Raw genomic sequence first — 72,089 nt, 5'->3', positions numbered from 1 at the left:
CTGCATACTGCTGTGATAGAGCTGGGTATGACATTTGAGGCTGGCATAGAGGCTGACAAAAAAAAAAAAGTAAGTTTTTTTTTAGAGTGGGAGGGGGTTGGTGACCACTGGGATACTAAGGGGAGGTCATCCCCGATTCCCTCAGGTGGTCATCTGGTCAGTTTGGGCACCTTTTTGAGGTTTGGTCGCAATAAAAAATCGACCAAGTAAAGTCGGCCAGGTGCTTGTCAGGGGCGCCCTTCTTTTTTCCATTATTGGCCGAGGACGCCCATCTCTTAATCATGCCCCAGTCCCGCCTCCGCTATGGTGTCGACACCCCCCCGTGAACTTTGGTCATCCCCGCGACGGAAAGCAGTTGAGGATGCCCCAAATCGGCTTTCGATTATATTTGGGTGACCCTGAGAGAAGGACGCCCATCTCTCGATTTGTGTCGGAAGATGGGTGCCCTTCTCTTTCGAAAATAAGCCTGATAGTTGCTTAGTAGTTTCAGAATGCAAGATCCAATGTGGTAAAAGCAAAGAAGCAGATCTGAAGAAAATCTTATATTTAAAAGCAAAAAAACTGTTAATAAGCATATAAAATTACTGTTAATATCAAAACATAAAAACAAGTGCATAAGAGTAATTAAATACATAAATAATTACATAGTACCAGAAACATAATAAAACCATGCAAATAAAGGAAGAACAATACTAAATGTAAAAACCACTAATAAAAAACAAAAATATTGTATTACTTATGGATAGTTAAATAAATAAATATGTATAAAATAAATACAGTAAATGAGTAATAAAAAACATGGACAAGTCCATAGACCGCTATTAAATGGACTTGGAAAAATTCCGCATTTTTAGGTATAACTTGTCTGGAATGTTTTTACGTTTGGGGAGCGTGCCAGGTGCCCTTGACCTGGATTGGCCACTGTCGGTGACAGGATGCTGGGCTAGATGGACCTTTGGTCTTTCCCAGTATGGCACTACTTATGTACTTATGTACTTATGAGATAGGAGTACACATCCACTAGGTGTAAAACATAGGTATCACCTATATGATAAAGTAGCTGGGAAGAAATAAGAAACAGAAACCATCAGGAAATCTCCTGCAGTTCATTAGAAATGACAGTGCAAACTTGTTAGCTCTCGATGTAGCCATAGTTAAACTGACAAACAGCTCCCTTTGGGGTCCTTTTACTAAGACGTGTCTAAAAGTGGCCTGCGCTGGTGTAGGCTCAAGTTTTGGACACGCACGGATCTATTTTCTAGTGCGCCTGGAAAAATGGGGGGGGGGGGGGGGGGGGTTGTGTCTGAAAATGGACATGTGGCAAAATTAAAACCAGCGAGCATCCATTTCAGGCTGAGACCTTACTGCCACCCATTGACTTAGCGGTAAGGTCTCGTGCGTTAACTGGGTGGTAAGTGTCAGCACAAGTAAACTGCCGATTACCGCCAGGTAAGCACCACATGGTAGAAAATATTTTCTATCGTGTGTTTTGGACGAGCGTCAAAAATGAAATTACTGCCCAGGGCACGCGGTACCAGTTGGTAGTGCCAATTTGACACACATTGGATGCCCATAGGTGCCTACGTGCCTTTTTAAAAGGGCCCCTATATTGTTCTATATATTTAAAGCACCGGTCAAAAATGAACTTACCAAACAAACAGAACAAAGTTAGGTACTCAAATAATGACTTACGCTAGTATTCTATAATGGCTTCAGTGTCCAATTTTGAAATTACAGGATACTTGCTTAGCACTCAATTTTTTTGCATATAACTTATGGCGCCCTTCCTTGAATTTACTCCAAAATATTTTAGGGTCAATATCCAGACAGTGAGGAGGGAGCAACCCGGATAGTCAATGCCAGGCTATTTTTTAACCAGTTTACAGTTACCCGGCTAAGCCGATATTCAAAGATAGCCAGTTATCTTTAAACTGCCTCAAGAGATACCAGCTATTTAAGTAGCCCAATGTGGCCGCTTACAATAGCCGGATATGAATTGAATACTCGGGGCTAGCCGGTTATATTGCGCAATATAGACGGTTATCTCCTAGGCGCTAACTGGGAATATTCAGCGAGGGATAACTGGCTATTCCATGCTGAATATTGCCGAATAGTCAGCTAAGTGCTATTTAACCAGCCAGGTGCATATTCCTGGACGGTTAAATGGTTTTGAATATCGGTGATGGTGGTGGTGGTGTGGTGTGGGGGTTTGCCTTTAGTTTTCCATTTCAACTCACTGTCTGAGCAAAGATGCAAAGAGAATCCTTATTTGTGCAATCTGGAGATGATATGATCTGCAATCTGGGTGGGAGGTCTGTCCAATTGACCTGTTGGATCCTCCTCCTTCATCTGTCCTTTTCTGGAAAGAAACGAGTCCTGTCTTCTACAATCCTTTTTACTAATTGCTATCCTGATAACTTGAGATGATTTCAGTGTTGTCTTTGCATAAGCATAAAAGCCTGTTCAATTTTGTATTATCTGAAGCAATCATCAGGGCTGGATAATACATAATGCATCTGAATAATATTTATGCAATGAGCCAATAAATATTCTGTGCTGACAATCACGCGTTGAGAAGAATGCCTGTTTGAATGGGAAAAATGCTTGTTCACTAGGGTATGCCAGCTTGTTTCTGGCTGTGTTGGCAGACTGAACATGGGGTCTGCAGATTTATTCCTCTCTAGGCCATTAGTTTATGGAGGAGTCACAAACAGTACTTCATGAATATCTCCCTGCAAAGTTACAAGGGCAGAACAAGAGGTAGCCATTAGAACAGCTGTCCCATAACCTTAGTACTAGACATGGCAATAAAATTCTAAGCGTTGTTCTTTGGTTTGGACAAAAAGTTTAATATTGTGGAAATTAAAAAAAAATGATGGATTGGATTTCAGTGATTACTGCTATGGCACCTATACAACATTGGGGGGGGGGGGGGGGGGGGGGAGCCTAGCATTAGGGGTCCGATCCCACGGTTGGTGGTGAGACTGGATATTCAATACTAGGCTGTTTCCAGTGACCAGCACTGAATATCTGGTTTATCTGGTTTAATTTTGACAGTTCAAACTTAACCGGCCATGCCTATATTCAGCGCTGGCCGGTTAAGATTAAACCGGCTAAAAATAGGCCTACTATTTCAGTGGCCTGATTTGGCTGATATAACCAGTTATCTATTAAGCGCTGACTGTGAATATTGAATACTCGTGAATAGCTGCTTAAGCATTATTTAACCAGCCAGGATCTATTCCTGGCCAGTTAAATGGTGCTGAATATCGTTGGGTAGGTGTCCAGGCAGTATGAGGTAGGAGATAACTCTAGGAGTGGCCTAGTGATTAGAACACCTTCAAATCCCACTGCTGATCCTTGTGATCTTGGGCAAGTCACTTAACCTTCCATTGCCTCAGGTACAAACTTAGATTGTGAGCCCTCCTGGGACAGAGAAATATCCAGCATACCTGAATGTAACTCACCTTGAGCTACTACTGAAAAAGATGTGAACAAAATCTAAACAAATAAATAATAGAAAGGGAAGTACGTGCCTATTTTCTTCTAGAGAATGTTAGCATAATCGGGTGTATTTGTGCGTAAAAATTAGGCACAAGCGCTGGTATCATCCATAGAGTTGGTGAAAGTGTAAGCGCCTAAATATGGCAGATATCCGTGTAACTATGTTTTTGTACAGCACTATATGTCTAGTAGTGCTACAGAAATAAGCAGTAATGTGAAGGGGCATAATCGAACAGGGGCGGCCATCTATAAGGGCAGCCATCTCTAATGACGGCCCTGTTAAGCGGCATACCCGAGCGTATTATCGAAACAAGATGGCCGGTCATCTTTTGTTTCAATAATACGGTTGAGGCCGGCCAAATCTCAACATTTGGGCCGCCCTTAGAGATCGCCGGCATTAGAGATGGCCACCATTGGTTTTCGCCGATAATGGAAACTAATGGCGGCCATCTCAAACCCGGCCAAATCCAAGCCATTTGATTGTGGGAGGAGCCAGCATTTGTAGTGCACTGGTCCCCCTCACATTCCAGGACACCAACCGGGCACCCTAGGGGGCACGGCAGTGTATTTCACAAAATGATCCCAGGTGCATAGCTCCATTACCTTGGGTGCTGAGCCCCCCCCAACCCACTCCCCACAACTGTACACCACTACCATAGCCCTAAGGGGTGAAGGGGGGGCACCTAGATGTGGGTACAGTGGGTTTTGGAGGGCTCCCAATTACCACCACAAGTGTAACAGGTAGGGGGGATGAGCCTGGGTCTGCCTGCCTGAAGTGCACTGCACCCACTAAAAACTGCTCCAGGGACCTGCATAGTGCTATGATGGAGCTGGGTATGACATTTGAGGCTGGCATAGAGGCTGGCAAAAAAATGTTTTAAATATTTTTTTAGGGTGGGAGGGGGGTTGCTGACCACTGGGGGAGTAAGGGTAGATGATCCCCGATTCCCTCTGGTGGTCATCTGGTCAGTTTGGGCTCCTTTACAAGGCTTGGGCGTGAACAAAAATGGACCAAGTAAAGCCGGCCAAATGCTTGTCAGGGCCGGCCTTCTTTTTTCCATTGTCGGCCGAGGCCGGCCATCTCTTAACCACGCCCCCATCCCGCCTTCACTACCCTGCCAAGACGCCCCCTTGAACTTTGACGGAAAGCAGTTGAAGCCGGCCAAAATCAGCTTTTGATTGTACCAATTTGGCCGGCTTTAGGAGAAGGCCGGGCATCTCCCGATTTGTGTCAGAAGATGGCCACCCTTCTCCTTCGAAAATAAGCAGGATAGTATTATATAAGTAAGGGGGTGCCCTGCCTATGCCTCCCTGCTCTGCCCCTTGTAAATGTAACTGAAGCGAGTATTTGCTGAAAAGCACTTTGTTGGTGCCCATAGACACGTATATGCTGGCATTCAAAGCATTTATGCGTGTGACGCATTTGTAAATGTTAGCGCATAGTTCAAAAAATTGCCCTGTCTGACTTCATTGACTGAACTGTGGCTCTGATTTTCAGCAGTAGCCTACTGTGCTGATTGGTCAAATTCCAACCTTTCTCATAAATGATTGCCCCTTCTCACAGCCCCACCACAGCAAAGGATGGATAACGGCATGATTCATTTCTCACACCACCTTTTACCAGGCTACCTGTAGATTTTGAACTTTCCCTCCAGTGCTTTGCAGGATTTGTAGTCCTTGTTCTTCCAATTTTAATCGTCACTGCAAGTGCTATGATACACCATGAAAAAGGCGTGAAGGTGAGCAATGCCTGAAAACACCAGGGTTGCTTAGTCTCCCTCTAGAATCTGTGTCACATGGCAGTTTGTGAACAAAACAAGTATCAAAGATAAATACCGGGAAAGTCTCTTCTAAACTGTTAGTAGGGGTTCAATCACTCTCATACTATTAGGCAGCCTTGGAATTAAAAGAGAAACCAGCACTTTCTTTCAGCACTGCTTGAGTAATGAGAGTAAAATGTGAGATTCAAGAGAGATTTTAAAGCAAAGAATTTACTTGAAGGCTCCCTAAACATTCCACATCCGGGACCTTATGCAGCCTCGATTCTCATGGCAAAGCTATATTTGCAATGTGAAAGTGTTAACCTACATCATCCTTTATTTCCAGAATTCAACAGGATGCATGGGAAATCTATTTATAAGATGACTTTCTGGAGCTTTAGTAACCATATCACGGTCAGTGCTCAAAAACAGGTGCAATGCGCCTACGCTGTGTTCACTTTTCCCAACAGAAGAGACTATTTTAAAGAACGGCATTCTGAAAGGCATGCTGGCTCTGAGGATGGCTGAGCTCCCTTCTATGCCCAGTGACTTCAGGTCACCAGGGACAGACTGAGGAAGTCCTGCTTTTAATGCTGGTGAGTAGTTTTATAGAAATCTATTTTTGACCAGGAAAGGCAGCTCGTTCAATGTCTTATTTTCAAATGGGCCCTGAAAGTGCAACCACAAAGAAAGGAGGAAAAAAAATATCTTCCATAGAGAAGCAACAGACAAACCAAAACAAAAGTGGAAGTCACCAAAATACAAATGTTCAAGGTGGTGAGTAATGTCAATAGAGTCCATCACTTTTATTAATCCATCATTGGTTAAACCTCAATCCAACTGAAGAAATAAGGCCATGTTTTGGCGTGCAAACCTTCTTCAGGGGTCCTCTAAAACTTGTGAATATGGATAACGGGAGGTTACAACCAAAATAAGGATGGCCTTATAACCTACTAGACCACAGTAAAACAATGATGTTCTCATCCAGCGCTACTCAATACTCCATTTTGTGTTAGGTCTTATTTCTTCAGTTGAATTGAGGTTTAACCAATTATAGATTAACAAATATGATGGACTCTATAATCATTGGTCTATTGGCATTATTTACCATATTGAACATTTGTATTTTGGTGACTTCCACTTTTGTTTGTTTGGTCCGTCCTGAATTTTGCCTGTTTGATTTTTTTTTTTACACAACAAAAATGGGGTGGAGAGGGCCCTCTCCACCCCATTTTTGTTGTGTCCGATTGCTGTGGAGAGTGTGAACCCCATTCTGTTTCTCTGTGTGTTGATTTTTTAAAAATATTTTTGGAAGAGGCCGTGTCCTGCGTGGAGTGCAGGAGTAGCATAATGATTAATGCAGAGGCCTGAGATCATGGAGAACCAAGTTCAATTCCCACTGCAGCTCCTTGTGACCCTGGGCAAGCTAATGAACCCTCTATTGCCCCAGGTACAAAGATAGATAGATAGATAGATAGATAGATAGATAGATAGATAGATAGATAGATAGATAGATAGATAGATAGATAGATAGATAGATAGAAACTGTGAGCCCACTAGGGACAGAGAAATTACTTGCATATGGGGGGGGGGGACTTCTATAAGTGGCACCTAAAAAATCAGCACAAAGAAAGCGCATAGCAGTACCTTATAAACCGTACTTAAAGCTAGTGCGGTTTATAGAGTAGCACTTAAGCTCAGGGATTGCGCCTACATTTAGGCACAGCCATTTGCACCAACAAAATCTCGTGCAAATGCTGGCATGGAGCCCCCTTATTCTATAATTACGCACGTAACTAAAAGTCACGCCCCAGATTTGCCCTGATTCACCCATGGCCCTACCATTTCCGTGCCCCCTTTTCCGACTTGCACATAAAATGTAGCCATGGATCCTGTGCCTATATTTACTTGTGTAAATGTTAATTGAATCTAATTAGTGCAGTGATTGCTTATTAAAAACTAATTGTTGGTGCTAATTAGCTTGATATTCAATTAAAATGCGTGTGTAAATTGGGCACGCTCTCAAATTTGCATGCACATTTTTAGTGCTTTTTATAGAATTAGGAGGATAATGTGTACAGCACTGCGTACATCTAGTACCATTAGTAGTGGTTAGTGGGCGTGGAAGTGTTAACCAGTTAAATGGCTAATGTACAGTTAAGACAGAAACACTTAGCACCCTCCTTAGTAAGAGCTGGTACGTGCTGCTGCGTTAACTCTATGCAAGTAGCACATTGTAATGACATTAGTGCACAACCTGCAATAAAACATATTAAAAAAAAATCCCCCAAAGTCTCTTGTGGACTAATGCCTGTAAAATTAGTAAAAGAGGGAATTATCACTAAATATTTTTCTTTGTATTTCTTGGCACATTGCTTGATAAAGTCATCTTTGGTGAATTATTGTAAATTGTTCTAAATAAAAATCCCCCAAAGTGCTGTATTATATCTGAGCTTAGGCCACGGTAAAAACCCACATTACTCTACATTAAGTCCAGATTCCAGTGCATTTTAGAAAAAGGGTCCCAAAGTTAGCACGTTACTTGTCCAAGTCAATAAACAGGGAGTCGGAACGGACAGGAATCTTCTTGGGCTGAAGTTTAGGTGCTGTTCTGACCCCACTCGACCACTATGATTGAACTGTAAACAGAGAGAACGTTTGCCAAATTAGCACCAGCTTCTGACTAATGTGTAGTAAAACTACAGTTCAGTTGTAGCCTTCATATTGTCCATTTCCCCACTCTGTGCTCCTGCCCACTTAAATCACCTGGGGCTGCCCAACCTCTGATATTCAGCGGCACTTAAAAGGGCAGTGCCTCCGAATAGTGGTACTGATGGCTCAAAAAAAAAAGTGGTCAGGTCAGGGGCGGAGCAGGGACTGGTGTTGGGGTGGAGCCAGCAGTTATGCGGATGCTGGCAATATTCAATGCCAGGACTTGCATAGCTAAGCGGCCAAAATTAGGACCCCTTCTAGACCTCCTCCTCCCTGGGGAGGGCCTATAGTGATGGTGGGCCGAGGGGTTTGGGGGGGGATGTTTTGGGGAGAGGGGGATCAGAAGGACTTACTGGTTCAGGGGGGATTGGAAGGGGGATAAGAGAATTTTAAAGTTATGTGGGTCCTGGCCGATATTCAGCCGGGGCTTACATAACTGTCTTATGTGGGCCCTGGCTAAATATCAGACCCCCCCCCCCCCAAAAAAAAAAAAAAACAAATGCCCCCAGAATCAGAACCCTCACAAACATCTGATCCACAAAGATTAGAATGCCTGAACATCTGAACATCCAACCACATCAGCTTAGTGAAAAAGCCCCTTAGTGCCATGCTGCAAGAGAGAAGATATTTCAATAATATTGAAGCCCACGGACTGAAATAAAAGTTTACACAGTGCATTTTTTTCAGAAAAAAGGTGTCGGTACTTAAATGCTAGGCCACCCTTCAGCCCACAATAGCCATGCCCCATGCAACCAGTCACAGAATCTATGATAAGGCAGAATTGTTGTGTAGAGCCTGAGCTCTTTCATTAAAACTTGGGGACCATGGGTCAATTTTGGAAAAGGTGCCTCTAAGGCTAAAGCGTCTAGGGCTTTTCAGCTTGGAGAAGAGATGGCTGAGGGGAGACATGATAGAGGTCTATAAAATAATGAGTGGGGTGGAATGGGTAGACGTGAATCGTTTGTTTACCCTTTCCAAAAATACTAGGACCAGGGGGCATGCGATGAAGTAGTAAATTTAATACGAATCGGAGAAAATGTTTCTTCACTCAAAGTGTAATTAAACTCTGGAATTCGTTGCCAGAGAACGTGGTAAAGGCAGTTAGCTTAGCGGGGTTTAAAAACAGTCTGGACGGCTTCCTAAAGGAAAAGTCCATAGACCACTATTAAATTGACTTGAGGAAAATCCACTGCTTATTTCTGGGATAAGCAGCATAAAATGTATTGAGTTTTCTGGGATCTTGCCAGGTATTTGTGACCTGAATTGGTGACTGTTGGAAACAGGATGCTGGACTAGATGGACCTTCGGTTGGTCCCAGTGTGGCAATACTTATGTACTTATGTATCCCCTCAAAAAAAATCCCTGAGTTTACAGGAACACAAATAAAAATGAACTGCTCCATGAACCCAGGTGTCCAGTAGAACATACTGAAGAGATTTTCTTTCTGGAATATGATGGATCAAGAATGTTAAATATTTTAATATACGCAGACTTCATACTTTTCCAGCAGATGTGTTGCAGAACTCAGCAACAGTTTGTTCACAAGATTTTATATCAGGTGTGAACCCAAGTGTCTCTGTGTTTATCACAAACGTGAGGAAGTGCTTTACGCATCACATTCCAGAAAGCTGTGTTTTTAACTGCTCCGTAGAGAGAGGAAGCAGAACATGATTAGCGCATAGCCGAACTAGGCACAAGAACATGAAAAAAGCTTTGCCAAGTCAAACTGAGGACCACTGAGCCCAGCGTCCTGTCTTTGACAGTGGCCAGTCTTGGTCGCAAATACCCAGCAGAACCCAAAAGCTAGATCTGTTTCTTGGTGCTGATTTTGAGGGATGAACAATGGCTTCCCCAAGTCTACCAGGCTAATAATTTCATATGGACTTTTCCTCCAGGAACTTATCCAATCATCATTTAAATCCTGCTATCTTGGGGGTCCTTTTCCTAAGGTGCGCTAAAAAATGGCCTGCGGTAGTGTAGATGCGTGTTTTTGGTGCGCGCAGAATTATTTTTCAGCGCACCTACAAAAAAATACCTTTTTTGCCGAAAATGGACATGCGGGAAAATCAAAATTACCACACGTCCATTTTGGGTCTGAGACCTTACCACCACCCATTGACCTAGCGGTAAAGAATCCGGGCAGTAATGACCTACATGCGGCAAATGCCACTTGGCATGCGTCCGTTACGTGCACCCAAAAATAAAACATATTTTTCCAGACACAAGTATCAGACGCAGACCAAAAATGAAATTACCGCAAGAGCCACATGGTAGTCGGGCGGTAACTCCATTTTGGCATGCGTAGACGCTGACGCAGCTTAGTAAAAGGGCCCCATGGTTGTCTTCACCACATTCTCTGGCAACAGGTTTCACAACTTAATTATATGCTGCATGAAATAAAACTTTCTAAGATTTGTCTTCAGTTTGCTGGACATTGGTTTCATGGAGTGTCCTCTTTTTTGTGTTGTTTGATGAGTTCAACAGACATTCCTTATTTAACTATTCTACCCCAGTCATAATTTTGTAAATTTTTATCATATCCCCTCGCAGTAGATTTTTCTCTAAGCTGAAGAACCTTGACTTGTTTAGCCTCTCTTAGGGGTTCTTTTACTCATTTGCGCTGTAAAATGGGCTGCGGTAATGTAGTGCACCTGTAAAAAAGGCCTTTTTAAAATTTTTGCCTAAAATGGACATGGGGCAAAATAAAAATTGACACACGTCCATTTTGGGTCTGAGACCTTATCACCAGCCATTGACTTAGCGGTAAGGTCTCTCGCGCTAACCGTGCAGTAATCGCCTACGCGGGTCAAGTCGGAGATACCGCACGATGTTCACTAAGCATCAGAAAATAAAATATATTTTCTGGTGCACGTAGTAGATATGCGTCAAAAGTTAAATTACCACACAGACCATGCGGTAGCCAGGCGGTAACTCTGAATTGACACATGTTGGGCGCGCATAGGTGCCTACGTGGCTTAGTAAAATGGTCCCTTAATAATGGACGTATTCCATCCTCTATCATTTTTATTGTCCTTTTCTGTACCTTTTCTAGTTGTATTATATCCTTTTTGAGATGGGGCGACCAGAATTGTATACAATACTCAAGGTGTGGGTACAGTAGAGACCTATACAAAGCAGGGGCGTAGCTAGGTGGGGCCACAGGGGCATGGACCCCCGCAGATTTAGCCAAGGCCCCCCTGCTTTCACCCCCCCCCCCCGCCAGCGCCCCTCCCTCGCCACATTCGACCCCCCTCCCGCCGCCGCTAACCCCCCCCCCACCGCCGCCGCCAGGTACCTTTGCTGGCGGGGGTCCCCAACCCCCACCAGCCAAAGTCCTCTTCTGCGCCGGTGTCCGGCGCTTTGCTGATCTGGATTCTTTTTCTGTGAGTCCTGACATCCTGCATGTAGGAACGTGCAGGACATCAGGACTCACAGAAATAGAATCCAGATCAGCGAACGCGCCAGACTCGAAGACTGGGTTGGGGACCCCCTCCAGCAAAGGTACCTGATGGTGGCGGGGGAAGGTTGGCGGCAGCGGGAGGGGGGGGGGGTCGAAAGGAACGGGGGAGGGGCACTGGTGGGGGGGGGGGTCAAAAGTGGCGGGGGCGGCGGCATTGGGGGGGGCGACTAAAATGTGCCCCTCACCTCTGGCTCTGGACCCCCCTCCCGCCGGTCTGGCTATGCCCCTGATACAAAGGCATAATGATATTCTCAGCTTTGATCGCCATCCCATTTCAGCTAATACCCAATATTCTATTTGCTCTTTTAGCAGCCATGGCACTCAGTGCTGAAAATTTCAACATATTATCCACAGTGACTCCAAGATCACTTCACCCACCACTTCTGTCTTCAGATATTTATGAATATGTTAAACAGCACAGATGCCACTGGTTGGGGCACTCCACTAGTGACTCTTTTTCACGTGGATAATTGACCATTCAATCCTATTCTCTGTTTTAGCCAGTTTGCAATCCATAAAAGGTCATGGTCTATGATCCCAGGACTTATACATTTCCAAGGAATATCTCATGGGGAACTTTGCCAAATGCCTTCTGGAAGTTCAAATATCAAATGAGTCACCATTATCCACCTTCAAAAAAATCTAATAAATTGGTAAGGCAAGACTTTGCTGATCCCATGCTGACTCATTCCCACTAAGCTATGCCTGTCCATATGGCTAGTAATTTTGTTTTGTTGGTATAAATTCAACTATTTTGCCCAGCACTGATGTCAGGCATTTTGAGGCCGAAACATGGGCCATGTCGGGTCTTATTATAAAGGACTTTCGGTCTTATAATAAAGGACTTTTGCCCCTTGTGCTGTTTTATCTGTGTTTTGTGCAGTATACTTTGACCTCTTTTCTGCTGTGAAGTCAGGGTATTTTACCATAAATTGGGATAATTTAGCACAGGGTCTCATTGCATAAAATGGGACCCTGTGCGAAAATAACACAATCTGTGGTAAAATAACCTAACTCGAGGTAAAATAACCCAAATTAACAGTAGCCCACATTGATAATGATATGTGGTAAATCAGAATTTTAATAAAGATATTGCAAAAACCTCATGAAAACAACGTATAAATTATCAAATTTAGAAATTAAATCAATATTCTAACTTTTCTCCCATGTCACTGCTGGATATAAATTACCTAGTGATGTGAGGATCTGATGGAGGGGGGGGGGGGGGATACACTTAGATGTAACATTAACAAATATTTCTTTACTGCCAAGGTGACTGATGCATGGAACAGCCTCCCAGCGGAGATGGTTGAGGCAAGACAGTAAATTCTAGACCATTTAAGATAAATACTGAGGGGCCTTACTTAGAAAGAAGTAAAGCAACAGCCAGAGATTATTTAGGGGTCATAGCACTGTAACCGGAAGTAATCTGTTAAGGCTATTATGTATAAAGAATACTGCTTAGCAGGAAAATAGTCATTTATGCAGGTATGTGAACTGATATGCCCACGTTAATGGCTAGAATACTGCCATTTACAAGGGTTACTATTGATTAAAACTAGGCAACTCTTAGAATTATCCTCTCTGTGTCTTTGAAAGGAAAAATCTTCAGTCATTAGCTATTTAAGTTGGAGATTGTTTTGACAGAAATAAGGGTGCACGTATTTTAATGTATGAAGTAGGTTATTTTTTAATTTTATTTTTATTTATTGGGATTTATGAACCGGCTTTATGAAGAGATTGACCCTATATACAGCAGGTACAGTTTAACATAAAATTTACAATTTTGTCAATAGCATAACAATAGTAAAATGACCAAGAATAAGCATAAATACAGTCAATAAGGTACACTTGGAAATGGTAAAATTAAACAGTATCAGAAACATACACATTTAACGGCATCTTAGAACAATCATATAACAAAAATTTTATAAATATCAGTACAATACAAATAATACAATAATACACAGTATGGAAGAACAGTCAAATAACAAATATGATACAAGTCAGCATAATACCAATGAAACACTGAATAGGCATACGTTAGAACATTCAGATAGCATACATATGATACTTCTACTGTTCTTACATCTTACTCTGTAGCTAAGGGGCTAAGTGCAGTTGAGATATATATAGAGAGAGGAAGATGGACAGTACAAAGTCAATTGGGATAAATACTGGGGTAGCTAAAATGAAGGCAAATTATATGCACAATTGAATAAGATAGAGGAACTAGTCTAAGTTACAGGGTGTTCAACAAGCTAGTCCAGGTGCGAATTGAGAGGATTGTCAGTTACCACATGTATTAAAGGCTTAGAAGAAGTGCTGGGCTTTCACCTGCTTCCTGAAGTAGAGATAATTTCAAGTTAGATGCAACCCCTCTGGGAGTACGTTCCAGAGCGTGGGGGCTACTCTTGAGAAGCCTCTCTGGTGTATGTCACATCATGCAGTTTCTTTTGATGAAGGTACAAATAATGATGCTCCTTGAGAGGACCTTAGAGGTTGCAAAGGTATGTAGAAGGCTTACTTATTCTATAAGTACTCTGGTCCATTTTGCCTGAGGACCTTGAAAATCAGACGTAGAGCTATTGTTATTATTATTTGAGTGGATATGGTCACATGCTCTATCGGCATCTATTACAGTGCTTTGTAGGCAGACAAGTTATGGTTTTGTAATTTGTTGCCATGTTACTTGGATCTCCCTTTGGAAAAGACATGTTCTTCCTATTATTAGCCACTGTGGTGTTAAGTGTGGCTGCCTGACTTGCTGATTTTTGCAATCCATCAGGTCTTGGTGGAACAATGTTAATTGTTTGAGTCAAAAGTTAGTCACTCTGTCTGGGTCATTGCTTTTCCTGTTTGGGACTCTTTTCAGCCTTTCTCCAGCTCTTCTGTTGTTACACCAGGCCAACCATAACTAGGACTTTAAAATCCTTAAAATATTTCAGAAAATCACCGTCCTACTGAAACATAACATCAAACATTGACTATCCTATTGTATGAAGACATCAGATGCTGGAAATTCTCAGTTTTGCAGTGTGGGCTCAGTGGGCTCTATGAGCGAATGTGAGTTAAAACCCAGTATATTAAGCAATGGAGGAAGATGTTCCCCAACATTACAGTGGGAATTTCCACAGGGCCTGACTATAGCTCCATCACAAATGTAAAAATGTACTTTCCTAGGTACCTTCATTTTTTTTTTGTTTATTTTATATCTCTGCTCCTGGTGGTTTCATTGGAGAGCAACAGCATCAAGCACAGATAAGGAATATGGAAGCCCCTGAAAAGAAAAGGATCAGTGTATGTTTGAAAGAAAATGACAGTAGGAGTCTTGTTTTGGGAGCAGCATAATTCAGATAATTTGATTTGGGAGGGTTTTTTAAAAAAGGATTTAGCTCACATTTTCAATAGTACTCAAGGCAAGATGTTCAAGTACAGTAGCTTTATTCATATTCTTGGGAGCTTACATTTAGGTGCTCATTTTAGAAGTGCTATTTCTATTTCAGACATGCATAAACCAACATTTAGAAGTGTATATTTCACAACTGTCTAAGTTCCAGTTTTATAAAGCTGAGATATACATGTCTAAAACTGAAAAATATGGTCTGAGTATGTTTTGGGTGGAAGTAGGGCAGGCCAAAAATTAAATGTGTATTTCCTGTTTCAGAAGGGGAAGTCACTACTCCACCTGATATTTAAACAGGTTTAACCAGGCATGAGAGGCTCCTGATCAATTAAACCTTGCTGAGCGATCCAGCACACGATGTTCAGCAATCCTTAACCTGGCTTAGTGCCACTAAACATTGCCACTAACCAGCCATATCCTAACTGGTTAGGTTAGGGGTGGGCTGGGGGCACAGCATGAGTTGAGCACCTATTTAGTCAATTAGTGGCAATGTTTAGTCCACTAACTGGCTAAGTAATCACATAAAGTTAGGACAGCAAAAAGGCTGTCTTAGGTTTGGGGTCCTTTTACTAAGCTGTGGTAAAAGGAGGCCTGCGCTGAGGCCCCCTTTCACCACAGCAGTTAAAAGGCTGTTTTTTTCTGAGGAAAAGCAATGACCATGTGATAAATGAAGCACTTATCACGTGGCTATTTCAGGGGGGAGCCCACCCTTTGAGACAGTGGTAAGAGCTCCCATGCTAACCTGGCAGTAACCGGGCAGCACACGGTACTGCCCGATTACTGCCAGTTAAGTGCCAGTGCTACAAAAATAGGCCATATTTTTATAGCATCAGAAATGGTGCATGATAGGGGTGGGAACCACCGCTGGGCTTCTGCAGTAGCCCTGTGGTAGTCCCAGATTGGCGCATGGTAAGCCCACAGTGGGATTATTGCCGCTTAGTTAAAGGGCCCCTTTATGCACTACATTTAACTGGGTCCTGGTCTGAATATGGACTGGCCCTGGGTTAATTTATGGGTGACCATGATACCTGTATATTCAATGCCAGGAACCGTGAATGCCCTGCCATTGAATATCCGAGGTCAGTTCAGCCCGTTGCTATGAGCGGGCAGGTATCCTACTATATAAATGACAAGTAACCAACTCACCCGCAAATGCGCAGTAGAGAGCAGTTGTCATCGACGTTCCGTGCATGCGCAGCAGGTCTCACAGATCTGTTGCCGGCGTTGCTGTCCCGCCCCTTCCACCGAGGGAGGCTATTTGCCTTGCTAAGGGGAGGGTGACAGCAGATACAGCAGCAGCAGCAGCAGCACCCCTCGCTCAGAAGCGGATGGCCACAGAGTCCAGCGTGGGAAGCGTCTTTATCCGTACCCCTGCCTGCCTTCCCTTCTGTCTCAGCTGACAGCTCTGCCTCTGGTCCCACCCTTGCGAAAAAAGGAAATGAGGGCAGCACCAGAGACAGAGCTCTTAGCTGAGAGAGAAGGGAATGGAGAAGGCAGGCTCAAGCGTCCAACCTCCGCGGTAAGAACTTTAAAATCAGAGGACAGGCAGGGAGGGGGGCCTGGAACTCCAAGAGGGGAGGGGGCCTGGAACTCGGAGGGGAAGGGAGGGGGGCCTGGAACTCAGAGGGGGGAGGGAGGGGGCACATTAATAAGATGTCATCTCCTGCTGCTGTAGGACAAGTCTTGCAATAAGAGCTGCAAAATCTTACAACTCATCATGAGACTGGTCCCTTGGCAACAGGAGATGACATTTTATTAAGGTGTCTCTTGCTGCTGTCAGAGAAGGAGGTGGCTTGTTGGTGCCCTGAAGAATTGGAGGAAGAGAAGGTTGTGGAATTGAGGTGTGTGGAGGTATAACCAGGAAGTGGAGTGGGTGGGGCTGAGGTGGGCTGGGCAGGGGCAGGGCTGGAGGCATGTTTTAAAATCTCTCTCTCAAAAACTGGGCTCCCTTGGCATCTCTCCAGAATGTAGATAGGCTTGATCAATAATCATTGTGGATTTTGCAAAAGCCAGGTTTACAGGTAGCCCTTGAAGACCAGGTTTGCACACTTCCAGTCCATGTGATCATTATCCATTTTAGTTACATACAGGAAGTAGAGAAGAGAGTAGAAGGAATCACCGGAGGCCTTGTTTTGTGAGTATGAAAAAGGAGAGGAGGAAGGTTCTGATCAGCTGTACTTTGAGCATGCAGCACTTTGAGAGCTCCCTGACCTTGCTGACATATTTAACCCAATTTTTCTGTCTTTCCCACACAGTGCAGAAGTCCAGTCTGAAGTACTTCTATATATAGGCCATGATGTAGCAGTCATCTGACAAGCACAGAGCCTGTAAAATAATTTGAGAACACAAGAGAGGCAGAAGATCTGCGATATGAGCACAGCAGAACAAACAGCAGACCAACAAATATAAAAAGTAAAGGCAAGGACTTTAATGAAATCAAATAATCACATATGCCTGACGTGGCCACGTTTTGCCAGAAGGTTGCGTCAGAGGCAAAACTGTAGGGCAAAACAACAAAATTATAATTACATACTAACAAGAAGGTAAAAAACATATATATAAATTAAAACATATTAAAAACGAAACATACCAAAAGTTATTTAAATAGTGACATTAAAATGTGTAAAAAAAAACCTTTGTATAATAGTTGTCATATGAGAAGTGGGCAAAATATTTTACAAAGTGCAAAAAACTGAAACAAGCTTGTGAAGCAAGCATCTCTAATGCTGCAACCTGGATTACTAAACGATAGCAGTACGAGAGGTAAAACCAAAAGCAAATTTCTCTCTAGAGCTAATAGTCAGGATGAATTCTAAAACAGTGAAAGGATGAATTCCGTAAACATCACGAAAGGATCTCAAAAAGAATTTTAAAATAGGAACCACAGAAAATGCTACTCTGGAAATATTCTAAATATTGCTTCTGTACGTAAAACACAGCCTGGGTCAGTTTCTTGAACTAGATGGCGCTTTTCACTTGCCATCCTTATAAAAGGGGAAGCTGGAGGTCTAGATTTTCCTGGTCAGATCTTGATACTGAAGGGTCTGATACAGACCAGGCATCTGCCTCTGTGCTTATAAATACTTATGTATTAGAACCAGACAAAATTCTGTTGCTAAAATCTTTTCAAGGCAAAAGATTCTTTATTTATGAATTGTCAGGTTAGAATATTCATGGATGTGTCTAAAATAACTCCGAAGAAAAGAGGATGACTTCTGCTTCTGAAACAGAGAGTTCCTTAGTTGAAAGGGGTATTTTTGTTTTTTAAAGATATCTATTTAAATGTCAGATACAATTAACTGCTTTTCTGAGCAGGTAACATTTAAATATATAATACCTCGTTTCAATATAGAGATCATGTAAGGACATGCTTAGTGCCAGAGGCATTTTAAAAAAGAATCTGCTAAAATAGATAAATATATGAGCACATGTGTATTTACTAGCAAATGCAATAGACGCAGCCTGTTTCCAAATTTGCACATGGGAAAAATCAATGGAGGAAACTTACACATATGTATGTGAGCCATTTTGCAAACCTATATGAGTAAACGATGCTAATTAACTACAGATTGCAATCTTTAGTTTCAATTTGGAGGGGAAAATAAATAACAGGGGATTAAGATCAAATTCCTCCTGTAAACAAGCACTTTTTAAAAACCTATTAAGTGTCATCAGCAGCTGTAAATCTCAACATTGAAATATTAGGTCATAGATATGCATTCGCTTTCTGAAATGGGAAATACACATGTAGATTTTTGGCTCATCCAGACCACACCCAAACTACAACCCAGACACACCTCCTCGCAATTTGAATTTATTTATTATTTATTGCTTTTATTAGGATTTATTTACCGCCTTTTTGAAGGAATTCACTCAAGGCGGTGTACAGTAAAAATAAATCAAACATAAGCAACAGACAATTACAGCAGTAAAAAATATTCAAAAAGTATGGTATAGTATACTACTTGCAAAGTCAACACAATACATAATAAAACATTTTAATAGACAGCGTAGGGTATAAACAAAGATGGAACATATAGGAGCCCTTTTATAAAGCGGCAGTAAGCCCAATGTGGGCTTACCGCATGCTATCCATACTGCCTTATGAAATTTTTTTGGACTTTTTTGGTTTGATAATGAACCCCATTATTTTTCATTTGCTTTTCCTAACAAATTGTCTGATCCAGTTCCTTGAAGCAGTATTTTTTTTCTTCTTTCTGGGGTTTTTAAACTCATTCCCCTCCTTTTTTCTTTCAATCCTCTTTTTCCGTTGCTATTGTAACCTCTCCTAACCAATTTTTTTTCTCTTGTTGAAATTGTCTTATGTTTCTGGTTGACAGACAGATGCCAGAGGGTGGTGGTTTGTGGAATTCACTCGAGGAAGGAAAGGTGAGTAGTGGAGTTCTTCAATGATCGGTGCTGGGTTGATTCTGTTCAATATATTTGTGAGCGACATTGCCAAAGGTTTAGAAGGTAAGGTCTGCCTTTTGGGGGATGATACCAAGATTTTTTAACAGAGTGGACACTCTGCAGGGAGTGGAAAACTTGAAAAAGGAAATTCAGAAGTTAGAAGAATGGTCTAATGTTTGGCAATTAAAATTCAATGCTTAGAAGTGCGAAGGGATGCACTTAGGGAGTAGAAATCCAAGGGAGACATATGTGCTAGGCAGTGAGAGGCTGATATGCACAGACATGGAGAGGGATCTTGGGGTGAGCCAGAAGGATGCTAGGCTGTATATAGAGAGAGGTGTAACTAGATGAAGAAAGGAGGTGGTGATGCCCCTGTGCAAGTCATTGATGACGCCCCACCTGGAGTATTGTGTTCAGTTTTGGAGGCCGTATTTTGCTAAAAAGGAAGAAGACTTGAAGTGGTCAAGAGGAAGGTGACAAGAATGAAATGGGGCTTGTGCCAAAAGACATACGAGAAGAGACTTGAAGACCTGAATATGTATACCCTAGAGGAGAGGAGGGACAGGGGAGATATTCACCATTTTTCTACTCTCTCAAGGTGCCTAAATTAACTGAATTTAATTATCAGCAGTGGGAACTAAGATTCAGATGTCTCCTTCAAGCAAAGAAATTAAGTATATGTTTAGACCAAAACAGAACAGCTGAAAATATGGCTGAATGGGACAATGCAAACTATTATGTGAAGTACATGTTTTTGGAAGCTCGCTCAGAGAAACAAGCCATATTGGTGGAGGCAAAGGATACAGCAAGTGAAATTTTATATAAACTGAGAACTATGTATGCAACTACATATGCAAAACAGCAACCAATTTGGTTAGCAGAGTTGAATGAAACCAAATTAAGGGATAAAAGTAAGTGTAATGATCACATTATGCATCTTATGTCTTCATTTCAAAAGTTAGAACTTTCTGGAATTCCCATGTGTGATGCATTGAAAAGAGCATTTCTTTTTACCTCACTATCAAAGAAGTTTGATGTTTTTAGGTCTGTAAATGAAGCCATTGAAGGGCAATCTTTTGAACAGGCAGCATCAAAACTGAGGCAGGAATGCATAATTAATGATTCTGAGGAGATGTGTTCTCAAAGACAGTCAGAGAGAAATGAAACAAATTTCTTGGCAAAGAACAGAGGAAGGCGGAGCTATGGGAAAACTCCACCCAAGGGCAAGCTGATTTGCTATTCATGTGGAAAGGAGGGACATGTATCTAAATGGTGTAAGGAAACACAAAACACCCCCTCTAGCTCACCTAAGCCAATGGAACAAAAGAATTTTCCAAGCAGGACATGTACAAAAGACAATGATAAACATAAGGGCTTTCTAATGGTAGAAAAATCTTTGACTATGGTAAATAATAATTCAAATGAAAGTACTTGGATTTTGGATTCGGGGAGCACATGCCATTTAACCAATTGTAAGGATTTCTTTCAGGAAATGAGTCCAGAAAAAGGTATTCTTCATACTGCAAACGCAGGGACTACTCAGATCCAAGCAAAAGGCATTGGATTCTTAAAATGCAAAGTGTCTAATGAAGTTAAAGAAATTCCTGTAAGTGATGTCTTGTATATTCCCCAAGCAGTTTGCAATATGCTTAGTGTATCTACATTAGATAAGAAGGGATTTGTGATTCATTTTGAAAACAATAAGTGCACAATCTCTAAAAATGATGAAGTGTATGCTGAAGCTTTTATGCATAATGATGTTTATAAACTGAGCATTTCAGGTGAAGCCTCACATATGGCGCAAGTAAGGAAGAATGATGGTAAATGTAGTCTGGAAATCTGGCACCGCCGCCTGGGACATCGTGATTTTAAGGTGATCCAGGATCTTCACAGTGGGCAACTAGCCACAGGCATTCAAATCAGTGCAGATACTGGTAAAATGGAGAAATGCATAGACTGTGTTACTCAAAAAGGTGTGAGACCCTCATTTCCTGCATACATAGGAAATAGGAGTAATAAAGTACTGGACTTAATACACAGTGACTTATGTGGACCGTTTAATATCCCATCATTGGGAAATAACAGATTTGTGCTAATATTCTTGGATGATTTCTCTAGATATTGTGTGGCCTATTTGCTGAAAGAAAAAAGTCAAGTCACAGACATGCTGAAGAAATACGTAGCCATGGTGAGCAATAAATTTGAAAGAAAACCAAAGGTTCTTCAGACCGACAATGGTGGTGAGTTCACTTCACAAAGCATGCGCACATTTCTAGAACAAGAAGGCATTCAGCATATCACAACAGTAGCTTATACACCAGAGCAAAATTCTGTTGCAGAGAGAAAATTTAGGTCACTTGTGGAAATGACCAGATGTATGCTGTCAGATAGCAATCTCCCTAAAAGACTATGGGGGGAAGCCATTCTCACAGCAGTGTACCTACAAAACAGAATGCCAACTAAAGGCGCTGAGCGCACACCACATGAGACATGGCATGGTAGGAAGCCAAACCTGTCACACATAAGAACATTTGGAAGTACAGCATATGCTCATGTACCAAAGCAAAGAAGGCATAAGCTGGATTCCACAACAGAAAGGGGCATTTTAGTTGGCTATGCTCCAGGACACAAAGGGTATAGGATTTTGAATCTGAAAACTGGCATTGTTGGCATAAGACATGTTACATATTTTGATGAAAACAAAAGGGTTGATAAAGGCTGGATTATCCCAGATGAGCCTTATCATCCAGAATATGAAACTAGAACCATAATAGACATGCCAGTGTATATAAATGCCATACCAAGGCAGATGTCTGAAAGCAACTCATCTGTATCTAACGAGGAACAGGCAGAGGAAGCAGACACAGAAAGGATCATTGCAGAAGACAGTACAGTTGGAGAAGGGGAATCAATTGGAGAAGGACTCTCAGATTTAGAGGATGCGGAAAGGTCAGACCAACCTGTTGTCAGATGCTCATCCAGGGAAAACAAAGGTGTTCCACCCCCAAGACTGTCTTACCTAACAAAGTCAGCAGAAGCTCAAGAGCCCTTAACATGGGATGAGATTGAGAAAATGCCAGCAGAAGAAGCTGCTGAATGGCGTAAAGCTGCACAAGAAGAAATTGATGCATTGCATAAAAATAAAACTTGGATTCTTACAAAATTACCTCCTGGCAAGAAAGCTATAGGATGCAAATGGGTATTCAAGTTAAAAAGGAATGCACAAGGAAAAGTGGAAAGGTATAAAGCCAGATTAGTCGCAAAGGGATATCTTCAAAATATGGAGAAGATTTTGATGAAGTGTTTGCACCTGTAGTGAAACACACGACAATTAGAACACTTCTGAGCATTGCAGTCTCAAAAGGCATGCAAGTCAACCACATTGATGTGAAAACAGCATTTCTTCATGGAGATATAACTGAAGACTTGTACATGGAACAGCCAACAGGTTTCATAAATACAAAACAAAGACAGCTAGTGTGTAAATTAAACAAAGGTCTTTATGGATTAAAGCAAAGTGCAAAATGTTGGAATGACAAATTGCATGAAATATTGACAAATTTAGGATTTAAGCAAGGTGAAGCAGATAAATGCTTGTACACTAGGTGCAGAAATGGACAATATGCATACATTTTAGCTTTTGTTGATGATCTGCTCATTGCAAGCGAAAGTGAGCAAGAGTACAAGGACATTGTAAAATATTTAAACCTGAATGTTGAGATAAAAGAACTTGGTAATGTTTCATACTATCTTGGTATAGAAATTGAGAAACAAAATGATGGTTCTTATCTTCTAAGCCAGAAGCAGAAAATAAATGAGCTTATTGAAAGTTTAGGTATGCAAGATGCCCAAGTTGTAAGCACTCCCATGATCACTGATTTTCTGAAGGATGAAACAGTAAGAGAACCTTTACCAGATAACATCCAATATAGATCAGCCATAGGTAAGCTTTTATATCTGACTACCACATACAGGGCTGATATAGCAAATGCAGTAGGAAGTTTGAGCAGAAGGGTCAGCTCACCTACCAAATCAGATTGGACTGCAGTTAAAAGGATGGTAAGGTATTTAAAGGGTACCATTGATTGTAAATTAAAGATTTCAGCCAATAGTAATCCAAAACTAATATGTTACTGTGATTCAGATTGGGCAGGGGATCATTCTGATTATAAATCCACAAGTGGATATGTGTTTATGTATGGAAATGTACAAATTTCATGGGCCAGTCATAAACAAAGTATTGTGAGTCTGTCTTCTACAGAAGCTGAATATGTGGCTGTATCAGAAGCATGCAGAGAACTGATGTGGATTGAAAAACTTTTGCTGGATTTTGGAATAGCTGAACAGAGACCAATCCAGATAATGGAAGATAATCAGAGCTGCATCAGACTGTCACAGAATGACAAGGTTCAGTCACGCACCAAGCACATCACAACGAAATATCACAACGTGCGAGAGCTGGCGAAAGAAGGGGTCATCAGTCTACACTATTGTCACACCAGTGAGATGACAGCTGACATCATGACCAAACCGTTACCCAGAGAACATTTTGTGAATCTGCGAATAAAGCTTGGACTTTGTATGAATTAATAATTGCATGACAGTTATGCATGAGAAGGGGTTTGTTGGAATAATGTATTGTATTTTACATGCATTGCCTGTCACCAATTTTTCTCTGTGATTACTCTGTGACCTCTGATGTGAATTTCCTAGAGAGGTCACACCCATGCAACTTCCTGTGGGGGTTAGGCACAGCACATGGAGCTCATGGTCTCTCCTAACCTGAGGATCTATGGTGTGAGCATCCATTACCATCTAAGCACATGGAAAGAGCTGATAATCCAAATGTATAGTATTATGTTTATATAAGCCTGTCTGAATATAATCTAACTACAAACTGTGAGTAAACAGATGTTTTGTTACTTCAACTTTAAAGTGACTCAGCAGTGAATTATTCTGGGGTGTATGTGAGAGAGATGAAGAAAAGAAATTAACATTTCTAAAGCTGAAGCTGTGTGTATAAAAATCTGCTAATTATTTACTACAAATAATCCAACAGAGCCTGCCATGAGTGGGAAAGCGCGGGGTACAAATATAATAAAAAACTTAGCTTGCCAGATCTCTTTGATGCAGGAACTGGTAGAATCTAAACTCTTTAGATTCTACCAGTTCCTGCATCAAACCTAGGGGTGCACTGGGTTATACCATATTGCCCAAATACTGCACTTCTCTAAACCTTTTCTCTCTTTTCAGCAGAAAGGAGCTCCCATACATGAAGAGGCCATTATTTTAGTATCCTTCCCCCAACCATATTTTTGGTTTAAAAACCTACAAGTTTGCATTAAATTATGTTGACAGGACATTATAATTATGGTTTTGTAAATGTAAAAATGTCATGGAGAAAAATTACATTTCATAATATCTGAGCCACTTGGGATGGGTGATTCCGGTGAGAACAGTAGCACATAACCAAACTTGCTGATGCCACTGATACAGGAAATCAGATAGTATTCCTTTGTAAATGTCTTTTTTTTAAAAATGTATCTATGAAGACACAGTGGTAAGAGTTATTAGAAAGGTTGTGTCAGGTAATGTCTTACACCAAAGCTATCTTCTGAGGCTGAGCATGAGATAATTCAGGGAGTGGAAAAACAAAGCATACCGGGGGTTTATAAAAAGACTTTTAATATAAACTTGTGGATGAAAAGCTCTGGTAATCAAATTAAATCATATTTGAACATAAAAAATATTTCTAGTGAATCATAGAAACTAAACATAAAAGATTAATACGTGGTTTAAGAAGGGCAGGTATTTAAAGTCAGAAATAGAACTTGGCATCAGGATATATTCGTTATTAATCACACAAGACGTCTTTCCTTATGGTTTTCCATCTAGTTGTTACCAAGAAGTCATTGTCTATGGCTTACGTCTTTTCTTCTCATCTAACTCGGTTCAACAAGCTATCGTACAGTACACAGGCTTTCACCTTACTCTCTTGAATTTGGCTCTCATCAGGATGCCATTGTACATGAGTACATAAGAGTAGCCGTACTGGGTCAGACCAATGGTCCATCTAGCCCAGTATCCTGTTCCCAACAGTGGCCAAGCCAGGTCAGAAGTACCTGTCAGAAACCCAAATTAGTTTTATGTGGCTTCGGCTCACACCTTTTTCACTAGTAGCTCAAGGTGAGTTACATTCAGATACACTGGGTATTGCAGTGTCCCTGGAGGGCTCATAATCAAATGTTGTATCTTAAACAAATGTTGTGTCTGAAACAATGGACGGTTAAGTGACTTGCCCAAGATCACGAACAGCAGCAGTGGGATTTGAACCGGCCACCTCTGGATGTTATGCTCTAATCACTAGGCTACTCCTCCACTCTACTATCCTTACCATGTGTTGCTCATCCAAGATGGTATACAGAAAGAATAATCTGGACATAGGCAATAGACAATCACACCAGAAGAACATATTCAAATAACAGCATACACTGGCCAACCCAACTCTCAGACTCCTTGGATGCCAGAATGATAGGCTGCTAAAGGTTCCCCCACCATAGGCAATGAGATTAGGAGACCTGTCACCACACTGCATTTTCTTCCCTTGCTCTATCACCTGAGGATGAAGCCTTCAGTCACCAGATTGAAATCTAGATTAAGAGCGCATTTCATCTCCATGGCATATGCCAGCTAATGGGCAACATGGATAGTCTCAGACAATTTAGGAAGCAATGCAGACCTCTTTTATATTCTTCAAGGTATCTCCTCATTCTAGGTCCACGCGTCCGCTTCTTATCTTGCTCTTCCTCTTTCAGTTGCTATTTTTGTACTAGGATGATTGTAAACCATTCTGATACTGTTGAGACGGGTAGCACAGAAAATCAAAACATACAAGCATAAACATATGTATATGTACCCCAGAATTCATTGAAAAATAAAAAAGGTGGGAATATAAGCCAGGCTATCCAAAGAATGGAACCAAATTATCTTTTTTAAAAAAAACAAAGTTTAATAATTTCCAAACAAATTTAATGTGTGATTGTTACATTACTATTTGTTTGGAAATTATTAAACTTTGTGTTTTTTTAAAAAAGATAGTTTGGTTCCATTCTTTGGATAGCCTGGCTTATATTCCCACCTTTTTTATTTTTCATTTCACGCCTCGTGGGATCTATTCAGTTCTCCACTTTTCGTGGTTTCTCTTTAGACCCCAGAATTCATTACCATAGCAGGCATGTTTATATAAATGTATCCTGCTCATCACTTTCCCTTCATAAGAACAGAGCCCAGTAACTATCCCTCTCTGAGTTCTGTTGCTCAATCAGTTTCTCAGCCAGTTTATAATTTTTGTTCCAATGCTCATCGTGGCTATAGTTGTGAAAGGTAAGGTATAGTATTGAAATCCAACTAGACCACAATCTGGTATTTTGGATTGATTTCATTGGTGAATGGTCATGGATTTGATATACTGGCATTCTGTGGTACGACCAAAGCAAAGGGGCCCTCTTACTAAGCCACATAAGCATCAATGTGCGCCCAACGAGCGCCAAAATGGAGTTACCGCCAGGCTACCGCTTGGCTCTTGTGCTAATTTCATTTTTGGCATGCGTCCTAAACACGCGTCTGAAAAATATTTTTTATTTTCGGGTGCGCATAATGGACACTTGCCAAGTGGCATTTGGCATGCGTAGGTCATTACCGCCCGGTTACCGCACGAGTCTTTACCACCAGGTCAATGGCTGGCGGTAAGGTCTCAGACCCAAAATAGACGCACAACAATTTTCATTTTGCTGCATGTCCATTTTCGGCAAAAAAAAGCCCCAAACCCGTGCCTACATTAACGCAAGTCATTATTCAGAGCGCTTTTGTAAAAGGACACCTAAGCTTAGTACCTGGGTCAATGGAGGGTTAAGTGACTTGCACAGAGTCAGAAGAAGCTGCAGTGAGAATTGAGTCCAGTCGCCCCAGATTCTCAGCCCACTACATTAACCATTAGGCTACTCCTTCACTCAAGGAGAGCAATGTTCATCGGCATTACCCATTTTTAGTGCCACTGAAAATTGGTAGATGGCCAGTGCAGTGGGGTTGAACCAGGTAGGTGCATCTCCATTTGAATATCAGGTCCTCTGTTTCTTATTTTCTTTTTCTTCTAGGGCTAGAAAGCGTCCTTTTTTAATTCTTTACAATCCAACAGAATTTGGAAAGAATTAAACAAAATGGGTCAAGAATAGAGGGCGACTGAAATTAGTTTTTTCAGTTTTGGTTGAAACCAAATCTGCAACTGCAATTCGCTGTTTAGTTTGGCCGAAACAAAAGTCACAGCCAAAACTGACCCAGCCCCTAAATGGGGACAGCCCCCACTGTCTCCCAGCCTACCATATCATTGGTGGCCTGGTAGCTAGTTGGGGCTAGTTGATCCCCAGTCACTCCTACCCATGATGACTCTGCTAACAAAATTGCTGCTAGGAACTCCCTTACTTTTCCAGAACGATTGGTTACCAATCAAAGTTCATATTTAGTTCAACATTCTAATATTAGCCAATAAAGTACTCTATTCAGCAGCCTCTTCTTATTTGTCTTTGGCCATACCCATACATCTTGTGCTTTTTACATGATTTCCGGTTAGCTATACTGGTGGTGTCACAGACCTGATTAGAATCCGTTACCGTTCAAATATTTGACATGATACAGACATTCAAATATTTGAAAGGTATTAATCCGCAAAAGAACCTTTTACGGAGATGGGAAGATGGTAGAACTAGAGGAAATGAATTGAGATTGAAGGGGGGCAGACTCAGGAGTAATGTCAGGAAGTATTTTTTTCATGGAAAGGGTGGTAGATATGTGGAATGCCCTCCCACGGGAGGTGGTGGAGATGAAAACGGTAATTGAATTCAAACATGTGTGGGATAAACACAAAGGAATCCTGTTTAGAAGGAATGGATCTACAGAATATTAGCAGAGATTGGGTGGCAACGCTGGTAATTGGGAAGCAAAATCAGTGCTGGGCAGACATTTATGGTCTATGCCCTGATTGTAACTGAATAGATATGGTGGGCTGGAGTGTAAATTTTAAAGGGCTTCAACGTTGGCTTCAGAACTTTTAGTACAAGAACAGTGCTGGGCAGACTTTTATGGTCTGTGCCCTGAGAAAGGCAAGGAAAAATCAAACTCGGGTATTCATATAAGGTATCATCAGTGCTTTTTTTGTGCTGGTGCGCAACGGTACAGCGTACCGGCACCAGCCCCCATTTCTGGCCGCTGCTGCTTCTCCTGTTGAGCAGCAGCGGCCGCTACACAAAGAAAAAGATTTTTTTAAAAATTGAAACCTGGCTGAAACGCGGCACCCTGGCACTGTAGACAGCCATTAGGCATTGGCTGTTGCCCTGCAGCCGCTCCTCCTCTTGCCAGCACGTCACTGCACTCCTCCGGGGTCTTCCTCCAGGGGCAGTACCGGGTGCCGCGTTCTTTGTGTAGCGGCCGCTGCTGCTCAACAGGAGAAGCAGCAGCGGCCGGAAATAGGGGCTGGTGCTGCGTGCGTCGCGACTTCACAGGAAACGTGGCAGGCAGGCAGGGAGAGGGAAACCAACAGAGGGAAGGATTGGGGAGAGAGAGAAAGAGGGAAAACAGAGGGAAGGATTGGGGAGAGAGAGAAAGAGGGAAAACAGAGGGAAGGATTGGGGAGAGAGAGAAAGAGGGAAAACAGAGGGAAGGATTGGGGAGAGAGAGAAAGAGGGAAAACAGAGGGAAGGATTGGGGAGAGAGAGAAAGAGGGAAAACAACAGGGCAGGATTGGGGAGAGAGAGAAAGAGGGAAAACAACAGAGGGAAGGATTGGGGAGAGAGAGAAAGAGGGAAAACAACAGAGAGAAGGATTGGGGAGAGAGAGGGGAAAACAGATGGAAGGATGGGGAGAGAGAGGGAAAAACACAGATGGAAGGATTGGAGAGAGAGGGAAAAACAGATGGAAAGATGGGGGGAGAGAAAGGGAAAACAGATGGAAGGATGGGGAGAGAAATGGAAAACAACAGAAGGAAGGATTGGGGAGAGAGAGGGGAAAAACAGATGGAAGGATGGGGAGAGAGAGAGAAAAACAGATGGAAGGATTGGGGAGAGAGAGGAAAACAGATGGAAGGATGGGGAGAGAGAGGGAAAAACAGATGGAAGGATTGGGGAGAGAGGGGAAAAACAGATGGAAGGATGGGGAGAGAGAGGGAAAACCAGATGGAAGGATTGGGGAGAGAGGGGAAAAACAGATGGGAGAGAGAGGGAAAAACACAGAAGGAAGGATTGGGGAGAGAGAGAAAGAGGGAAAACAGAGGGAAGGATTGGGGGGAGAGAGAGAAAGAGGGAAACCAACAGAGGGAAGGATTGGGGAGAGAGAGAAAGAGGGAAAACAACAGAGGGAAGGATTGGGGAGAGAGAGAAAGAGGGAAAACAACAGAGGGAAGGATTGGGGAGAGAGAGAGAAAGAGGGAAAACAACAGAGGGAAGGATTGGGGAGAGAGAGGGGAAAAACTGATGGAAGGATGGGGAGAGAGAGGGAAAAACAGATGGAAGGATTGGGGAGAGAGGGGAAAAACAGATGGAAGGATGGGGAGAGAGAGGGAAAAACACAGAAGGATTGGGGAGAGAGGGAAAAACAGATGGAAGGATGGGGAGAGAGAGAGAGGGAAAACAGATGGAAGGATGGGGAGAGAGATGGAAAACAACAGAGGGAAGGATTGGGGAGAGAGAAGGGAAAAACAGATGGAAGGATGGGGAGAGAGAGGGAAAAACAGATGGAAGGATTGGGGAGAGAGGAGAAAAACAGATGGAAGGATGGGGAGAGAGAGGGAAAAACACAGATGGAAGGATTGGGGAGAGAGGGAAAAACAGATGGAAGGATGAGGAGAGAGAGAGGGAAAACAGATGGAAGGATGGGGAGAGAAAGAGGGAAGACGCTGGATGGAAGAATGCAGAAAGAAATAGGGGAGACACTGGAAGGATGGGGAGAAAAAGCAGAGCTGCTGGATGGAAAAGGGGAATAGAGAAAGACTGGAGAATAAGAGGAAGGGGCATGGGGAGAACAAGGGTGAGGAAAAGATGAAAAGCCACAGGTAGATGAAGGAAATTAAAGAATGGATAGTAAGAATGAATTAAATCTGGACAGAGAGAGAGCCTGAAAAATATTGAAGAAAGCAAAGAAAAAGGAGACAAAAATGACAAATGGCACAGAAGAGTTAAGCGAAAACAAAGGAAAGTAGAATCACAGACTGGGACCAATATGGAAAGAAAAACAGTCACCAGACAACAAAGGTAGAAAAAAATCATTTTATTTTCATTTTAGTGTTTGTAATATGTCCAATTTGAGAATTTACATTGGCTGTTTTATTTTGCACTGGGTATACTGGAGCTGTAAGAGCTTACAGAGATATTTTATAATGAAAAAAAATCACGTTATTTTTTTCTCCTATAGTACTATAATATTTTCAATCATGTCTGTTTATATGCGCCATGGCTGGTATAGGGGGTGTGGTTAATGTGGGTGTGGCTATCATAGGGGTGAAGCCATATGTGGTGACCCCACCCATAATGAGTACCGGCACCTTTTTTTCTACAAAAAAAGCACTGGGTATCATATACCATGTAAAATGAGTTTATCTTTTTGGGCAGTCTGGATGGACTGTTCAGGTCTTTATCTGCCGTTGTTTACTGTGTTACTATGTTACAGACACTGCTTTTTTCTTTGCTTCCCCAGCACTGGAATCTTCTTCCTGTTATGCTATGATCTGAACCTTCCTACCAGAAATTCCATGCTGCACTGAAAGCTCATTTGTTTTCTATCAATTTTGCTATGATTGAAGTTTCTTCAAAGTCTTCACTGGATTTGTTCTCAGAGCCTCTGTGTTACTCAGTTTTTAGAGGTTAGACTGACCAGCATGTTAAATGATTGTCTTGTCTCCTTTAAGTAATCTTTTCTGTTTGATCCCTCTTTGTCTTTGATGCTCTTTCTATTTTCTCCTGTCCTATAATTTTGATGGAATTCCTTTCGGTTTTCTCTCTTATATTTTAATGATTGTTAATTGCCTTGTCACCAAGAGTTAAAGGCGGAACAGCAAATCTCAATAAGCATAAACATAACATACCTAGCAAGGTATTTTGGAAAGACAGTATAAAGAGTTTGATGAGCCAGACTGTTTCCATAACCTTGATGGACTTTCCAAAAAATCCTGAATTTTGGTGGGATTTTTTCCTGTTTTCTTTTGAAATGACATGAAACAAAGTCTTGTCTGAGGGGATGCTGATAGTCCTTGCTGTAAACAAGCAAAGTTGGGTGACTGTTGTTCCTCAGAGATTTCTCAAACTTGGCAGGATCAAAATGTTTCTGTTTGTTTAATTTCAGGTTGTGTTCTTTATTAATTTTGTTATTTATTTGGTGTTGAATGGCTGCTTTTCCTGCCCTGCTGTAAACTGTTATAACATGGCGCTCTGCACAGTAATGCCAGGGATGTCAGCATGTTTTTGTAAAAGTGTCGTAGGATGTAATTGTTTCATAAATTAACGAACTCATAAATGAAATGGAACATATAATAAGGCACAGCCAATTCAAAAGGGAGCACAATTAGTTACAGACTTTGAATTTCTTTGCTTTATGAAGGGCGGTTCTTTCATCCAACCATAAAGGTGACTCAGAATGCAGTAGGATTATTGCTATGAATTAGCCAGAAAAGTTTGCTTGTTTCTTGGCCTGGCCATTTTACACTATACAGCTCATTTGTTTTCCTTTTATGTCTCAAACTATGAATCATAACCTGAAACAGGGTTGCAAAATCCTCATTTGGGCTTGCAACCACAGTGACAAAAGCACCCAAACAGATAGCAGAGTATAATCAGGAGCCAAATCAGGCTGACAGCACGATATAACTCAGCTCACACAAGTTCAGTAGAGGACGGAGCACACAGCAGAATTATCAGCCAATTCTAGAAGTCATCATGGAGTGAAGCATGTAAAGCAGGGGTTATGTGAATGTTTCATGTGCTAAAATAGGGTGGCGGACAAAAAGCTTGGGAAACTGTTATAAGTTACCACTTATGTGGGGAATTTAAGAGGACAGCAACTGGCATGTGACTGAATTACACAAAGAACACACTTGAAAAGACTTCCATCCCTTCCTCTTGGGTTTTAAGACACGCTGAAAGATCCTCATGCCACTGTATTGCGCCAACAATCCAACCAACATATACAGTTTGTTTAATGAGGTTTTCAACGCAGTCCTCAGGGCATACCCAGCCAGTCAGGGTTTTCAGGATATCCCCATTGATTGGCTGGGTGTGCTCCGAGGACTGGGCTGAAAACCTCTGTAGGACTCAGGTGTAAACCTACGAATTTCAAATAAATCTCAGAACAAATGTTAACAATATTTGAGGCAGGGAGTGTTGATTGATGAAGAAAAGCTCCAGAGCTTTGGACTATACTGCATAAAAGTCAACAACCCCCCCCCCCCCCCCCCCCCCAAGAATGAAAGAACTGTTTCCAGAGCTGACCAAAATAACAACTATGGGATTTTAGTCAAAAGTGTTCAGTTCCTGCATTGCTAACTTTCAAAAAGGAGACTATGATAAAATGAGAAGAACAGTGGAAAAAATCTTAAGGAATCCTTTTACTAATGTGTGCCGAAAAATGGCCTGTGCTGGTGAAGAATCGAGTATTGGACACGCGCAAGTCCATTTTTTAGCGCACCTGCAAAAAATGCCTTTTTTTGGCCGAAAATGGATGTGTGGCAAAATGAAAATTGGTGTGCCTCCATTTTTGGCCTGAGACCTTACGGCCACCCATTTACTTAGCGGTAAGGTCTCACGCGTTAACCAGGCGGTAATCATCAGTGCACGTACAATGCCGATTACCATCCGGTTAGCGCCGAGCACCAGAAATTTTACAGGGCGTGTAGTGGGCGCGCATAGAAAATGAAATTACCACCCCGGCCACGTGGTAGCCAAGCAGTAGTTCAAAATTGACGCGCATAGGACATGTGTACGTGCCTACGCGGCTTAGTAAAAGGGCCCCTAAAAGAGCAGCTGCAAATGTCAAAAATTTACATCAGGCATGGATGCTGTTCAAAAATATCATCCTGAAGTCCAGGCCAGTTATATTCCATGTATTAGAAAAGGAGATAGGATGGGCAAACGACAGCTGACATGGTTAAAAAGTGAGGTGAAGGAAGCTATTATAGCTAAAAGAAAATCTTTCAGAAAATGGAAGAAGAATCCGATTGAAAATAATAAGAAACAACATAAGGAACGGCAAGCCAAATGCAAAGTACTGATAAGAAAGGCAAAGGGATACTTTGAACAAAAGATTGCATTGGAGGCAAAAACATAAAGTAAAATCTTTTTTAGGAATATTAGAAGCAAGAAACCAGCAAAAGCATCAGTTGGACCCCTAGATGACCAGGGAGTAAAAGGGACACTCAGGGAAGACAAACCCATAGCAGAGAGATTAAATTAATTCTTTGCTTCAGTCTTCACTAAGGAAGATTTGGGACAAATACCGGTGCCAGAAGTGGAATTCACAGCTGACAAGTCAGAGAAACTGAATCAAATCTCTATAAACCTAGAAAATGTAATGGGGCAATTTGACAAATTGAAGAGTAGCAAATCAGCTGGATCGGATGGTATTCATCCCAGAGTACTGATGGAATTGAAAAATGAATTTGCAGAACTATTATTAGTAATATGTAATTTATCTTTAAAGTCAAGCATGGTACCGGAAGAATGGCGGATGGCCAATATAACGCCAGTTTTAAAAAAGGTTCCATAGGTGATCCATGAATTTATAGACCGGTGAGCCTGACATTGGTGCAGGGCACAATGGTAGAGATTACCTCATTTATTGTATTTATGCTAATTCTTAGTAGTTTTACTACTATTATGCTGTCTGCACCCCCGCCCCATCCCCACAGATTCTGTCCCTGTCCCTGCGGACTCTGTCCTCATCTGAAGAAGCCTCAAACACATGATTTTATATTTAAATCTTTTTATTAAAGTATAAAAAGGAGCATATGCTGTGTAACTACCAACCAGGAACACAAAAAGATCAGCACGAATGTTCCTGAACCTCCACCACCCTAGCTGCAAAGGACTAAAATAGAAATCAACATATTCATCCAGCTTCTCATACATAAGCACGCAATTATGGAATGCACTACCAAACGCCATAAAAACAATGCACGACCTAACAAACTTCCGAAAATGACTAAAAACCAACCTGTTCAAAAAGGCATACTACAATTGATCCATCCTAAATACCAGACAACGAAACCGATACTACAAATTGTCAAAAATGAACTCTTAATACTTGACTACTTCACCTACTCTGTCTATTACTGAACTTTAACGCATTACCACTTGACTTCTCACTCCGGAAAAGAATCTTTAAAACTTGACTGCTTAATTTACTCTGTCATATACGAACTATACTGCAATACCACTCTGTATTTCTTAATCCGGAAATGGCGATTGCCATAACAGTACAATGTAAGCCACATTGAGCCTGCAAATAGGTGGAAAAATGTGGGATACAAATGCAACAAATAAATAAATAAAATAAATAACTGTTGTTTATAAATCACAAATAGAAAACAATAATAACAACGAGCAACTATAATAACCCCCTCCCCACAACCCTCTACCCTTCCAACCCTGACAATAGCTGACTACCCCAAGGAATCTTAATCCACCCTGTTAAAATGTCCAGGGGTACAAAATGCAACTCATTCTGTATGCCCTAGTGGCAGAGAAATATACCCTATGAAGCACTGTTATGATTTTTTAATCTGTAAATGAATAATAAGTCATCAGCAGTCTCAGTATTCAGTCTAGCTCTCCTGTCTTCCACAGTCCTTCCTGCAATAGAAAATGTCTTCTCAGAAGATGTGCTGGTAGTAGCAGGAATGTACAGGATCCCCCATGCAAATTTTGCCAGTTGTGGCCAGAACTTTTGCTTGTTTTTCCAAAAAAATGAAAACATCATCACTTGCATCACTTGAACAATAACAACTGTCCAATTTATTAACTACCTTCAACACGGGGACAGGGACCCACGGTAACCGTGAGAATGGGAATGGGGACAGAGCCTGCAGGGACAGGGTGGGGATGGGGACAGATCCCGCAGAGACAGGGTGAGGATGGGGACAGAGCCCGTAGGGACAGGGACAAAGTTTGTCCCAGTGTCATTCTCTAGCTAACACTTCTTTTTTCTTGCTGGCCATTCCTGTCCCTATGCAATCATCCTTCTGTTTTTTTCCTGTCACCTTTTCTATCTGTTTGGCCACCTTAAGAACATCAGATATGATCACCCACCCACCCAGGTCCCACTCTTCTTTCATGCACAGAAGTACTTCATTCTCTCTACTGTGCAGCTTCCTTGGGTGATTCCATCCCAAATATATGACCCTGCATTTTAATTTTAATCTTTAAGCAATTTAACAATAATATCAACATGTACAATACTTGAATCAGAAATATTAGGGCAATAACATTGGAAAAAAAGAGAAAATATTTAGGAAAAAAAAATTTAATTGAGGACTTCAACTTTGGGGCAATATTGTCAAGAATTTGTTTTCCTTAGACCCTGCATTTTTTAGTATTAAATTTTAGCTGACAAGTATTAGACCATTTTTCAAACTTTGTTAGATCCTTTCTCATGTTATTCATACTTTCCAGGGATCTATCTTATTGTCAAACCTTACCTGACAGCCCTTGCAGAGTATCCCTTATGAAAATGTTTAAAAGAATGGGCCCAAGGACCAATCTCTGCAACACACAACTGGTAATGGACTTATCCTCAAAGTAAACTCTGTTTACTGTTAGCTTCTGTTACCTCCTACTCAATCAGATTCTTAGCTAGTTGGTCACTTTAGGGCCCATACCAATATCTTTCACATTATAATAAATCGTATATGAGTAACCATGTCACGGGCTTGCTGAAATTTATGTACACCACATCTATCACTCTCCCGCAATACAACTTTCTGGTCAGCCAGTAAAAAGAATTTATCAGATTCGTCTGTCATGATCTATTTCTAGTAAATCCATGCTGCCTTGGATCCTGTAATCCACTGGATTCTAGAAGCTGTACTGTCCTCTGTATTTGCAGCATTTAATTTATTTATCATAGAGGTGAGATTAAGTGGCCCATAGTTCTCAAGCTCTTCAGATTTTATGGAAAGGAACCACATTCACCCATCTCCAGTCCTCGAGAGCCACTCCCAACTCTAAAGAAACATTAAAATGGTCATATAGTAGAGCTTCTAGAATATCCCTAAGTTCCTTCAATATCCTTGGATATATCCCATATGGCCCATCGCTTTGTCTACCTTCAGTTTAGCTAGTTCCTCATAAATACAGTCATCTGAACATCATTCAAGATCTACCTGAAATTCCATTTTTTGTGGGTTTTTTTTTCTGAAATCCTACTCTTGACCTTTTTTCCATGAACACAGAACATAAATATTTGTTAAACAATTCCACGTTATCCTCATCATTCACAAATTCCCCCCCTTCACTCTTGATTCTCACAATGCCACATTTGTACTTTCTCCTGTCATTAACATATCTAGAAAAAGTCTTGTATTTTTCTTTCATTTGCATCTTTGCTTTCCTTGAGAGGAGGACTAGCCTAATGGTTAGTGCAGTGGGATGAAAACTAAGGGAACTGGGTTCAATTTTCACTGTAGCTCCTTGTGACCCTAGGCAAGTCATTTAACCCTCAATTTCCCAAGGTACAACCCTTAGATTGTGAACCCACTAGGGATAGAGAAAGTAAACCGATATACTCATATCACCCTTCTCCTCAAATCACTTCATTGGCTTCCGATCAGATATCGCATACAATTCAAGCTCCTCCTCCTTACCTACAAATGCACTCAGTCTGCGGCTCCTCACTACCTCTCCACCCTCATCTCCCCCTATGTTCCCGCCCGTAACCTCCGCTCACAGGACAAAGCCCTTCTCTCAGTATCCTTCTCCACCACTGCCAACTCCAGGCTCCGCTTATTCTGCCTTGCCTCACCCTATGCCTGGAATAATCTTCCTTTACCCATACGCCATGCCCCCTCCCTACCCATCTTCAAATCTCTGCTTAAAACTCACCTCTTCAATGCTGCCTTCGGCGCCTAACCGCTTGAGAAATATAGAATGCCCCAATCTATCCACCCTATCAGATTAACTGTTCACTCGTCCTCTAGATTGTTCACTTGTCTTTAGATTGTTCTCTTGTCTTTTAGATTGTAAGCTCTTTGAGCAGGGACTGTCCTTCTATGTTTAAATTGTACAGCGCTGCGTAACCCTAGTAGCGCTTTAGAATGTTAGTTAGTAGTAGTAGTAGTAGTAGATAGAGAAAGTACCTGTATGTAAACCACTTTAGTTGTACTACAGAAAAGGCAGTATATCAAGATCTAATTGAAAAAGACAGTTTTATTAGCTTCTCTAATTATTGTTGATTTCCTTACTATTTCTGCAATCTCTTATAGCAAAAACTATAGTGGTATCCTTTCCCTCTTACTCTTCTTCACTTTTCTAATAATAAGACTAGAAGCTCTTAAAATATTTCCTTTTAGTTTTGCCAACTGCTACTTCCCTCAGATGTTCCAACCTGCTGGAAACTGTATAAGGAGTTCTCACACCTTGACATATTTTAGTTTTACTGAAGTCTAGTACCCTTACTTTTTAATGAAACCTTTCTACCCATGCCCGAAAACTAGACCACACCATCTGGTGATCATTGGATGCCATATAATCATCCACTATAACATCAGGAACATTTTTCCCATTCATAAGCACCAGGTCTAGCACCACTTCCTGCCACACGAGTTCCATTAGCAGTTGGCAGAACAATTTTCCCCAAAGAGAATGTTGGATATCTCTACTTCTAGATGATAATGTAGCCAGAATGTCCCAATCATCTATCCCTTTTCTAACAACAAGCTAACAGTGTGGCGGCTTGACTGCATGCACTAAATTCCCTTAACTACCTGAAATGGAATGGGTCAGGAAATGGGTGAAGATTGTGCCTTACAGTTAAATGGAGTTAATTATTGTGGATTAGCTGTTAATATGGGACATAATGAGGACAGTTAACACCACCTCAATAGATGGCGTTAACTAGAGGCATGTTTTGTGTAGTTTCCTGAGTCATTTGCAGCTTTTTCATTTTGTACTTTTTATTAAAATATTTTTGGTGTTTTAATAATTTTTTTTCAAGGCAATTTGGTTAATTAAGACGTAGCTGCAGCAGTTGCCTCAAACAAACAAAAGCTTGTAATAAGCCACCCCAAATTCCTGATCACAAAATCCCCAGGTGACAACCCCCTCCCTGACACCAATATTAACAATGTATTACCCCTTCCCTCTCCCAAATGAAGAGGCTGCTGATCTCTTCTGGGGATATCAGAGGTATAGTGTTGGGGCAAGAGCAATCCCCCTTCACTTCCAGCCCCATTCTAAACCCTCTGGATAGGAATATCAAAAGCTGGAGTCTTGGAAATATGACACACTAAAGCACAGGTAGGTACAATGTGGAGTGGAATACCAGCAGTTGGAGTCTTGGAAGCAGGTGGCTCAGCAATATAACTTAAAGCCACTTATTTATGAATCTATAATCTATAGAGCAGGTAAAGACATCCATAGTAACAGTGAGTTTCACAAAGGATTTAGAACCGTAAATCTAAGAACTCAACAAGGTAAAATTTTTGGAAAGGTTCCAAATTACTTTTCCTAGTAATTATAATGCTAGGAACACAGCACAAGAAAAGTCTTTGAAGTAAGCCTCTAGATCAGGAGGGACACTAAAGTACACTCCAGGATTTCTGACAACCTTAGGGGTCCTTTTACTAAGGTGCGCTGAAAAATGGCCTGTGTAGGTGCAGGTTTTGGGTGCACGCAGAATCATTTTTCAGTGCACCTGTAAAAAAGGCCTTTTTAAAATTTTTGATGAAAACGGACGTGCAGCAAAATGAAAATTGTCGCGCGTCCATTTTGGGTCTGAGACCTTACCGCCAGCCATTGACCTAGCGGTAAAGACTCATGTGGTAACCGGGCAGTAATGACCTACATGCGTCAAATGCCACTTGGTGTGCATTGCTGACACGTGCCAGAAAATAAAACATATTTTTCAGACGCGCGTAGCGGACACGCACCAAAAATGAAATTACCGAAAGGGCCACATGGTAGCCGGGCAGTAACTCAAAATTGGCGCTTGTTGGGCACACGTAGGCACTTACGAGGCTTAGTAAAAGGGCCCCTTATTTTGGTGCATTAAGGCACCTGCAACACTGATTTCAATGTGTAGAATCATTAACCACAAATCCCGCACTGTTTTGGGATGTAAGTTTAAATCCGGAACTGGTTAAAAAGTCTTCCCCCAAGAACTGAGTAACTTGGCAGCTTTGCACAAGCTGTTGTAGGCACTGAAATTTAGCTGAGTCCTATCAGCGGTTTTATTTAGGTGAATGAGTTAACTAGTTGCACAAGCAAATCTAAAGATATTAGCAGGGCATACCTGCCTGAGTTGAGATGACAACGCAGAACTTCATCATGCTATTTTAACTTAGTAGCTGATTGTTATTTAATGATTTTTCTAGATAATCAGCTATTGAACACCTAACACTCACTCTGTTAATCCATTGTTATTTAATAAACTGTACCCCACCGTGAGTGGGTTTCTCTGAAAAAGGTGGACAATAAACTGTAATAATAGAGATAATTAATATTTTCTGACTCCCTATACAATTTAATGGCTCTGCCCTGAGCAAATCAACTCATGTCTTTCAAGAGTGGTTAAATCAGAGAAACAACTGATGTTACTTTTCCTGCACCCCAAAGCCTAGTGCCTGCATGATGTAAGAGAAGATAAATGCAGTGACAGAGGAGCTGTCAGTAACCACTGGAGCAGCACCCTCTGCCTGACATGTGTTTGTTTGAATGTAACACAGTTCCCGGGCCCCACACTGTGGCAGGGCTGGCCTGACATGAAGCAGCTGATGATTCCTGGGCTCTGATGCCTTACAAGACCTCCTTTGACATAACTCACAGTCAAACATTCCTAGAACCCGGCTGTGACATCAGGTGCAGGTGATATGCTTGCCTGTTGCTCCCATGCTTTTCACCCCAGCTGAGTCTGTCTAGTGTCTTCCTTTATTGCCGTTTGAGATCCAGTCAAACTTGTTGGGCACCAGTTGAATGGATCATGCGATAACATATCATCAAACAGCGAACTGTAAGCAGCAGGTGACTTTGTAATCCTGAGACCCAATACGGTGCCAGTAGATATATAGAACAGCTGCATCTGTTATTAAAGCACACCGGGAACGTGTCGGACACAAGCCCTGTCCTTCTGTGCTACTATCAGTCATCCCAAACATGTTTAGGAAATATATTAATATTATAGACCCTGTGACCTATAGGACTGCTTTTAAAAAAATGACTAAACATTGCTAAGTACTTACAAACACGAAAGCAAATGTAAGAAATGTCAAACTTAGTGCTTTGGCATTTTCCAGCAGCCCTGTCTGCTAATACGAACTCTGTTTTGTCTGTGAATGGGATTATTATGGTGGGTTTATTGGGCAGGTGCCAAAGCTGAACTTTGAATAAACAGTTTACACAGCATCACTCCATGCTTAAAGTCATAATGTAAAGTCCAAACTGAAACCTATTGCAGGTTTTAATAGAAACAAATTTTATTACTCTTTCAAGTCAATTCAACATTTCAATGTTTTAGTGCCTGGACTGTTTGTTGAATGTAGAAATGTAAAATAAATGGTCTAGCTTCACCTCCTCCCTTTCTGATACTCTTAAGAGAGGTCTGGAGGTTGGGGTATACATTTCATTTCCATTCTCTGTCTGTCCTCCACTCGCCATTGCTTGCTTTATACTTAGGGCTTGTTCTGAACTCAGGAGAAATATTTTTATGATGCTGCTTCAGAGGAAGAGGATATCCGTAGCTGTAAATGCAGGACTGACCTTAGCTTAGCAATTTGTGGTTTTCCATCAGGCCTTCAGATAAAAAAGCAACTGTGAAAAATGAAGCTTGTCTCATGTGTGTCACCTGTCACAGGCTATTATGCTACTCACGGATCTCGCCTGCTAAAAATATTTTTTATGAAAAAAATATAGTTGGTTCAATCTTCTCATTTAAAACAATACAGATTTAGATAACTGATTATGGTCCAGTCCATAGATCAATAATCCACACTCTATAATGCAAGTGAAAAATGCAAAAAGTCCTTGTTCAAGATAGGTGGGTTAGAAAGAAATAAACAATTATTTATTTATTTTACTACTACTACTACTACTATTTATCATTTCTATAGCACTACAAGGCAAACGCAGCGCTGTACACCATACACAAAAAAGACAGTCCCTGCTCAAAGAGCTTACAATCTAGATAAGACAGATAAACAGACAGAACAATTAAGGGTAAGGGAATAATAGATGAGGTTGAAGGACAGGGCAAATGAGTAGTGGTTAGGAGTCAAAAGCAGTGGTAAAGAGGTGGACTTTAAGTTTGGACTTGAAAACGGCTAAAGAGGGGGCTAGACGCACAGGCTCGGGAAGTCTATTCCAAGCGTGGGGTGCAGCAAGACAAAAGGAACGGAGTCTAGAATTAGCGGTAGAGGAGAAGGGGACAGATAAGAGAAATTTATCTACAGAGCTGAGTACTTGAGGGGAGGGCGTAGGGAGAGACGAGAGTGGAGAGGTACTGGGGAGCAGGGGAGTGAATACACTTATAGGTCAATAAGAGAAGCTTGAACGGAATACGGAAACGGATAGGGAGCCAGTGAAGTGACTTAAGGAGGGGGCTAATGTGAGCATAGCGACTGGCGGAAAATGAGTCGTGCAGCAGAGTTTTGGACTGATTGAAGAGGAGAGAGATGGTTAAGAGGGAGGCCAGTGAGAAGCAGGTTAAAATAATCAAGAAGAGAGGTGATAAGAGTGTGGATAAGGGTTCTGGCAGAGTGCTCAGAGATGAAGGGACGTATTTTGCTAATGTTATAGAGAAAGAAACGACAGGTTTTGGCAATCTGTTGAATATGAGCAGAGAAGGTGAGAGAGAAGTCAAAGATGACCCCAAGGTTACGAGCTGATGAGACAGGGAGAATGAGAGTGCCATCCACAGAAATAGAGAAAGTGGGGGGAGAGGAGAGGTAGGTTTAGGGGGAAAGATGAGAAGCTCGGTTTTGGCCATGTTAAGTTTCAGATGACATTGAGACATCCAGGCACTGATATCAGATAGGCAGACTGAAACCTTGAACTGGATGTTGGTTAAGATTTCAGGGGTAGAGAGGTAAATTTGGGAGTCATCAGCATAGAGATGGTATTGAAAGCAATGAGATAATATTAGAGAGCCAAGGGACGAAGTGTAGATGGAGAACAGGAGAGGACCGAGAACAGAACCCTGAGGTACACCAATTGGTAGAGGGATAGAAGTAGAAGAGGAACCACCTGAGTGTACACTAAAAGTGCGAAGCAAGAGGTAGGAGGAGAACCAGGAAAGAACAGAGCCCTGGAATCCAAATGAAGACAGCGTATCAAGAAGTAAGCTGTGATCAACAGTGTCAAAAGCGGCGGATAGATCGAGAAGGATGAGGATAGAATATACAGTGGGGGAAATAAGTATTTGATCCCTTGCTGATTTTGTAAGTTTGCCCACTGACAAAGACATGAGCAGCCCATAATTGAAGGGTAGGTTATTGGTAACAGTGAGAGATAGCACATCACAAATTAAATCCGGAAAATCACATTGTGGAAAGTATATGAATTTATTTGCATTCTGCAGAGGGAAATAAGTATTTGATCCCTCTGGCAAACAAGACCTAATACTTGGTGGCAAAACCCTTGTTGGCAAGCACAGCGGTCAGACGTCTTCTGTAGTTGATGATGAGGTTTGCACACATGTCAGGAGGAATTTTGGTCCACTCCTCTTTGCAGATCATCTCTAAATCATTAAGAGTTCTGGGCTGTCGCTTGGCAACTCGCAGCTTCAGCTCCCTCCATAAGTTTTCAATGGGATTAAGGTCTGGTGACTGGCTAGGCCACTCCATGACCCTAATGTGCTTCTTCCTGAGCCACTCCTTTGTTGCCTTGGCTGTATGTTTTGGGTCATTGTCGTGCTGGAAGACCCAGCCACGACCCATTTTTAAGGCCCTGGCGGAGGGAAGGAGGTTGTCACTCAGAATTGTACGGTACATGGCCCCATCCATTCTCCCATTGATGCGGTGAAGTAGTCCTGTGCCCTTAGCAGAGAAACACCCCCAAAACATAACATTTCCACCTCCATGCTTGACAGTGGGGACGGTGTTCTTTGGGTCATAGGCAGCATTTCTCTTCCTCCAAACACGGCGAGTTGAGTTCATGCCAAAGAGCTCAATTTTTGTCTCATCTGACCACAGCACCTTCTCCCAATCACTCTCGGCATCATCCAGGTGTTCACTGGCAAACTTCAGACGGGCCGTCACATGTGCCTTCCGGAGCAGGGGGACCTTGCGGGCACTGCAGGATTGCAATCCGTTATGTCGTAATGTGTTACCAATGGTTTTCGTGGTGACAGTGGTCCCAGCTGCCTTGAGATCATTGACAAGTTCCCCCCTTGTAGTTGTAGGCTGATTTCTAACCTTCCTCATGATCAAGGATACCCCACGAGGTGAGATTTTGCGTGGAGCCCCAGATCTTTGTCGATTGACAGTCATTTTGTACTTCTTCCATTTTCTTACTATGGCACCAACAGTTGTCTCCTTCTCGCCCAGCGTCTTACTGATGGTTTTGTAGCCCATTCCAGCCTTGTGCAGGTGTATGATCTTGTCCCTGACATCCTTAGACAGCTCCTTGCTCTTGGCCATTTTGTAGAGGTTAGAGTCTGACTGATTCACTGAGTCTGTGGACAGGTGTCTTTCATACAGGTGACCATTGCCGACAGCTGTCTGTCATGCAGGTAACGAGTTGATTTGGAGCATCTACCTGGTCTGTAGGGGCCAGATCTCTTACTGGTTGGTGGGGGATCAAATACTTATTTCCCTCTGCAGAATGCAAATAAATTCATATACTTTCCACAATGTGATTTTCCGGATTTAATTTGTGATGTGCTATCTCTCACTGTTACCAATAACCTACCCTTCAATTATGGGCTGCTCATGTCTTTGTCAGTGGGCAAACTTACAAAATCAGCAAGGGATCAAATACTTATTTCCCCCACTGTAGACCTTTGGATATGGCTAGGAACAGGTCGTTGGAAACTTTTGCAAGTGCAGTTTCAGTAGAATGAAGAGGACGAAAGCCAGATTAGAGTGGGTCAAGAACAGCATGAGATGAGAGAAAATCAAGACACACTTTTCCAGTAGCAGCTCAAGCTGAGGTACATTAAGATACAGTAGGCATTTCTTTGTCTCCAGAAGGCTCACAATCTAAGCCGCTCCCAACCTTGGGCTGAACCGACTTCAGATATTCAATGCCACTTCATGCGCAGCTCCAGGCATTGAATATCTGGGTACGTGCGATGACCCAGAAGTTAACCGGGCACTGGCTGATATTCAGACTGGTGCTCAGTTAACTTGGTGCATAACATTAGCAGAACCTTTTTGCTTCCTAACTTTGGGCCCCTTTTACCAAGCTGCTGCGGCCTTTTCACCATTGAGGTGGCGGTAAGGGCTCCTGCGCCAATTCGGCAGTAACCGGGCAGCACACGGCAGTGCCCAATTACTGCCAGGTGCACACTGGTGCTACAAAAGTAAATATATTTTTGTAGCACCAGATATGATGGCGCACTGGGGGTGGGAGCTACCGCTGGACTCGGTGGGCTTATCGCCGCTTTGTAAAAGAGGCCCCTTTATGCCCTTGCTTAGCCGATTGGCAGATTGAATATTGCCTTTAATGAGTTAAGTGCTAGCTCTGTCTAAGCTCTGCCCTCAGACCACTGGGAATGGCCAGTTAGCAGAGGTGTTCAGTGGCACCACCCAGTTAAGTGCCACTGAATATCAGCAGCCAGCCAATTAGGGAGGTGTAATTGGGTAGGATCCTCTCCTACCCTTTTAAATACTGATTTGTAGCTGAGGCAATGGAGGGCTATGTGGTTAGCCCAAAGCTACTTTCCTACTCAACAATAATAATGATCAATTGACGTTCATGTTCCTCCACCTCTACCTAGGATGGAGGTGTCACTGTGAGAAAAGAAGTTCTGAATAATTTTGTATAGTGAAAACCAAGGGAAGTGGTGCACCGTGGAATAAATTCATAGCCTCAGAGAATGATGGAGGGATTGGAGACACATGATTAATTACTCTTTCAATGACTGATGTCATTAAACACACACAAAACATCTCTTATACAACTACCCTGTGCAATAGCAAAATGTGCACACATGTTCACCTCTTTAGGTATGTTCTTGGAGGGATTTTGGCAGATTACAGGCAGAGTTGTGTTTACATGCATACTTTATCTGCAAAAATATGTACCTGTTTCCGAACAGGTCTATATGTCTGAGGTTTCACATTAGCTGTGATTTCTGCAGGATTTGTGCTGGTATTTTATAAAGACACATAGGATTCTATGGTGCTTATTTTCAAAGCATATGGATGTCTCAATATGCCCAGATGGATGTCCATGTACTTGAAACATCCGTATCCCAATTATTCAAAGGCAGAAAAAGGATGTTGAACACTGCAGTACATTCAAATAGCAAGGGGGCCTGTTGAGGGTGTGTTTTGGGTGGGGCTAAGGAGGTCCCAAAATCAGGACGTGCAAGAGCAATAACCAAACAGGAAGAAACATCCAAGTCTAAAAATAAGGTTATGCTTAGTTAGACCTGTTTCAATCATGTCTAGGATACAAAAAGCTGCTCTGACAGATTGAGCAGCTGGGCACTGGATAGATTAAGGTATGACACCTCTTTAATCCTCCAGTATTTGCTGTCCCCCTGAAAGTGAAACTGGAAAGCAGCTTCAAGTATTATGGGCATTCTGAACAGAGCCCCATGCAGATATGAGGAGTAGCCTTGTGGTTAGTGCAGTAGATTTTAAACCAAAGCACCAAGGTTCAAATCCCACTTTAACTCTTTTTTGTTCAGTTGTGAGCCCTCCATGAACCAAAAAATACCTACTGTACCTAAATATATAAGCCACTTGCACACCTGAAGGCTATTGAAGTGGTGTACATTCAGGTACAGTAGGTAATTTTCTGTTACTGGAGGGCTTCTGTGTGGCCATTCTTTTAAGAATTCTGTCTGGCAGATGTCCTTGTTCCTGCTTTTCTGCAGTTCATATGTTGGATGTTCTTGTTCGTAAAATGGCTGTTCATTCTGGACATCCTCAGAACACAGACATCCTTCTCACCTATTTTCGAACAGGAAATCCTGCCTGACATATTTCCTGTTGGAAAAGACATGTGAGAGGCATCCATTTTGGATGTTATGAGCTGGATGTTTCTATTCTGGCTTGTATCACTCCAATGATATAGGCAACAACTTTGGAAACATAAAAAAATTCACATCCTTTCAAAAATGCCCCTATACAAGCAGTCTAGGTGACATGTTATAAAATTACTCTCATGTAGGCCTCATTTCAGAGCACTGTCCTGCTTATAATCGAACGAGAAAAACGCCCAAGTTCCGACCTAAATCGGGAGATGGACGTTTATCTCACAAAAACGAATAAAGCGGTATAATCGAAAGCTGGTTTTTGGACGTTTTCAACTGCACTCCGTCGCGGATGCGGACAAAGTTGGTGGGGGCGTGTCAGAGGTGTGGCGAAGGCGGAACTGGGGCGTGGTTATCTGCCGAACAAAGATGGGCGCATTTCACCGATAATGGGAAAAAAGTATGCGTTTTTAGCTAGAATTTAGGACACTTTTCCTGGACCCTGTTTTTTCACGAATAAGGCCCCAAAAAGTGCCCTAAATGACCAGATGACCACTGGAGGGAATCGGGGATGACCTCCCCTGACTCCCCCAGTGGTCACTAACCCCCTCCCACCACAAAAAAATGATGTTTCACAACTTTTTATTTTCACCCTCAAATGTCATACCCAGCTCCCTGGCAGCAGTATGCAGGTCACTGGAGGAGTTGTTAGGGGGTGCAGTGGACTTCAGGCAGGTGGACCCAGGCCCATCCCCCCTACCTGTTACAATTGTGCTGCTTAATGCTTATTAGTCGTCTAACCCCCCCAAACCCACTGTACCCACATGTAGGTGCCCCCCTTCACCCCTTAGGGCTATAGTAATGGTGTAGACTTGTGGGCAGTGGGTTTTGAGGGGGATTTGGGGGGCTCAACACACAAGGGAAGGGTGCTATGCACCTGGGAGCTCTTTTACCTTTTTTTTTGGTTTTGTAAAAGTGCCCCCTACGGTGCCCGGTTGATGTCCTGGCATGTGAGGGGGACCAGTGCTCTACGAATCCTGGCCCCTCCCACGAACAAATGCCTTGGATTTATTCGTTTTTGAGCTGGGCGCTTTCATTTTCCATTATCGCTGAAAAACAAAAACGCCCAGCTCACACATTGTTGAATAAAACATGGGCGTCTATTTTTTCCCAAAATACGGTTCGGTCCACCCCTTCACGGACCCGTTCTCGGAGATAAACGCCCATGGAGATAGGCGTTTTCGTTCAATTATGCCCCTCCATGAGGTTTAATTTTGTAAAGCACTTTTCTCATGTAAAGGCCTTTTATAGAATTTGCACAGGGGTTACACACATAAGAGATTGTGAAGTGCTAAGACGGTTCAAACTTTTACATGACCCTTGTGTGTAGACATTTTCAGGTGGATGGTGATTTATGTGTACTGTTAATAAAATATGTGTGTGCAACTCAAAATTTAGGTGTAATTGTTGCCACATATTTCTAGAGAAGGTTGGGATGGGAAGTAATAAGATTAGATTTTTTTTTCTTTTCTGTGGTACAATCGAAGCAGTTTACATATATTATAAGCAGGCACTTTCTCTGTTCCTGGTGGGCTCACAATCTAGGTTTTTGTACTTGGGGCAATAGAGGGTTAAGAGGATCTTTTACTAACGTGCGCATTTTTAACTCGCGCTAAAAATCAGCCGGTGCTAAACGCTGAGACACTCATTGGAATATAATGAGCGTCTCAGTGCCAGCTAAAAATACTAGTGCACCTTAATAAAGGACCTCGTAAGTGGCTTACCTAGAGTTACAAGGAGCTGCGGTGGATCCACTACACTCACCATAGGGCTGTTTGTGATTGTAGACAATCCTGACTTTGTTGATGAGAGTGTGTAAAAAAAATCATTTTTAAAAAGTAAAGCATTCTGGTTTCACCCCTAAAGAATTCTGTTTGCTTGCAGTGGTGTGGTAGAACTCAGCAGACGCCCCAGCTGTTGTGCCTGGCACATGCATCCACAGTGAGAGAGATGCCTGGAGATCAACAGAGTAGGTCTAGTTTATCTTGGATCCAATGCAGAAATCAGTAACAAAGCAGGAAAGCAATTGTGGCAGATACACATGTTGGAGTTGCCTAAATTTCCTGTGATGGTTTGAAAAATTATAGTTTCAGTTCAGCTTACGCCATGGCCTGACAGGTCTGTGTTCTTTATCTGCAAATAGACATTTTATTTGATTGTATGAAAAATTAATTAAATCTACTACAGTTTATCAATAATCGTAAGAAAGCAAGATTGCCCCTATAACTATGGGCATACTGACTAGAATGTTAACCTCTAAAGTAAGTCCTTCAGTAAGAAAAAATGATTGTGATAATTAAATTTGTGACTTTCTGGAACTATCTGCCTAGTTTATAGCTTAAAAATCACACGTCATACACACTCAACCCCTTTACAATTCATTTGATTCATACGAGCATGCAGGTCAATATTCAAAAGGCTCTAGGTGTTCAGTTATAAGAGGCAGGGACCTAGAATTTGGATTTTAAAAACTGATGACTCTGAACTCCTAAATGTAGGTGCCTTAAATAACAAGGCAATGAAATTTCAGATTCTTAAAAGGAGGCAGAGCCAAAGGCAGGGCCAGGGCAAGACAGCAAAGCTAGATGCTTAGCACTTTAAGCATGGGGGCCAAAATCAGTAAATGATGCTCAAAAATCATTGTCAAAAAAATCGGCACTAAGCGATATACTTTAAAGGGTGCTCTGGACTGAGCGCCCTTTATAGAATAAAGCATAGCGCTAATTCCCACCTCCAAATTTGGGCATTAGCATTTACTCCAGCTGAAACCTAGTGTAAATGGAGTGCCCAACTCATGGCATTTGAGTGCATAAATGGTGCTATTCTATAACACTGCGTGCCAATTTTCAGATTGCCCCCGACCCGCCCATGTCCCATTTAGGGTTGTGCGCTATGGGATTTAGGTGCCCAGGATTATAGAATAGCATGCGTGTGCAAATCCAAATTAATGCCAATTAACATCAATAATTGATAGCATCTAATTATTGGCTGTAATTGGCTCTTTGAGTAGCACATACATCATGAGACCGTGCCCAGGGGTGAACGCCTAAATAGAAACATAGAAACATGACGGCAGATAAAGGCCATATGGCCCATCCAGTCTGCCCATCCTCTGTAACCCCTAATTCTTCCTGTTCCTAAGCGATCTTAATTTAGACGTTCCTATACAGTGGCGTTCCTGGCCTGGATGGCACCCGGGGCGGAGCGCCGATGCGCCCCCCCCCTCCCGGGTGCAGCGCCCCCCCCCCCCCGCTAAATGACACCTTCGCCCCCCCTCCGGCGAAATGACACCCCCCCAGGTAACAGTAACCTGTTCCGGGGCAGAGGGAGCTGCAGTGAACGAGCGACGAAGTTTAGTGAACTCGGAGCAGGAGTGCGCCGCAGCACCCCCCAGCGGCGTGCACCCAGGGTGGACTGCCTCCCCCCCTTCGTACGCCACTGTTCCTATACCTGATTTGGGTGGGGCCAAAGGAATTGCTGCATTCAAGCTAGCTGAATGTGCTGTTCACTGCTGCTGTGTCTTTCATCTCATGCTGTTCTTGATTTCACCCTCTACATTCTACCGAAACAGCCTTTGCAAAAATTTCCAGTGACCTGTTCCTGGCCAGATCCAAGGGCCTTTACTCAATCCTCATCCTTCTTGACCTATCTGATGCTACTGACATAATTGATCTCCACCTACTCCTTCAGAATAATCTTACCCCAGATTTAGATCTTCAGTGAAGACTCAGCTCTTTTCTCAAACATTCCCTTAGGGGGTTGTGACTTGACTGGACAGATGGTGTGTGGGTGTTTCTCCCCCCCAGGATATGTGTTTTTGTTTTGTTACATTTGTACCCCGCGCTTTCCCACTCATGGCAGGCTCAATGTGACAATGGAGGGTTAAGTGACTTGCCCAGAGTCACAAGGAGCTGCCTGTGCCGGGAATCAAACTCAGGTCCTCAGTTCCCCAGGTCCAAAGTCCACCACCCTAACCACTAGGCCACTCCGTCCCTGTCCTATTGATTATTGTAGTTCTTTTCTTATTATTTCATAGCTTTTAATTGTGTTTTAATTGTGAACCATTTTTTAATTGAAAGGCAGTATATCAAGTGTTATTACACATTAATCACAAATATTAATATGCTGTCCTCACTTGGATTCTGAGGTTCTGTTCTGTCTTGGTTTTCCTCTTCTCATATTGCACTTTTAGTCTATGCTCTGGTAGATCCTCTTTTACTGCTATCTCACTATCAGTCGGTGTACCTCAAGTATCTCTCTTGGGACATCTCTATTTACTTATTCCCTTGATGCTCTGATTCCTCCATGATTTTCAGTACTATCTGTGCACTGATGACTCCCATATGTACCTCTTTGTACTAGAAATTTCACCAGGAATCCAGGCCCAATTCTCAGCCTGCTTGTCTGACATAAGCAGCTTAAAACTGGTCTTTTAATAGTATAATGTTAATTTTTGGGGTTATTAACCCACTGCTTACATTTCCTTGATTGTTATAGGTCTTCTTGTATTAACAGGTTTAACTCTAATCTTATGTATCCGAGTGCACAGGTTTGAATTAGATTTGGCTTTATAAACTAGATACTGATTCACATATTGTAATTTCTTACTTTGTTATGCGTGTAACATGCTCCATGGACTCTTGTTTGAATTTTTTACGACTTATAGATGAATACTGTATATTTCCTGTTTTCTGTTCTTTGTTATAAAATTTTCAATAAAAGTATATGAACTTTAAAAAAAAAAAAAACCTACTGACTGCTATGAACCAAATACTTTTTATTTCTTTATCACATTATCAAAATTCATCCCTTTCTTTCTCAGCACACTATCAAAATCCTTATCTACACTCCTGTTTAGAGTACTGAAACTTGCTCCTCATAAGTCGCTCATTAAACCATCTCTCTTCCCTTTAATATATTCAAAATTCCGCTGCACAGGTTATCTTCTGCTACTGTCGTTACACCTTAAGTCAGTTCATTGGCTCATAAGAACATAAGCTCCCTGTCTATTTCCATATGCAGTCCTCTTACTGACTTATAAGAGCATTCTTTCTGCATCTCCTTAGTATTTCTTGTCTCTTATCTGTCCGTACACCTCTTCCTGGGAACTCCATTCATCAGATAAGTCATTATTATCTGTACCCTTCTCCTCCAACAAACTCAGTTCCTTCCATCTTGCTGCACCATACTGGATTAGGCTTCCTGAGTCAGCACACCATGTTCATCTCTGGCTATATTCAAATCCAGGCTAAAAGCCCACCTTTTTGAGGCTGTTTTTACCTCTTAACTCCCTATTCACCTGTTCAATACCCATGCTGTTTTAATCATTCCCGTAATAAATGTAATTTCCTAATCCTATAATTGTCTTGCTTGTCTTGAATAGATTGTAAGCTCTGCCGAACAGGATCTTCTGTGTTTCTATACAGCACAGTATACTACTAGTAGTGCTATAGAAATGATAAGCAGTACTACTAATTGTAGTAGCAGCATGAAAGGTAGACAATAGCTATAGGAGACACCACTGAACCACCTTATTCTGGATGTGATCACCATCATAATGCAGAGGTTAATGAATCAGCAGACACCTCATCATAAGTTATCTGTGGATTGCCACTGGGGCATCAAGAATTTTTAGAAGAGATGTATGTAGTGTATATTCTGAAGCTCTTAAGGATGCCATGAATACCTTGAATTCAGGCGTGACTACTCTAGATGAGGTCAGCCTGCTAGAAAATAAGCTAGAAGGTTTCCAGGTGGAAATGGTACCGGGTGTGCTGGTGTTGCTAAAGCAACAGCAAAACTGGCTCAAATCCCTCATATGCTGACCACTCTATGTGACCCACACACGAAAGGAATCACCATCTAGCTTCTCTTTTGGTGCACTGAGAAATTCCTGCCTTTCTTGATGCTGCTTTGCCCATTGTTTGGTATCTTGGCATGGTCATGCTACTGTTGTTGCTGCTGTTCTTCTTTCCCAGTGCTTGGGGTGTTGATGCTGCTTTTGGTGCTGTTTTATCACTCAGTGTTTGGGGGAGTTCATGCCATTGCTTGGTCACCTTATTCCTCTCGTTGTGCTGTGGCTGTTCATACTACTCTTCATGTCACTTTGTCCCACTAGATGTTTTGGGATGCTATTGCCTATGCTGCTGCTGCTGAACCTTGGATGACCCCTCCTCCCCCATTAGATTAGGGCTAGATTCTGTATATGGCATCCAAAATGTTGTTGCATTGGAATAACATGCCTAGCACTATTCTATAGACCGCATCCACAGTAAGACATGATTTATAGAATAACACATAGGCTGGGGGAACACCCGTACATTTAGACTTGGCCATTTACACCACATAAATACCCACACCTAAACATATGTGTGTTGCCCCAAATTCTATAACAATGCACGTAAATGTGATTGACACCCTTGACATGCTCACACTCCTCCCATGGCCATGCCCCCCTGTTCAGCTATGCATGTTAGAATTTACATGTGTCTTTTCTCAGAATATGCCTAGAAAGAAATGCACATAAATTTCAATTATAGCCAATTTGTGATGATAATTGGTTGTTATTCAGCCAATTATCATTGCTAATTAGCTCATTACTCAATTGAGTAGTGTGCATAAATTAGCTGCATGCACAATTTAATGCACGCTACTTGCCACGCCTTGTATAGAATCTGGGAGTTAGTCAGCAATGAAATAAATTACAGAATAAACAAAGGGGTCAATATTCAGATTAGAGTGACCCCTTTCTGGATAAGTGCTGCTCACCAGTGACAGCCACTGATTTGCAGTGGCATGATGCTTAATGTCTCTGAAAATAATTGCCACATTATGCCAATAGTGATTGCCCCATCACTAATGTGATAATGTCGGAGCTGGAAATTATCTGTGCACCTCCAAAATTCAGTGCCGGTACCCAGATAACTATCTGGATGCTGGAACAGCAAAATAGCTGTCATAACATCCCTAGTTAGGTATCTATGTACTGGCACTGAACATCAGTGGAACCCAAATCTCTTCCAGTGGCTGCCTTATTTTCAGATATTATGCACCAGTATCCAGGTACAGCCCAGCACTGAATATAAGGGTTTAAAAATAAATGCCATGGTTAGCATTTTAATATGGGGGAGAGGGGGTCAATAACTTAGAAAACACTAGCATTAATCAATGGAAAGGGGAAAGTGAATTGGAACACCAAAAGAAAGGATTTCCTTGCACGTGCCTAACTCCTCCCCTGCACATGCTCAGTTTTTCTCTTATGGAACTTTTACAACTGTTTGTCCACTTCTTCCCCGAGCACGTGCCAGGCTTGTCCTCTTCATTAATACATGTCATGAACATACAGTAACCCGGTCTGGAGAAACTTGGTAAAAAGTGCCCAAAACTCCCCACAATAAACCAGTATGTCAAAAGAAGATGTTAGTTGGACAAAAACTTTTATTGGATGAACCAGACACAGCCACATTTCAGGAGATGTCTGCATCAAGGGTTCAGAGTCCGATGCTGATAAAGTAACTGCTGTTATCTATAAATACAAATACATAAATTTTGGGCTGGACAAGCCTATAATGCAGATGCAAAGAGTTCAATTCTGCATCTTCTGGTTTCTTCTGGGGTCTTTTTTTTGGAGGGGGTGGCACTTTATTACCCAGTTTCTCCAGATGGGCTATTAAATGACCACCATTTTTGTTTTTTTTTACCCTTCTCATCACTACATGCCCAATTCATCAGCTATAGACCTCTTACCAGTACGGTACATATCTGGTTCAGCGTGCTAGCATACGCTTGGCGCCTTGCTTTCAGACTCTTCACCAATGCATACCCAGTTTTGTCTTTACGTATCCCTCACTGCATGTCCAGTTCATCAACTCTCACTCAATAATCTATGTCCCAAACTCAGATTGTTCCCTGTCACAAACACCAGGGCTACTAATGTTTATGAAAAGTACTTCTAAGTACATTTCATACCATGTCTTGAGGACAAGAGACAGGAAATATTATACACTTCTATCCCGTGTGTGTATGGGAGACATGCCAGGCCAGTTGGAACATTCGTTTTTATAAATATTTACCTAATGTACACCAGAATTCATGTTATAGATATGGAAAAGGGAAAAATCAAAATACATTTAATGTAAAATAGATACAAGTTATAATATAACTGGAAAGGAACAGACAAAAAAGTTTGGCAAAAGACACAGAAATATAATGATGCTAATTGGCTATTACTCCTCTCTGAAGAAATTCCTTCCTGAAGTAGGTCATTAGTACTTAGTGAGTCAGGAGTGATTATGGTGGTAATTAAGCTCTCTCTAAAAACATGAAGTCCTGCTGTTGTAACTCAGAAATATTTGATATACAGTTTTGCATTGTTCTTCCTTAGAAATGCTGCCTCTCTTGAATGTCATCTTTCATGTCCCGACTCATTGGATTTTCCTGAAATTCCTGTTGTGCTTTCTATTGGTTGATAACAACAGATCATCCTCTCCCCCTATATGGGGATTGCCCTAGGAGTCATTTAAATAAAAGTCTCTTGACTTTTTCTACTGTTATTTTTAGGTGTTCCTTGACTTCTAGAGAACACCAAAGATAACAGCATCAGGAGTCAGATCCTGAAACAATTTGCCAGTTAAGCTTGCTGATTTAACACGGGGAATTGCAGTTACAACATTTCAGATCTCAGCTCGCAGCAGCAGAGCGCTATGAACCTTTCCTGCAAAGATTACATCATACTGAAAGTAATTCAGTTCAGCTCACTATAAGTTAAGTACTGGGATGCTGCATGCTAAGTCCAAATTCATTATCAGCATGTGCATAATTGCCATTATAAAATACTAGCGTAAGTCAGTATTTACGCACCAACTTATAGTCATGGCTGCATACACCATGTCAATGGCTGGTGTAAATGTCCACGACTAAATGTTGCAGTTGCATGCATAACTGTCAGTATTCTATAACCTCAGCATGTTATAGAATACTGACAGTTATGCATGCTAGACACACCCCTGACTAGCTCATGTCCCTCCCATGACCACACCCCCTTGCAGTTATACGCTAAAGGATTTCCATGCTAAGGTTGTAGAACTATGACTAAGTGCAGTAATGCTTGTAGTTGCAAATTAGTGCCAATTAACACCAACTAACTCTAATTATTGGGGGTGATGGGATCTGTATGACTTCCTTTAAGCTGACAGAGTTTGGGACTCCCCCCCCCCCCCGCTCCATCAATGGTGTGCTGTGCTGGATGAGCCTGAGGCAAAAGTGGAGGGGCCAAGGTTATCCCCCCCCCCTTTCCTTTGCTGTCCCTTATGGAGCAAACTATGTCTGAATAGCCGGTTATCTTCAAACCGACTGGAAAAAAAACCCAGATATTCAATGCTGGTCACCGGAAAAGGCCCAGCACTGAACATCCAGGTTCAGGGCAGACCGCAAGAGACAATTTGAATATAGGGGCTAAAATGATTATCATCAGCTATATGACATCTGAAATTCCATAGTATCATGAGATAGGGGCTGAAAAGCAGGCTTGGCTCAAAACTGTATGTGATCTTGATTGAACTGGCAATAACACTTCCTCTAAAGCTGGCAGACTGGATGGGCCGTAAAGGTCTTTTTCTGCCGTCACTTACTATGTTACTATCAGGCTTATTTTCGAAAGAGAAGGGCGCCCATCTTTCGACACAAATTGGAAGATGGGCATCCTTCTCCCAGGGTCGCCCAAATCGGCATAATCGAAAGCCAATTTTGGGCGTCCCCAACTGCTTTCCGTCGCTGGGATGACCAAAGTTCATGGGGGCGTGTCGGAGGTGTAGCAAAGGCGGGACTGGGGTGTGCCTAACACATGGGCGTCCTCGACCGATAATAGAAAAAAGAAGGGCGTCCCTGACAAATAATTGGACGACATTACCTGGTCCTTTTTTTCTTACGACCAAGCCACAAAAATGTGCCCTAAATGACCAGATGACCACCGGAGGGAATCAGGGATGACTTCCCCTTACTCCCCCAGTGGTCACTATCCCCCTCCCAGCCTTCAAAACCCACCAGAAACCCACTGTACCTACATCTAGGTGCCCCCCTTCACCCATAAGGATTATGGTAGTGGTGTACAGTTGTGGGGAGTGGTTTTGGGGGGGCTCAGCACACAAGGTAAGGGAGCTATGTACCTGGGAGCAATTTGTGAAGTCCACTGCAGTGCCCCCTAGGGTGTCCGGTTGGTGTCTTGGCATGTCAGGGGGACCAGTGCACTATGAATGCTGGCTCCTCCCACGACCAAAGGGCTTGGATTTGGTCGTTTCTGAGATGGGCGTCCTCGGTTTCCATTATCGGCGAAAATCGGGGACGACAATCTCTAAGGTCGACCTAAATTTCGCGATTTGGGCGTCCCCGACTGTATTATCGAAACGAAAGATGGATGCCCATCTTGTTTCGATAATGCGGGTTTTCCCGACCCTTCGCCGGGATGTGCTGCGAGGATGTCCTCGGGAAAACATGGGCGCCCTTTTCGATTATGCCCTCCACGTATGTTACCATACGTGCCTAAAGGGAAAGCCACACTGGGAATGAACTATTTCTCCCTGAAAGTTGTCAACGGTGCTATTCTAAGCTTTGCCATGTGATCTGATGTTACCCATTCACATCATATGACAAGAGATCCAGTTTTTAACAAACGGTGCTGCTATATTACTTCTTTGCCTGGGTGTAATACTTAAACAATGCAAATGGTTTGAGTGTGAGCAATGTTATATAAGCAGGCTAAACCTAAGCAAATGCAGAGGAAACCATCTAATTATAAACCAAAGCTTAGCATGCTTAATATAAGACTTCAGAGACAGAGGCTGAGCCAAAATGGGCGATTTATGGGCTTGATGTCAGATCAGAGGGCTGGCAATGTCCTGTGCCAATGCTAATAATATTAAGTGATGCTTGCTCCAAGGCATGTCTCTCCCCTTCACCGCCCCCTCCCCAAAGATAAGAGAAATGGGAACCTAGTGCCATTTTTAAAACTGCACGCAGACGTGCAGAGGATGATCGGCCTGGCCTAGAGCTCCTGCCAGTAAAGCTGTTTATGTTCATCTGGCCACAGTTGCAGCAAAAAGTTTTCCTTTTGTTTGTACAGCTCTGAGGTCATGGTAATTAGGAAGACCATGCCTGGATACTGATAGTTGTGATTTTATGATTGATATATAACTGCATTATTGTTTGATTGTTTGGCCTGAAATGCAAAGGGAAATATTTGGATAAATGTGACCGTCATTTGGATATTTCCCTTGGCTGCAGCTATCTGGGGCTTTTCAGCAGCTCTATGCAGATATCTTTACTGACCGCCTCAGCATTATTTGGATATTTCTGGCGCAGACCATGGGTGGAGCCAGGCAGGGTTACCAGTTATCCTAGTACTGGTGATATTTGGTTTGTTTACAATATAAATATCCTGATAAAGTTAGGACATGGAGAAGCAACTGCTTGTCCTGGGATTTGTAGGATGGCGTGTTGCCACAATTTGGGTTTCTGCCAGGTACTTTTGACCTGGCTTGGCCACTGTTTGGAAAACAGGATACTTGGCTAGATGGACCATTGGTCTGACCCAGTATGGCTATTCTTATGTTCTTATGTTATTTTCTAAAAAGGCTGTCTTAATTTTTAAGATCCTTTTACTAATAATTAGCATGCACAAAGGGGCCCTTTTACTAAAGGGTGGGCATGCAGCAACAGGGTTAGCGCACGCCAATCAGGAGGAGCCTGGTGGTAGTTCCCACCCCCAGCTCGAGTCATTTCTGGTGCTACAAAAATATTCGACAAGCACAGAACAAAAGACCCTCGCACAGGTCAGTACAAGCAGGCAAACACAGCGAGGGAGACACCAAAGATGATGCAACAAAACACCCAACAGACTCAAAGCGTTCACATCAGAAGCTTTATTTAAAGAATAATGGACTCAACAGGAATCATGTTTTGGCCACAGAGGCCTACTTCAGGAGTCCCTGTGAAATGTAAATATATGGCTTCTCAGCTCTCCAAAAGTTTTGAAATCAAAAACCTAGTCTCTGTGTATCAATTTCAGGAGCACCTACGTCCAAATTTGCAGCGTACAGTTAAACAAGATATAAAGAACTGATCTAAGTTACGGTGTGTTGCAAGCTAGTCCAGGTGCAGAATGAGTATATAGTCAGTCATCCTATGTATTAAAGGCTTGGGAGAACAGCCAGGCTTTCACCTGCTTTCTGAAGTAGAGGTAGTCTCGAGTTCTACGTAGCCCCTCTGGGAGTAAATTCCAGAGCGTGAGGGCTACTCCTGAGAAGACTGGCTGGTGGGTATCACATCGTACAATTTCTTTTCATGAGGGGACAGATAGTGCTGATCCTTAAGGGCCATGTCTGAGCACTGGCATTGAATATCCAGGTGAGTGGCAGTATTGACAAGTTATGCGGGTACTGTCAATATTCAGTGCTTTGCCAGCATAGCTACCCGGGCAAAGTTAGGACTGATTTAACTTGCTCAGCTGGCTATGTGGGCACTGTCAGGTGTTACAAGTGCTGAATGGTGAACAATATATTGAGATGCTGACACCTTAAAGCTGTTTCATCAGGACTGTGCTGGGTTCTCTAAATCTAAAGTGAGTAGGATGGACACAGAGGCAACACATTTTCTTGAGGAATTGGTGTACCCCAAACTAGGTGAGGCAGACAAGGAATGGTTAGATAAGGAAATAATAGAGGACAAAAACAAGCAGGGGGTATTGTCCCTTGTTTTGTGGAAGACCCCTGTCCAGGACAGATTGTTGAGTTCTACCAAGTCTTCGATGACTTGCTTAAACTAAGAGTTTCTATGCTATTCAACTAGTTTTCCTCCACAGGGGCCGTTCAGGAAATCGCAGCAGAGACCTTGATAACAGTATGATAAAGCAGGTGCAGGACCCCCGGTCTATTCAGAATAATGGGCAATGTACTTGTAAGATATTTGCTAATGTTTTGGCCTTTCAGTTAACAAGGTATTGCCTACTGTTATTCATCCTTATCAGCAGAGATTTATAAAGGGTCACTAATCAATAGGTAACACTAGACTTCTTTGCGATATTCTTTATTTGTCTCAAGATATGCAAGCTCTATTGGTGGCACTCCCATTGGGTGCGGAGAAAACCTTTGACAAGGTTGAGTAGGGATTTCTTTTCATGGCCTTGGTATTGTTTGTGTTTAGGGATGACTTCATGTTGATGATTAAGGCATTATGGGGGTAATTCTATAAGGAACCACCTAGATTCAGGTTTCAAGAGTGCATATAAATGCTTGTATTCTAGTCATTTACACACCTATGTGAACACATTTGCATGTAAATGATCAGTTTCTGGTTTTGTGTTATGGTCCTGGGGAACTGAGGAACTGAGTTTGATTCCCACTGCAGGCATAGCTCCTTGTGACTCTGGGCAAGTCACTTAATCCTCCATTGCCCCAGGTACAAATAAGTACCTGTATAAGTAAGCCGCATTGCGCCTGCCATGAGTGGGAAAGCGCGGGGTACAAATGTAACTAAAATAAATAAATAAATAATAACCTAGGTGCTAGCATTTCCTTCAGCTCCATGGCTGGTGTAAGCTCACATGCCTAAACTATAGGTATGTATTTCACCTGTTACACTCATACTATTTTCCTTGGCTCCAAACATTGTACATCTTCCTTACAGATACCAGTAGATTCCTTCAAACAGGAGCCTGAGCATGTAACCTTTTGCTAGAAAATGCCCACCTTTCCTGTAAGTGCATCTTGATTTTGCAAAGTGCTTATGGCTGCCCTGTACTGCAGGAGCAGAGAAAAAAATGGGAAAATGATGTTTTTTTTGAGGGGGGGGGGTGGCAGGGTTAAATCCCTACAAATTCCTCCCTCTGCTGTCTTCACTCAATCAGTGTTTTTCTTTGCCCACAGAGCTCTTTGCAAAGTCAAAAAAAGAGGCCAAGATCCAACAAATGAAGGAACAACAGATGTACTGCAGTAATACTTTTTTTTTGTTACATTTGTACCCTGCACTTTCCCACTCATGGCAGGCTCTATGCAGCAATGGAGGGTTAAATGACTTGCCCAGAGTAACAAGGAGCTGCCTGTGCTGGGAATGGAACTCAGTTCCTCAGGACCAAAGTCCACCACCCTAACCACTAAGCCACTCCTACTAATAAAGTGTTCTTTACCCTATTGCTACATGTTTCTGGTGTCCAACTCCTGGTATTGTTCTGCAGAACCTTTTGGACATCTTGCAAGTTGGCTCAAGAGGATGGAAAACACTGGTTGTGCCAGAAAGAGGAGTTTGTTTTTCAAAGTGCAAAAATTAATACACAGTAAGGGGGTAATTCTATAAGGGGTATCCTAGTCACGTATGTATGCATGTGAACACATATATGCAGGAAACTTCTAGTTGCCCAGGTGAGTTAGTTTAAGTAAATTTTAATAGTTTGTGATAGAGACAGGGCTGGAATCAGTTTGCACTGGAAGGTGTATTGGCACAGTAATTTACTCACGCAGCACTCTCCTTTGTTTCAATAAGAGTCCAGGCCAGAATATTAATTCTGAACCAAAAGGTATACTCAGCCTTGGATTCTTTAGGCAAAACTTGGGGCAATGCTTAACTTCAACCATTGCTAGGTAGAGGTAGAAAAAGTAGGTTTCAACACTCACAGGCTTTGGTAGGTTTTCTTAAGAACATTTTGGGCTGCAGAAAGTTCCTTATTAGTTTTAGTCCTGAACATTTTTGTTTTGTTCCATTATGACTGAAAAATGTCCAGGTCTTAAGAACGCCCATATCCCGCCCTTAACATGCCCCTTTGAGATTTGGACGCACTGCAGGTGAATAGCATAGAAAAAACATCTAGAAAATGGTCTTTGAAAATACTGATTTGAACATTTTTATGAGTAAAGCATCCAAATGCTGCTGTATGCCACTTTTTAGATGTTTTTCTCTTTTGAAACTGAGCCCCTATATAGTAACCTAAAAGATAAACTGGTACACATGTATCACTACCCATCTGTAAAGAGATGAGTTTTTAAAACGGAGCATATGACTGGATTGATCTAATACACAATGGTAAGCTATTCCAGATTTTTACACCTTGATATAAGAATGAAAATTCCAAATATGATTTTCTATGCATTTTCCTAACAGATGGATAATTAAGTTTTAAATATCATTCTTTCCTAGCTGTATAAAAAGAGGTGGAAAATTCTAGATAATTAACTAATTGTTTTGAGCTATCTCTGTAAAGTGACATATATTAAACTAGTTACCTTATATTTTATTTCAGAGTTTACCCTAAGCCAATGTAAATTATGCAATAGTGTAGTAGCCTTCTGATATTTACCCAGTCCAAATATTAATCTTGCTGCTATATTTTGTAAAAAATTGCATTTTCTTAATTAATGTACATGAAAGATCACCATATAAGGAATTGCAATAGACTAAGTATGGCAAAAGGACAGCCTGTGCCACACTTCTGAAACTATGTGGATGTAATATTGCTCGTATGGCCTTCAATCGTCAGTGATGAAAAAAAAATCTTCAGAAGAGCTGTTCAAAGGTCAGACCTGAATCAACCAACACTCTAAGAATTTTAGAGTGGTTATCAATCTGTCTATTCATTCTGGCCAGGTAGACAGTAGAATTCCCTATCACTATCCTTTTCCTCTTTATGCTGCTGGGACTTTGCTTGAGGATTCATTCAGATGAGAGGAAGGGCATTGAAAGATTTACTTCCCTCCACTGCCCCACTCTCAAGAAAGAAGCATTGGGGCAATGGGGTTGTTTATGGTCCCTGACCTCTGTAAAATCTCTATATTTGACGAGTGTTGAGAAGGCATTAAGGGGTCCTTTTACTAAGGTATGCTGAAAAAAATGACCTGTGCTAATGTAGGCACGTGTTTTAGATGCACACAGATCCATTTTTCAGTGCACCTGTAAAAAAGGCCTATTTGGAGGGTGGGGGGGGGGGGGGGGGTCGAAAATAGATGTGCAGCAAAATGAAAATTGTCACGCGTCCATATTGGGTCTGAGACCTTACTGCCACTCATTCACTTAGCGGCAAGGTCTCATGCATTAACTGAGCAGTAATCATCAACGCATGTACAATGCCAATTACTAACTAGTTAGTGCTGCGAGCCGGAAAATAAAAAATATTTTCCGGTACGCATAGCGGATGCGTGTAAAAAAATAAAATTACCGCCCAGGCCACGAGGTAGTCGGGCTGTAGTTCAAAATTGACATGCGTAGGATGTGCATAGGCGCCTACACGGCTTAGTAAAAGGGTCCCCTAAAATAGAAAGGAAATGAAGAAATTGTAATGAAATTTCCTATTTCATATGTAATGAAAGCACATCCCTACTAACTCCCATTCCTCATATGGGAATGGCTAAGGAGCCATTAGAAGAAACTAGAGAATATGCCACCACAATGAGAGGGCCAAAAAGCATTTAGATTACATCTACAATAAGTTTCTTCCTCCAAGATATTGAGTACTGTCTACATTTCCACAGGGCCCATGTCAACCTAGTTGACTTTTTGATTTTGCTGGGTTGAAGTGCTCCTTTAAGTACTTTCATGAGAGCATAAACCGAGAATGTTGCCTGAGAGGCCAAGAGCTGTCAGAACATGCAACTTCATTATATAATGTAACAAAGAAAAGATAATACACTGGCACACACTGTAATTGGTCTTAAACCTGACTATTTCACTGATGTATTTCTGTAAATTATCTCCTTAATGCTTGTTTTCCAAGATAATACAAGAATGACTGCCATTTTCTGGGAGCATGGCAGGTCTTTCATTCCTTCTTTCTGATATCAGTGTCATGGCTTTGTGAACTCCTAGATATTTCAACCGTCTAGCAATAATTTATAATTCAAGTGAATTACTCTTGTGGTTGCTGGAAAGAAGGCGACATGACATGCAGTAAATTCAGCTCACAAATAATTCAAGTATGAACCAAAGAGATTTGTATATACTTAGCATGTTATCAGGCTCATTTTCGAAAGAGAAGGACGCCCATCTTTCGACACAAATCGGAAGATGGGCGTCCTTCTCACAGGGTCGCCCAAATCGGTATAATTGGGCGTCCCCAACTGCTTTCCGTTGCGGGGATGACCAAAGTTTACGGGAGCATGTCAGAGGCGTAGCGAAGGTGGGACTTGGGTGTACCTAACACATGGACGTCCTCGACCCATAATGGAAAAAAGGGCGTTCCTGACGAGCACTTGGACGACTTTACCTGGTCCTGTTTTTTTTACGACCAAGGCACAAAAAGGTGCCCGAACTGACCAGATGACCACTGGAGGGAATCGGGAATGACCTCCTCTTACTTCCCTAGTGGTCACTAACCCCCTCCCACCCTCAAAAAAAAATCTTTAAAAATATTTTCCAGCCTCTATGCCAGCCTCAAATGTCATACTCAGGTCCATCACAGCAATATACAGGTCCCTGGAGCAGTTTTAGTGGGTGCAGTGCACTTCAGGCAGGTGTACCCAGGCCCATCCCCCCCCCCCCCACCTGTTACACTTGTGGTAGTAAATATCAGTCCTTCAAAACCCACTGTACCCACATTTAGGTGCCCCCCTTCACCCATAAGGGTTATGGTAGTAGTGTACAGTTGTGGGTAGTGGGTTTTGGGGGGATTTGGGAGGTTCAGCACACAAGGTAAGGGAGCTATGTACCTGGGAGCAATTTCTGAAGTCCAGTGCAGTGCCCCCTAGGGTGCCCGGTTGGTGTCCTGGCATGTCAGGGGGACCAGTGCACTATGAATGTTGGCTCCTCCCACGACCAAAGGGCTTGCATTTGGTCGTCTCTGAGATGGGTGTCCTTGGTTGCCGTTATTGCCAAAAATCAGAAACGACCAAGTCTAGGGATGACCATCTCTAAGGACGACCTAAATTTCAGGATTTGGGTGTCCCCAACTGTATTATCAAAACAAAAGATGGACGTCCATCTTGTTTCGATAATATGGGTTTTCCCGCCCCTCCACTGGGACGTTTTGCGAGGACGTCCTCAGCAACACTTGGGCGTCCCTTTCGACTATGCCCCTCTATGAGGCTTATTTTCAAAGCACTTAGCCTCCCAAAGTTCCATAGAAACCTATGGAACTTAGCCTCCCAAAGTGCTTTGAAAATATGCCTCCATGTCACCTACTGTATCTTAGGATAATATGTCTAACAACAAAACAAAACATGCTGAGTCTGCTGAAGGAATGGGCCACTTAACTGTGTTTTGCAGGTATGCTGTTCGATATTACAAAGAGCTTATTTGGGCAGCAACAGTGGCAACCAAATTAGGGGCTTCTCGTGTGCTAAGAAGCCCACAGATATAAAATGTGCTTCTTGGCATGTAGCGCACGCTAAGCTTTAGTAAAAGGGCTTCTAAATGCTTTGGGCTCGATTGTTCTGCCCTTTCTGTTTAGTGTTTCGATTTAAATGATAGAATAATAAATAATAAAACTGTGAATATTCATAGTCCAATTTTCTATGATTGGTTCTCATATTTCTTTGGTTCTTATGAGTTTTATACATATTTATATTATCATAATTGTGCATACATAATATTGTATACATTTTTATGTATCACTAGTAAGAAAGGCCCGTTTCTGAGGCCAATGAAACGGGCGCGAAAGGCGTTTTCCTTACCATCCCCCTCCCCTTGTTGGTGGACTTACCCTCCGTGGTTATGGCGGCAGATCAGGTGTTCGGACGGCACTCCGTGGGGGGGGGGGTGGAGGGTCTGCATAGGTCGCTGTTTGTTGGCGTGCATGGGGCGGGGGGGTGGAGCGTCGGAGGGCGGTGGAACTGTGGATTCGTTGAGTGTCCTAGCCTCGCCCTGTACGTCATCATGTTGTGACGTGAGGGCGGGGCAAGCACTCATGGTGGAAAACTGATCTGGACCATGACACTTTAACTTGGAATGCTGGGTAACTTTGCCTCATAGAACGTTGGCGGTGCGTTTTATATAGATATGCACTGTTTTATTCATGTATATGAGGGGGGTCTTTTACTAAAGCCTAGCTTGAGTTATCTGCAGCATGGCCCATTTTATGCCTATGGGCCCTGTCACTGGTAACTCAAGCTAAGCTTTTTTTTAAAGACCCCTGAATTTTAAATGTATTTGATTTCTATATTTATACATATTTACTTTTTAAAAATGTATGCATTATGGTGGAGAGTCTTCCTCATAAAGCATGTGGGGACAGACTTAAAGATCTCAATATGTATTCTTTGGAAGAAAGGCAGGAGAGAGAAGATATAATAGAGACATTTAAATACCTACGTGGCACAAATGCACAAGAGACAAGTCTCTTTCAATTGAAAGAAAGCTGTGGAACAAGGGGCCATAGGATGAAGGTGAAAAGGGATAGACTCAGAAGTAAACTGAGGAAGTACTTCTTCGTGGAATGGGTAGTGAGTTTGTGAAAGACCTCACATTGGAAGTGATGGAGACAAAAACAGTATCTGGATTCAAGAGAGCTTAGGAGAAGTATATATGATCACTAAGGGAGTGATAGGAAGAGTAGATGGCATGGATGGGCAGACTAGATAGGCCATATGGTCTTTATCTGCGTACATTTTTCTATGTTTATACGTTTTTTTCCACTGTGTGTGACTGGCTTGCAGCTTATACCAGAGTATAGAACATCACTATAAGAAGACACAGAAACTCTTGAACCAAAATCTTCTTTAATGTAGTAATCAAACAAGGAAAAAATAACTTTTAGTTCAAATATGCTGGACAAGAGTTTTTGCCTTACAAACTGGGAATGTGTTCATGCAAGAGAGAAGCTTGAAGTAATTCAACAACATCCGAGTAATGATGCTGTGTATACTTTTAGCAGTGGCGTTCCTAGCCTCAACGGCACCCGGGGCGGATCGCCCCCACCGCCCCCCCCTTGGTATGCCACTGACTTTTAGAATAGTAAAATCTTGATAGCATCACAGTAGCTTGAAGAGGGTCATACAGCAAAATACAGCATAGGTAGTTTCAGTTCACAGAGAAGAATGCTGCAGACTATTTCTTACAGACCTGATAGAGAGAGAAGGGGGGAAGGGGGGAACTTGCCCAGCAAGCTTAGAGAACAAGGCAAGCCAATAGAAAGAGTCCCAAAAGACACGGGGATCTGAACATGTGCTCTGAAAGAGCCTATCACAAGGAACAGCAGGATTTGTAGTTCAAGGGCACAACCTCATTAAAAGATGTCAAGCAATGTGATCTGTAACAGACAATGCTTAACATATATACATAAACAACAAACAGCCTGCCTCCATGTAAATGGGGGCACAACATCAGTGTTGAAAACCATTTAATACCCCTTCCCCCCAATTGCCGCCTCAAATTGTAAATACCTGGGCTGGTGAGGATCCCCAAGCTCTGTCAGCTGAAAAGGTCCTCTTCTGGTGGCCACAGACTCCCCTATGCTCACAGTTGACAGAACTTTCCATGGGCTACCACCACGCTGCCCACCCCACCCCTCCCTCAGCACATGCTGAATTTTTGCAAATGCATGAATACCAAGCATGCACGGTCGAGGGTTAGGGGGAGGCACACACTGGTGGCAACCCATGGAAAGAGCCACAGACTGTGAGCATAGGGAAATTTCTGCCAACAGAAAAGGACCACTTCTGTTGGCAGGGCTTGGGGATTTTAGTTACTCATCTTAGGAGTAGCCTAGTGGTCAGTGCAGCAGATTTTGATCCTGGGGAACTGGGTTCAATTTCCACTGCAGCTTCTTGTGACTCTGGGCAAATCACTTTACTTTATTTTTATTTTTTATTTATTTGGATTTTGCTCACACCTTTTCAATAGTAGCTCAAGGTGAGTTACATTCAGGTACACTAGGTATTTCCCTGTCCCTGGAGGGCTCACAATCTAAGTTTGTACCTGAGACAACGGAGGGTTGAGTGTTTTGCCCAAGATCACAAGGAGCAGAAGGGATTTGAACCATCCACCTCTGGATGTTAAGACCTGTGCTCTAACCTTCCATTGCTCCAGGTACAAAATAAGTACCTGTATATAGTATGTAAACCACTTTGATTGTAACCACAGAAAGGCAGTATATCAAATCCCAACTCTTTTTTCACCACTCCCTTATATTTTCTTTCTTCTTTTACAGTTTTTATTCTTTTAATGAATGTTGATTGTAAACCACACTGAATGGTTTTTAATCAGGTTTGCTGTACATAAGTATATTTGAATAAAATGAAACAGCTGTAAATGTGTATGAGGAGATTTGAGTGCTTCAAGGGCTGGTTGTGGCACCTATGTTGACTTTATAAAATGGGCCTACAACAGGTACCTTTTTTGGCATTCTACATAGTCGCCATGTTATAAAATCAACTCCAGAGTCCTAGAGATAGCATGCATTAATTTTCTCTGACATCCAGTCAGAGGGGACAGAATGTTTATTTATTTGAGGACTGATATTCAAATTGGGTGATATCCAGCTGGCGGTGTTCAGCATTTTTTTTAAGCACTGACCACGACTGGCTAAATTAGCTTTGGATATTCAATGCCAGGCTGAGACCTGCATACTTTTTTTCCGTGTCTCCTGATTCCCCTCCCACCCCCTGATGCAGCCCCAATCCTTTACTTTCCTCTCCCCCCAGCTGGTGAGTCACAACCCACTCCCTCCCCCACAGAACTGCCCCCAACCCCCCATGGTTGGGGTAGGCAAGAAGTCATGGCAGCCATTTTGTTTAGGCAGTCGCAAGGGACAGGAGCAAGTGGACTTCATTCCTGCCCCCAATGCACCTACTGGACCATCAGGGATATCAGGTAGACCCGGGGGGGGGGGGGGTACCCAGACCAGAGGGCTGTTCTAGGGGGAGGGGGGGTTGTGACTCACCAGATGGGAGGAGGGGAAGGCAAGAAGGGGAGACTGAAACAGGGGGTGGAAGGGGGATCGGGAGGACTTAAAAAATTAAAACAAAAGTTATGCAGGTCCCAGCTTTTGAGCTGTTCTAACTTGACCGGTTTAGCTATGCAGGTCTCGGCACTGAATATTGCCAGCACTTGCATAAACGCCGGCTTCTTCCCAGTGACACCCCCTGTACTGCCCCAACCTATCCACTTTCCACATGAGCAGTCAGAAACAATATTCAGGGGCACTGGCTGATTTAAATTAAAGTAAGGAAAGGGCTGAGAAATACATTGAACAATATGGGTTAGGCAGCTGAAAGCAATTTAAATGGGCAGGAGAAGCTCCTGCCAATTTAAATCGCTTTGAATATCGGGCAAAAATGAATTTAAATGGCTAGAAATGGCTCCTGCCCGTTTAAACTGCTTGCCCAGAGCTAACCAGGAATGTTCAGTGACACTTAACTAGATAGTACCGCTGAAAATGTCCGGTTAGCACCTAAGAGGTGACTTAGGCATTTAGCCGGTTAAATGCCAATATTCTGCACTTTACTGACTGGGATAACTGTAATAAGACCACAAAGTCCTATCTTTACGTGGTTCATCATAGCTGGTTAAGGGGCCCTTTTACAAAGCTGTGGTAAAAAGTGGCCAATGGTAGTGTGGGCAAGTGCGCTGAGGCCACTTTTACTGCAGCAGAAATTTCCATTATTTTAAATGGAAATCGTAAATGGCCGTGCGCTAATAAAAGTGTTGGCACACAGCGATTAATTGCCTGAGACTTTACCACCTCCTATTTATCAGGTGCTAAGGGTTCACATGCTAACCCAGTGGTAATCAGACAGCCGATGGCAGATTACCATGGGTATGCCTACTCCCCACCCTCTGGGCTAGAAGATAGAAAAATATTTCCTGGCATGGGAAATGCCATGCAGCAAACACAGAACTACCACAGGGTGCCGTGGTGTGCCACGCAGTACTGCTGTGTTTCTGCACACTATCTGTGCGGTAGTCCTACTGTGCCTTTGTAAAATGGACCAACCAGGGGCATAGCTATGTGGGGCCACGGGGGCATGGACCCCTGTAGATTTGGCCCTGGCCCCCCCGTTGCCAACCCTTTTGACCCCCCTCTCCTGCCGCCAACCCTCCCCCGCCGCCACCATTGAGTACCTTTGCTGGCGTGGCCGCGTTGCTGATCTACAAGGCTTCTGTTTCTGTGAGTCTGATGTCCTGCACGTACAACATGCAGGACAAAGGTACCCAACGGCGACGGCGGGAAGGGGGGGGTCAAAAGGGTTGGTGCCGGGGGAGGGTCAAAGGTGGTGGTGGTGGCGGTGCTGGGGATGGGGTCAAAAATGGTGGTGGGGGGGTCAGTGGCGCCGGGAGGGGTTAAAATGTGCCCCCTCACCTCGGGCTCTGGACCTCCCTCCCGCCGAAGTCTGGCTACGCCCCTGCGCTTAACAGCTAACTACGCCCGGATATTCAGTGCTGATGCTAAGACATGGGTTGGCATTGAATATCGAGGAATAAAGTTGGCGGCAGTCAGTAAAATGCTGACTGCCACCAGCTGAATATTGGCCCATTGGTAGTTTTATTTACTTATTTGTGTATATCTTTCCCCCCCCCCCAAAAAAAAAAAAAAAACAAGGTTCAAAGTGGGTGAAGCAAATTGCAAAAAAAAAAGGACAAAGTTTGGCAATAAAATCATAGCAATAAATACATATGACACTATAAATAAGCAAAATATTAAATCAGATAAAAAAAAACAAATCAAACAAGAAAAACAAAACCATATAAAAAACAACACTGTACGTTTCTGTCATATCTACTGTGCCCTAGTGTCCTCATCTTACTTCTTCCATGGTGCCTGGCTATCTCTTCCAAGCAATGATCCTCCTTCCGTGACTTGTCATAACAGTATTGAAACACATTCAACAGATACATTTTTATGTTATTATCTAGAAGAGGAGTCTATAATAATCCACAATGGTAATGCTCCTGCTTTAAACAAAATCATTGGTGGTAATTTCTGATCCTTTTATTTTTATTGTTAATCCTTACAACATGCCTGTGGTCCATTATGATGCCCTTATGTAAGATAAGAAATTCTTCCAATGGAACATATAATCCCAAAACAAAAATAAATGGAAAAATTGCAAGTTATCACCATGTCGACATAAACATTTAAAAAGAAAAATCAAAGAAAGTTATCGTTTGTTTTCTTGCAAAGGAAGTTGCCCTTATCCTTTTACTTTTACTTGAACTCCAGGGCCATCAGTAGGATTAAGCAAGATGAGTATAGAAGGCGTGAAACCAAACAAGCTTAGCAGTAATTAGATGGCACCAATAATTGGGAAGTGAAGCCAGTGCTGGGCAGACTTCTACCATCTGTGCCCTGATCATGACTGGACAGATTCAGCTTCAGTAACTGGAGAACAAGGCCAGTGCCAGGCAGACTTCTATGGTGTGTACCCTGAAAATGGCAAGGCCAAATCAGATCAGGTATACATACGTAGTATCACATCATACCTTATACTGAGTTTATCTTGTTGGGCAGACTGGATAGACAGTACAAGTCTTTATCTGCTGTCATCTACTATGTTACTATGTAGAGAAAACACTTTTTCTTGTGCAGGCACTATGGCCTGGAATGCTTACCATTAGAAGTGTGATTCTGTGGAGGGTTTTTGGCCTGGAAGATAGTAAAACTGGAGTTTAGATAAAGGGAAGGGGCATGCATTGTTTATTAAAATATGCTATTATGTGTTACTGTTATGTATGGGAATTTTAGCCTGATACGTTTCATTGCGAGGTTCTTTTACTAAGCTGGGTTTAGCTGCTAGTGTGAGTTTTACCATGTGATAGATATTAGAATGAACCCGCACTAACAGCTACTGTACATTAAAACCAGCAATGCAATGACAAAACTCACACTCGCTCAGGGGCGTAGCCAGACTTCAGCGGGAGGGGGGTCTAGAGCACGAAGTGAGGGGGCACATTTTAGCCCCCCTGCCGCCGCCACAACCACCACCAACTTTGCCCCCCCCCCCCCCCCCGCCGACCCTCTCGATCCTCCTCCTCCCGCCAATCCTCCCCCGCCACCGCCTATCTTTGCTGGCGGGGGACCCCAACCCCCGCCAGCCGAGGTCCTCTTCTTCCGGCGCAAGGCTTCGTTCTGTTTCTGTCACAGAACGAAGCCTTGCCCCGGAAGACAAGGACCTCGGCTGGCAGGGGTTGAGGTCCCCCGCCAGCAAAGGTAGGCGACGGCAGGGGAGGGTTGGCGGCGGGAGGGGGGTCGAAAGGGTCATTGGCAGGGGGGTCCAGGGCCAAATCTACAGGGGCCCAGGCCCCCGTGGCCCCACCTAGCTACACCACTGCACTTGCTGCTTTACAAGGGTAGGGGCAGGAGCTGTGTATGATATGGGTGGGTTGGAGAAGTGACCAGTTGTGACAACTAGCACACAGGTCAGTATGATGTGCTAGCTGTTATGATTGCGGATAGCGCTTCCTGCCAGCTTGAGAGGAGGTGCTA

This window comes from Microcaecilia unicolor, chromosome 6, assembly GCF_901765095.1.
Source record: "Microcaecilia unicolor chromosome 6, aMicUni1.1, whole genome shotgun sequence".
NCBI classification, from domain to species: domain Eukaryota; kingdom Metazoa; phylum Chordata; class Amphibia; order Gymnophiona; family Siphonopidae; genus Microcaecilia; species Microcaecilia unicolor.
This window is presented reverse-complemented; position numbering follows the sequence as displayed.